At 33.7% G+C, this 71,358-nt stretch overlaps 6 protein-coding genes across 7 annotated transcripts; 2 read left to right on the top strand and 4 right to left on the bottom strand.

Moving 5' to 3' along the window:
• Nucleotides 1-18,403: 18,403 nt before the first annotated feature.
• LOC147387230 (NEP1-interacting protein 1-like) lies at nt 18,404-21,225 on the bottom strand. The gene is made up of 5 exons (XM_086420051.1): nt 20,995-21,225; nt 20,332-20,483; nt 19,362-19,445; nt 19,068-19,232; nt 18,404-18,756 (listed from the first exon to the last, which is right to left on the bottom strand). Exons 1-5 carry the CDS (start codon nt 21,074-21,076, stop codon nt 18,634-18,636), a joined length of 606 nt encoding a protein of 201 aa, XP_086276177.1. The 5' UTR covers nt 21,077-21,225; the 3' UTR covers nt 18,404-18,633.
• Nucleotides 21,226-28,985: 7,760 nt separating this feature from the next.
• LOC147387229 (calcium-dependent protein kinase 2-like) lies at nt 28,986-34,205 on the top strand. The gene is made up of 8 exons (XM_086420813.1): nt 28,986-30,096; nt 31,240-31,383; nt 31,492-31,644; nt 32,342-32,457; nt 32,588-32,755; nt 32,841-32,968; nt 33,569-33,668; nt 33,760-34,205. The coding sequence occupies exons 1-8, from the start codon at nt 29,349-29,351 to the stop codon at nt 33,832-33,834; spliced, it is 1,632 nt and encodes a 543-aa protein (XP_086276939.1). The 5' UTR covers nt 28,986-29,348; the 3' UTR covers nt 33,835-34,205.
• A 644-nt stretch (nt 34,206-34,849) lies between these two features.
• On the bottom strand, nt 34,850-37,165 carry LOC147387228 (peroxidase 42-like). Of its 2 annotated transcripts, none has more exons than XM_086420814.1 (4): nt 36,812-37,165; nt 36,394-36,639; nt 35,963-36,128; nt 34,850-35,432 (listed from the first exon to the last, which is right to left on the bottom strand). In XM_086420814.1, exons 1-4 carry the CDS (start codon nt 37,043-37,045, stop codon nt 35,023-35,025), a joined length of 1,056 nt encoding a protein of 351 aa, XP_086276940.1. In that variant the 5' UTR covers nt 37,046-37,165; the 3' UTR covers nt 34,850-35,022. The 2 variants fall into 2 exon arrangements, with proteins under 2 accessions (XP_086276940.1, XP_086276941.1); XM_086420815.1 differs by having other exon boundaries at nt 36,451-36,639; nt 36,812-37,156.
• A 2,750-nt stretch (nt 37,166-39,915) lies between these two features.
• Nucleotides 39,916-45,712, bottom strand: LOC147387227 (Met-10+ like family protein / kelch repeat-containing protein). Its single transcript, XM_086420812.1, has 9 exons — nt 44,792-45,712; nt 43,771-44,170; nt 42,331-43,350; nt 42,113-42,242; nt 41,331-41,566; nt 40,974-41,109; nt 40,551-40,627; nt 40,311-40,417; nt 39,916-40,146 (listed from the first exon to the last, which is right to left on the bottom strand). Exons 1-9 carry the CDS (start codon nt 45,645-45,647, stop codon nt 40,040-40,042), a joined length of 3,069 nt encoding a protein of 1,022 aa, XP_086276938.1. The 5' UTR covers nt 45,648-45,712; the 3' UTR covers nt 39,916-40,039.
• Nucleotides 45,713-50,398: 4,686 nt separating this feature from the next.
• On the top strand, nt 50,399-55,680 carry LOC147387226 (calcium-dependent protein kinase 19-like). The gene is made up of 8 exons (XM_086420323.1): nt 50,399-51,546; nt 52,648-52,791; nt 52,890-53,042; nt 53,757-53,872; nt 54,080-54,247; nt 54,333-54,460; nt 55,071-55,170; nt 55,259-55,680. The coding sequence occupies exons 1-8, from the start codon at nt 50,982-50,984 to the stop codon at nt 55,325-55,327; spliced, it is 1,443 nt and encodes a 480-aa protein (XP_086276449.1). The 5' UTR covers nt 50,399-50,981; the 3' UTR covers nt 55,328-55,680.
• An 8,083-nt stretch (nt 55,681-63,763) lies between these two features.
• On the bottom strand, nt 63,764-68,567 carry AUG4 (HAUS augmin-like complex subunit). Its single transcript, XM_086420324.1, has 13 exons — nt 68,363-68,567; nt 68,216-68,263; nt 67,988-68,113; nt 67,328-67,684; nt 67,146-67,245; nt 67,010-67,055; nt 66,098-66,191; nt 65,857-65,928; nt 65,654-65,712; nt 64,895-64,963; nt 64,751-64,802; nt 64,303-64,380; nt 63,764-64,034 (listed from the first exon to the last, which is right to left on the bottom strand). Exons 1-13 carry the CDS (start codon nt 68,495-68,497, stop codon nt 63,975-63,977), a joined length of 1,296 nt encoding a protein of 431 aa, XP_086276450.1. The 5' UTR covers nt 68,498-68,567; the 3' UTR covers nt 63,764-63,974.
• Between the last annotated feature and the right edge of the window lie 2,791 nt (nt 68,568-71,358).

Genomic DNA, 71,358 nt, shown 5'->3' with positions numbered 1-71,358 from the left:
TATAGAAACTATCTTACCAAACACTTAATTATATTTATTAAAGAGGAATTGATTCAATTTGAAGTTGTTAATGTTTATACATATAAAAGTGAATATTAACGTCCAAGACCTGAGGGGAGCATTAGAATTGTCTCCCACATCTTATTATTTTATTAAATATTTTAAGAATTTATGTTAATATAATAAATACATTTATTATGTAAAAGACTAACATACCCTTATCTTTTCACTAAAAGACAAAATGAGAAAATATATTCATAAAAAAAAATATGATGGATAATGTTAACATTTTCTTGAGGTCTTAAAACTAAGTACTTTTATTATAAGAGAATTTATGTTTGTACACTAACTTTTGTTTTGTTTGACACATCAATTAATCAATGTTATTTTTTATTTATCAAAATCTTATTTTTAATGAGTTTAGTATTTCGATGTTTGCAGGATTTGTACCCAAGTCTCTGGTATCATCACCCAAAGACTTTACCAACTAAAAGCTAGTTGGCACCTATTTTTCTTATTTAAATCTTATTTTGAAATATTTGGAGAGTATATTGTTCGATGATTTATTGTATATCTTCACTCGTAGATGCCTTATCACCCAACTTACTAATCAAAATAAAAAAGGATTATAGACGCAAAAGAAAAGGGATTTAAGACAACAAAGAAAAATGAAGAAGAGGAACTAATGAATGAATGAGGAAATTTGAAGACGTCAAATTTGAGAAAAATGTCAGATTTGAGGAACATAAAATTTTTTATCCTGTCGTCCAATTTTCTACTTTTCACGCAATGATTTCAATTGGTGACAAACTTATTTATCAATTTATAATAAATAAATCCTATTACCCATAAGTGAATGTTAGGTTTGCGGCACTCATTTATTGGATTCAAACGTGCAAGACCATGTGCGGGTTCAAATAAACTGCAAGAAAGTCATACTCTTTCCTTCTTATAAGGAAGGTCATGTGCTACATCAAAACTTAATCTTTATATTTGTGCCTTCTTTTGATTCTTTTTCTTCTTCTTCTTCAAGTTTCTCTCTTCTTCTTCATTTCTTCCTCTCCATTACTCAACTTATAAAGTTATCTTGATTTCCAATTTTATTTGCAAACCAAAATGGGGAATTTTTTCATGAAACCAAAAAAAGTTGAAGAGCAAATTAATAGATCACCCATACCATCAAAGTCATCAGACTCCGCGACGCTGATCGATGGACGTGATAAGAAGAGGGTGAAGTTCAAATCAGGTGAAGAGGCTGTGCTCGATAAAGTGAATAATTTTAATGCAAATGGAGGCAATGCTGTGAGGATTAAGATTATGATGACCAAACAAGAATTGAATCAAATTCTGAGTTATGAGAAGCAATCTGAGTACTCTTCTATAGAGAAATTGTTGGATGCAATGAATGTCAGCAGTAGGAGGATCTTGGATGTTAAAATAGGTCAAGGCCGAGAAAATATTGGAAGCGGTTGGAAGCCGGAACTTGAGAGCATTCCAGAGGACCATTGAAGATCTTATGATCACATGTAACTTAATTTCTTCATCATTGTAAAGAAGTTGACTTACTTATGAGTCTCTTTAATGGAGTATCAACATACACACCTTATTACTCTTATTTACGGAGATTGATAAAATATATTTATTGAGGGGTCGCTGATGATTAACACCCTACTATACTAGTTTCAGATTAATACTTAGATAAAGATTTTCTGGTTAAAGGTGTGGTCTTATATGGTCTCTCTTTAATTTTCTTCTAAAATTAAGATACTTGAGATTTTATGGTGAGAAATGTTTCTAATGCATGAGAGAGGAACAAGGGAAACTCTCCACCCTCATTTTATGTTAATCATTGGTATTTGGATACATTCGATCAGGGTCCAGTCACTTATTAGATCTACTAAGAATGATATTGACCTGATTGGTTGATGATCTTCTTGATACATTTGGAGGCACGCTTAAATTTCAGATCAAGGATCAGACTTGGCTAGATCATAATCTTACACACACAAAAAAAAAAAAAATTCCCTTTGAGAACCCTAATCTTATGTTTTCAATGGAGTGGGGTTTGGCCTTGATTTGGAAAGCCTAGTTTTTAAAGGGAATTGGTCTTATAGCTTAATAAGTGGTTTAGGCTTTCAAAGATTGTCTTATGGTTTGTGGAGCTGGGGGTGGAGTCCGTAAAAGAAAATTTTCTAAGGTTATTTTCATAGTTTTAGCATTTATATAAACCCTAGTTACATTTTCTTAGGACCATATAATTCTCTTTATTTGGGGAAAGGATGTAATTTGTAACAGAGAATTTTCTCTTCGTAGCGGAATCGGTGTGGATCTATGGACGTACCTCAATGTTGAGGGAATCATATAAAATCTATGTGGTGTGTGATTGCATTTTTTTTTTTTCCTTACTTTTCTTTGTTTTTGTTTTTATCCTTGACCTATCGTGGCCTTACTCGGTTCTATGCCTTATCTTTTGGGTGGGATTCTGTGCTGGCTTGCCCAAAATGCTAAAAGAAAATCTAGCAATTTTAAAGGGTGATTCCACTACTAGAACGTCGCTTGTTGAAGTGATTCTGGTGAAAAAGCATCTATGATTCCTAAACATTTTCATGTCAGGAAAGTATTATGTGAGGTAAAATTTTGAAGTCACTCCAGCACCACTCTTACCATAATTAGCTAGGCATAATATAATTTTGCCTTAATGATCTTTGGGTCTGATTTTCCAGTCCAAAGTTTTAATAAAGGGGATTTGATCATGTACAAAGTCAATGGAGAAAAAAATTTCTTCAAATGTATTGAAATTCTTTTAAAACTCCAAATAGATTTGAATGGCAGAGTAAGACTCTTGCTGCAAACTTAATATTTAAAATAAGGCAAAGACGATGATTATAATAAGAGCATTTCTTCGAGTTTTGATTTATTATATGATTTATTTATTTATTTCGGCTCGGTAAAATGAAAAGATGGCTTGGTTTTGAGTTGAATCGATCTAGAGGTTTGTCTTTAAATAAGTCTATGATCAAATTCTGTCAAAACAAGAATGATTATGTATAATTAGTTTAAATGACTTATGCTTGATTCATTATTTATTATGTGTAAAGAGAAAGTCAAGTTCATGATTAATTATTTTAAGATTCGTTGGAAATTTTAAAGTTTGATTAATATTTTGAGTAATTTTGGGTTGATTCAGTTGTAGTGTGTGACCCAAACCAATGCTCTAAAAATACCTAGGCATTAATTAATGGAATGGAAAGCTTAAGTCTTAACCTAAGAATCATAATATACCCCCACGCTTCAAGGCCGATGCCTTCATTGATCCATTTTATGGCGAGCCTCTTGACTTTCTTTTCAAGTACTAGGTACTCCTTTCTTTTTATTCATTAGTTGTCCCTTCCCAAACTAATCATGGTGGCCTACTTTGATGGACCCCTTTCATATCCCATATTATGAGTCCTCTCCCTTTTTTTTTTTTTTTTTCAAACCCCTTCTATATCCCATACCATAGAGGAGTCATTTTTTCCTTCTTTTTTTTTTTTAGCTCTCCACAATGTTAATGTTCCAAAAATACATAAGCTTTAATGTCATGGAAAGTTTAAGCATTAACCTAAGGATCATAACATGGTGAAGGTGTATTTAGACTAAAAGTCTATTTAAAAAATGGTGATTTATGTAATATTTTGCATTATACCAACAAATAAAACCTTAATTTCTTTTAAGGATTATTTATCTTATTCACCTTGCTTTTGAGAATTATATTCTTTATTCATGGTTCCACCACAATTTGACAGCAACAGTTCTTATCAAGGTTTGGATGATTAAAACCCGCATAGAGAGATCAAACATTTATTTATCTTTTATAGTTTAATTAACAGGTTTTAAGCGATGTAATGAGATTACGGTGAGGCTTGGTAATACTACCTTATGATTGTTATTGTTTTGACAAACACTCTTAGGTCACATTTTTTTTTAAAATGATTTGCAGAATTTTTGAATCAGATAAAAGAACTTTTATACTAAAGGAATGAAAAATTAGTAGAGAATTGCATTAAATAATAAATAAATAAAAGGTTTTTATACTCATTTTCTACCCTTGGTGGAGTCACATGAACATAGAGAAAAACAATTGATTTATACAAGTCATTAAGTCATCCCCACCAAGTTAATCATAATTATCATCAAAACTCAGCCCTCTAATATTTATAAGAGTCACTATATATAAATTGACGCTCTTGATGTAGGCGAGTTGATTTATCATTTATATTTATAATCATATATGAAGGTAAAAATCAATATTATAATTTGATCTAATAATTTAATTTTTTATATATATAAAATTAGTAATGTTGGTATGAACTGATTTTTTTCTGATTAACCTTTATGATACGGATAACTCATCAAATGGATAAAAAAAATAGATGTAAGAAATTGAATCTAATTCTTTATATTAAGTAATTGATTTATTCTTTTATAAATTATTATAAAATGAGTTAGATTGTCCAAAAATAATAAAAAATATGATAAAGTTTGCCTTTTATGACTACAAAATTCCTCTATATATATATATAGGGAAGATCATTATTATGAATTTAGAGCATGAGTTTTTTTGAATAAAAAACCGAGTCGAAGATTCTTTGGGTTATATAATATAGAGATGTCCTGTGACCTGGCATCAATATGATCAGTCAATTATGGCGTACAAGAACTTCTATGTGTACAGAATAAATTAACCTGTTGGCTCTAACTTCTAACATTCTTTGGAAGTCGTTGAAACTCTATGACTAGCATTTCTTTAGATTTTGGTAATTACTTGAGTTAGCCACTTTCTTTTCAATTTGATGTGACAAAGCCCTTTAACAATGATCTTTCTTTAAGATGACAGAAAATACCCTCCTCTCATGGTTTTAAAACTCGTTTTGACGTTTATTCTCGTTCATGAACAAAATCGAGTCGTTTCGGATGAATTTTCTAATACTTTTGAGTATTCTTGTTCAGCTATGTGAAAAATGAATCATGATTTTGATTCTTGTATGATATGTTTGACTTGCCTATCTGTCTCGTTGGTGAACCATACTAAGATGTATTGGACTAATCGTCTCGATCTCAGACAAGATTTAAAATCATGCCTCCTCTGGCAGGGCGGAGCCATAATTTTTCCTATGTGGGGGTAACTAAAAGTAGAAATTTTTTTGTGGGGGCAACTAAAAGTAGAAATTTTTTTGTGAGGACAACTTAGAGTGAAAAAAATATTTTGTAGAAGCAATTAAGAGTGAATTTTTTTTTTGTAGAAACAATAGTAGTGGATTTTTTTATCCGTCACTAATATTCGTCACAATAGCTTATTAATTTTTAGACTTTTAAAATTCTTATGGGGGCAAGTGCCCTCATTGCCCACAATGTAACCCTTATCGTCTTGAATTTCTAGCTAACTCCATTATTTTAAAATTTTCAATCTCAATCGACACTTTTTTAATCTATTAGACATTATGTGAATCCGCTTCTTTTTAGTCTTTTCTAAAAGAAGAATGTCAAGGGGTGTATATTTAATTTTAGAATATGCGTATCTCAAGTATTCAGCAAAACCCAAAGGGACATGCATATAGTAGGAGTATTTTTTGCTCACATCCCAACAACCGTTTGACATGTGACACAAATGATATCAACAATAGAGAGAGTTTCTCTCTCTTCCCTGCATGTCTTTTGCCCACAGATTTATTTTTAAGATTTCAAATCTTAAAAAGGATCGTGGGCTCGCATTGATTTTCAGATTGACAATCCAACAATATAATCTTCTAAATTTTATAAAAATATTCATATTTGAAAAAATTATTTTTCAAGTCTGATTCAAGGTGTTGAAAATGAATGGCTACAAAGCACTCAAATTTAAAAATAAAATTCAACCTTGAAAAATAGCTATTTTTTTAAAATTCATATAATTTTGTCATGTATAACTTCATTGCATCGGATCATGTTTTTGAATGTCATAAGGTGATCAAATCAGAAAGTTTTTTTTTTTTTTTTTTTTAACGCTAGGCCAGGAGAGAAAGTTCTTTCTTATTACTGATGTCATTAGTGCCACATGTCAAATGGCTGTTGGGCTGTGGGCAAATTTGCTCACAGAATTGTGAGCAAAAAATCACTCATTATATTACCCTAAAATATACCTTTTTGTATATTACGCATCATTATCAAATATCAATGATAGGATAACGTCGAGCGTAGATTTGCTATCGACTAAAAAACTGTCTAAGCTGTAAACTAATGACATGATGCCACGTGTACATAAACAAAGAGAAAACAAATTTGCCAACTCCCTTATTTTTTCAATATTATATTATTTTTCTTTATATATATTTCCCTCTCCATCCCTCTTTTATATCATCCCAACTCATCTCCCAAACATTTCTAGTGGGCTTCATCTTCGAGCTTAATTTTGATTAAAATGGGGAATTTTATCAGAGCTAAGAGATTTATAGTGCCAGAAGAGACATACGGGTCATCGATAGTAACTGAAAAGATCGATCAAACAACATTTTCGGAGCCATCGAAGCTGGTGGAACCAACAAAATCAATGGAAGGTGGGAAGAATAAGAAGGTGGTGAGATTCAAATTAGATGATGATGATGATGATGATAAGGAGAATAAGATTATTGATTTTATGACGATTAGAGTTCAGGTGAATCGACAAGAATTGGATCAGATTATGAATCAAAAGAAGGGTATTAAGTACTCATCTGTAGAACAGTTGTTGGATGAAATGAAAGTGTGTAAGAAGAAGATCACCCATGTTAGATCAGATTGTGGAGAGACGAAGTGGAAGCTAGCTTTAGAGACCATCACACAGGATCATTAATTACTAAAGATCTTATTATAAGTTTAAAAGATAATAATTAATTATCAACTTATTGTCTTTCTTTCAATTTGTAATGTGTTTATTTTATTTTCTGAGAAAATAAATTTTCAGACAATATGGAAATTTATTGTTGATGTGCACCTCTGATTTAATTTATTGCTGATTTACTTGGGTAGTCTGTGGAGCTGTATAGGACATCTTTTTAGCTGTATACGTTCCTTCAAATAATAAAACACTTGAAGAAGATATATCATGTACAGGTAGACTTTACTTCTACAATATCTAAATCATTTAGAAAGCCTAAAGATAGGTTGGCCTTTTCCCAGCAAATTTAGTATTAATGAAGAACTTGAACTTCTCTGGAAATATGATTAATCCTCCAAAAAAAATCTTTTTTTTTTTGACTTGGCAGAATGATGGAGTAACAAAAATAAATACTTACCTAGCTCGACTAGGTACTTATCATAGTGATTTCTCAATTATTTTAAATGAGAGCTTATTACCACATGAGTTGTTAAAAATATATTTTGAGAGATTGCCAGCTTATCGATCAATAATAATAATAATAAACCCGAGGGATTGGCTCAATTGCAATTTCAGATCCAATAAGAGGTGAGAGTCCGTAGTTTGTGTGTTTGATAACTAGTATGAGTAAAATGTCCTTAGGGCCACCGGCAAGGTCATTCCCTCACTTACTTGGTGCATGTGATGTGCCAGCAGTGCATGTGATGTGGGAGGGACCCATAGGCCTTGGTTCTGACCCTGGTTCGTCCGGATTTACACCTTAGTAAGTCCGGACACCCCTGTTATCAATAATAATAATTATAATAATGCAGAGTGGGGTTTTTTGATTTGAACTACAAAAGAAAGTATCATATAATCAAAATCAGACATGATGAATATTTCTTGCAATTTTGGAATTTGTTTCTTGCTTCTTTTTTTTTTTTCCTTTATTTATTTATTTATGGGTAAGTAGGACTTGAACCCACAACCTCAAAGTTGTTTTGCAATGTGTCAAATCCTTGTTAGCAATCTCCCGTTTAATTCTTGAAAAATTCTTGAATTTTTTTGATATTTTTCAATGAAAGTATTATTCTCCGGATTATTGAACTATTTTGAATAATTCACGGATTTTAAAATTGAAATTAATAAAGCAGAATTTTTATGATGTTTTTTTTATAAAATTTGATGGAAAAAAAATGTTACTATAACTTATTGTATGTTGTAAAGTGTAAACTTGTAAGTTGTGACGTGTAACACAAGTCTTTGAAGCGACCATGCTTCAAAATTTTGGAGGAATCCACATTTTTATTTGACAAATGTTTCTTTTATCTTTAAAAAAAAAATTAATGACATGACCCTCTACATTTATTTGAGATTTCACCTTAATTTTCTAAATTGATGATTTGTACCTTAACTTTGTTCTTCTTTTAAAAATCAATGGAACAATAACCTACATGTCCTCACTTTCACCATCACCATTAACATCACCAATTTCATCATCATCATCATCATCACAATTAACATCACTATCATATGGCTGAATTTTTTATTTTCGATTTTTTGAAATTAAACAAATAATACACAAATGAAGCATATGCCACATATTTTTCATTTATCGATTTTTAAACCGGATTTTTGCATTCCAAAATTGAATAGAACTTGAATTTTTCATGAATCGAATATTTGCCATATTCTGAATTGCTAACAAGGGTCAAACCAGCTGAGCTATGGTCTAAGCCCTAGTATTTTACACTTAGGTATATAATATTTCATATCACGAGGGTAAAACAAGATCAACGAAAGAGGTCTTGGTTGTAGATTTTAAAATCAGTTTCTAAAACTAATGTTGCCAGGCAAGATTCTAGATTCTGAAAATATATTTTTATAATCTGATTTTGACAATCCAAAATTGGAATCTAATGATATGAACCAATACTCCACGTAAATTGTGTTAAGCAACTGGTGCTACAATTTATGATACAATATAATATTGTATAAATGAGATATACTAGTTAAATCATATTCAATGTATCTCATCAATAATAGAAAATCATGATGTGTACTTTATAGAGGGTTGTGTTAGAAATTAAAAATGATATTTAGCAGATTAATATTATTAGATATTTAGAAAGTTAATATATTCCATTACGATTTTCTAAACTAGGAAAGTTAGGTTTTCTTCTATGTTTGGTTCTTGTAGTTTTCTATACAACTCATTAATGTGCAAGTTTAGATCAGACCGGACTCAAAGTCTCTTAACCCTAAAGAGGTGAGCTGTACCAACCAACCTTATATCCCTATCTTTTAAAATTGTTTGGAGTCTGTCCCTGGTGGTAAAGCACCAACAATAGTCCAGAGTTCATAAATGATAAATCTATCACAACACACCCGATCTGATTTAAGATGAAGATACTGTTGAAAAATTCATAATCTGAGAGTCCTATTAGGACTTTAATTCGCTTTTATGAGGAGTTTGTGTTTTATTAGAAATTGAATTTATTTCCAACTTAGAGTAGAATTAATTATTTAATTATAATAGAGTTTCTACGTAAAACCTGGAAATTTTGATGAGCCAAGGCCGATGAAATTTTTTATGTTCCCCAGATTTGAGGGCTTAAAGCAGTCAAATTTCTCCCATCCTCCATTAATTTGATGATTTCGACCAATCGAATGAAGAAATCCAACAAGAAAAAATTGACCTTGGTCCATCGAATTTTATAAATTTTGACAACTGTCGAATATGGGCTTTTTTCATGTTATACGTTCTATTGGTGGTAGAAGTTTTAATCCATTTAGAAGTCTTATTAAGACAATCTATATACTTCTAATGTAGAGAATTTTTTTAATTAATGCATAAAATTTTGATTGTGCCTCTTTTTAGTTTGTCTTCTTTCTCTTTTGTTCTTCTCTCTGTTTTTTTTTTCTTTGTGAGTAGAGATTACTTGTGTTGGAAGTTATTGATCTTACAGAAACAAATCCGTCAGTTCCACAAAACAATGTACCAATCTTTAGATGAAGTGAGCTTGAATCCGAGGTCCATTAAGAATCAACCAGACAATTTCAAGTTGTGGGTCTGGCCGAAAACATATATGGGATAAAGTGGGCTCAAAAGTTTGTTTCACTTGTAAATTTTAGGTTGGAGATCAAACTTAATCAAACAAAGAGAAACGTTTTTCTCATTTAAATGTGGAAGTGTAACTTGATTGATGTTGCATGTGCTGTAAAAGGTCTCTTCTTTGCTATGTTTTTCCTTAAAGCAACAAAACACTACAAGAGAGAACATGCAAGAGATGGGCAAGCTTACGTCTTCTACCCAAATCGTTTTGAAAGCCTAGAGATGGGGCTGAGATTGGTTGGTTTTACAGCCTTTCAGGTATATTTTGACTAAGAAAACTAAGTCACTAAACCCTCATCCATCACGACTAAAGAATATAACAATCCAAGGATACTAAACCATATGTTTGGCAACTAGCATAAAATATTAGTGAATAGATGTTCAAGAATCCAATCTTCCTAGGATTGCACAGGACACTGCGTTACACACTAAGTTGATGTGGAGGTGTGCACACAACCATAGATGTTTTTCGTTCATATCTTTAAGTAATGCATCTATGGGTCCGTGGACACCTCCACGTTAGTTGAGTGTCTAACACAGTATCTTGTGAAGTCACTTTAGCATTTACCTTGTATTAAACCCAACTTCATTTTAAGATTAGAAGAACTAAAAGAAGAATAAATAATTTTTTGAGTTTGATCCAAGATGTTGAAAAAATATTTATTTCTTTTAAGTTCATATAATTTTGTCATTTACAGCCCCATTGCATGGGATCATGTTTATTAATGTCACAAGGTGATCAAATCAGAAAGTTCTTTTCTTTTTTTTTACGCTAAGGCAGGAGAGTTCTTTCTCATTACTGATGCCATTAGCGCCACATGTCAAATGGCTGTTGAGCTGTGGGCAAATTTGCTCACAGAATTGTCAGCAAAAAATCACTCATTATATTACCCTAAAATATACCTTTTTTTTATATTACGCATCATTATCAAATATCAATGATTGGATAACGTCGAGTGTAAATTTGCTATTGACTAAAAAACTGTCTAAGCTGTAAACTAATGACATGATGCCACGTGTACATAAACAAAGAGAAATCAAATTTGCCAACTCCCTTACTTTTTCAATATTATATTATTTTTCTTTATATATATATATTTCCCTGTCCATCCCTCTTTTATATCATCCCAACTCGTCTCCCAAACATTTCTAGTGGGCTTCATCTTCTAGCTTAATTTTGATTAAAATGTGGAATTTTATCAGAGCTAAGAGATTTATAGTGCCAGAAGAGACATACGGGTCATCGATAGAAACTGAAAAGATCGATCAAACGACATTTTCGGAGCCATCGAAGCTGGTGGAACCAACAAAATCAATGGAAGGTGGGAAGAATAAGAAGGTGGTGAGATTCAAATTAGATGATGATGATGATGATAATAAGGAGAGTAAGATTATTGATTTTATGACAATTAGAGTTCGTGTGAATCGACAAGAATTGGATCAGATTATGAATCTAAAGAAGGGTATTAAGTACTCATCTGTAGAACAGTTGTTGGATGAAATGAAAGTGTGTAAGAAGAAGATCACCCATGTTAGATATGGTGGAGAGACCACCCAGAAGTGGAAGCTAGCTTTAGAGACCATCACACAGGATCATTAATTACTAAAGATCTTCTAAGTTTTAAAGATAATAATTAATTATCAACTTATTGTCTTTCTTTCAATTTATAATGTGTTTATTTTATTTTCTGAGAAAATAAATTTTCAGACAATATGGAAATTTAATGTTGATGTACACCTCTGATTTAATTTATTGCTGATTTACTTGGGTAGTCTGTTGAGCTGTATAGGACATCTTTTTAGCTGTATACGTTGCTTCAAACAATAAAATACTTGAAGAAGATATATACATGTACAGGTAGACTTTACGTCTACAATATCCAAATCATTTAGAAAGCCTAAAGATAGGTTGGCCGTGATCCAGCAAATTTAGTGTTGATGAAGAACTGGAACTTCTCTGGAAATTTGATTAATCCTCCAAAAAAAATCTTTTTTTTTTTTTTTGACTTGTCAGAATGATGGAGCAAAAAAAATAAATACCTAGCTCGACTAGGTACTTATCATAGTGATTTCTCAATTATTTTAAATGAGAGCTTATTGCCACATGAGTTGTTAAATATATATTTTGAGAGATTACCAGCTTATTGATAAATAATAATAATAATAATAATAATAAATCCAAGAGATTGGCTCAATGGCAATTTCGGATCCAATAAATGGTGAGACTCGATAGGTTGTGTGTTTGATACCTAGAATGAGCAAAATTTCCTTAAGGCCACCTACAAGGTCATTCCCTCACTTACTTGATGCATCTGATGTGCTGGCATTGCACATGCTTGGGGGAGAGACCCATAGGCCTTGGCTCATCCGGACACCCTAGTAAGTCCAGACACCCCCGTTATAAAAAAATAAAAAAAATAAATAATAATAATAATAATAATAATAATAATAATGCAGAATGGGGTGTTTGGTTTGGACTACAAAAGCAAGTATCATATAATCAAAATTAAAAAAATGATGATGAATCTATTTCTTGCAATTTTGGAATTTGTTTCTTGCTTCTTCTTTTTTTCCCTTTTTTTTTAATGGGTAAGTTGGACATGAACCCACGACCTCAAAGTTGTTTTGCAATGTGTCAAACCCTTGCTAGCAATCTCCCATTTAATTCTTAAAAAAGTCACAAATTTGTTTTGTTTTTTTCAATGAAAATATTATTTTTCGGATTATTGAACTATTCTGAATAATTCAGGGATTTTAGGATTGAAAAGAATAAAACACAGCTTTTACGAATTTTTATAAAACTCAATAGAAAAAAAATGCTAGTATAACTTATTGTATGTTGCGAAGTGTAAACTTATAAGTTGTGACGTTACACAATTTTACTTGACAAATGTCCTTTTTATCTTTAAAAAAAATAATGGCATGACCCTCTATGTTTATTTGAGATTTCGTCTTAATTTTTCAAATTGATGATTTGTCTTGATCTTCTTTTAAAAATCAATGGAACAATAACCTCAATGTCCTCACCTTCACCATCACCAATTTCATCATCACCATCACTATTAACATCACTATCATATAGTCGAATTTTTTATTTTCGAATTTTTGAAATGAAACGGATAATACACGAATGAAGTATATGCCGCATATTTTTCATTTATCGAATTCTTGGCCGAATTTTAAACCAGATTTTTACAATCCAAAATTGAATAGAACTTGAATTTTTCATGAATCGAATTTTTAACATATTCCGAATTGCTAACAAGGGTCAAACCAGGTGAGCTATGGTCTAAGCCCTAGTATTTTACACTTGGGGTATATAATATTTCATATCACGACAATAAAACAAGATCAACAAAAGAGATCTTGCATGTAGATTTTAAAATCAGTTTCTAAAACTGATGTTGCCAGGCAAGATTCTAGATTCTGAAAATATATTTATATAATCTGATTTTGACAATCCAAAATTAGAATCTGACAATATGAACCAAAACTCCTCCTAAATTGTGTTAAGCAACTAGTGCTACAATTTATGATACAATATAATATTGTATAAATGAGATATACTAGTTAAATCATATTCAATGTATCTCATCAATAATAGAAAATCATGATGTGTACTTTATAGAGGGTTGTGTTAGAAATTAAAAATGATATTTAGCAGATTAATATTATTAGATATTTAGAAAGCTAATATATTCCATTGCGATTTTCTAAACTAGGAAAGTTAGGTTTTCTTCTATGTTTGGTTCTTGTAGTTTTCTATACAACTCATTAATGTGCAAGTTTAGATCAGACCGGACTCAAAGTCTCTTAACCCTAAAGAGGTGAGCTGTACCAACCAACCTTATATCCCTATCTTTTAAAATTGTTTGGAGTCTGTCCCTGGTGGTAAAGCACCAACAATAGTCCAGAGTTCATACATGATAAATCTATCACAACACACCCGATCTGGTTTAAGATGAAGATACTGTTGAAAAATTCATAATCTGAGAGTCCTATTAGGACTTTAATTCGCTTTTATGAGGAGTTTGTGTTTTATTAGAAATTGAATTTATTTCCTACTTAGAGTAGCATTAATTATTTAATTATAATAGAGTTACTACGTAAAAATTGAAAATTTTGATGAGTCAAGGCTGCTGAAATTTTTTTTGTTCCCCAGATTTGACGGCTTAGAGCCGTCGAATTTCTCCCATCCTCCATTAATTTGACGATTTCGACCAGTTGAATAAACAAATCCAACAATGAAAAAATTGACCTTCGTCCATCGAATTTTATAAATTTCAACGGTCTTGGACCGTCGAATATGGGTTTTTTTTCACGTCGTAAGTTCTATTGGTAGTATAAGTATTAGTCCTTTTAGAAGTTTTATTAGGAAAATCTATATACTTCTAATGTAGAGAACGTTTATCATTAATGAATCAAATTTTGATTTTGCCTCTTTTTAGTTTGTCTTCTTTCTCTTTTGTTCTTCTCTCTTTTTTTTCTTTTTCTTTGCGAGTAGAGATTAATTGTGTTGGAAGTTATTGATCCTACAGAAACAAATCCGTCAGCTCCACGAAACAATGTACCGATCTTTAGATGAAGTGAGCTTGAATCCGAGGGCCATTAATCACTAACCAGACTATTTCAAGTTGTGGGTCTGGCCGAAAACATATGTGGGATAAAGTGGACTCAAAAGTTTGTTTCACTTGTAAATTTTAGGTTGGAGATCAAACTTATCCAAACAAAGAGAAACGTTTTTCTCATGTACATGTGGAAGTGTAACTTGATTGATGTTGCATGTGCTGTAAAAGGTCTCTTCTTAGCTGTGTTTTTCCTTAAAGCAACAAAACACTACAAGAGAACATGCAAGAGATGGGCAAGCTTACGTCTTTTACCCAAATCGTTTGGAAAGCCTAGAGATGAGGCTGAGGTTGGTTGGTTTTACAACCTTTCAGGTATATTTTGACCAAAAATTCTAAGTCAGTAAGCGCTCATCCATCACGACCAAAGAATATAACAATCCAAGGATACTAAACTATATGTTTGGCAACTAGCCTAAAATATTAGTCACAATAGATGTTCAAGAATCTAATCTTCCTAGATTTGAATTAAGAAGAGTCCTAGAATGACTGCACAGGACACTGCGTTACACACTGAGCTGATGTGAAGGTGTGCACACAACCATAGATGCTTCTCATTCATATCTCTATGTAATGCATCTATGGGTCCGTGGACACTTCCAAGTCAGCTGAGTGTCTGATGCAGTGTCTTGCGAAGTTATTTTAGCATTTTCCTTGAATTAAACCCAACTTCATTTCAAGATTGGAAGAACTAAAGGAACAATAAATAATGGCAGTTATGAATAGTATATGGGGTTTTTTAGATGCCAGAACATTATCAATGTTTTTTTTTTCTTTCCTTGTTTTGGAGAATTAAATATGGTACTGCTCCACTAGCTAGAACAAATTCATGGTATAAATTACATATTTAATTATCAAAAAAATATCTTAGCTTCTCTTATATCTTGTCCCTATTAATAATTTGAGGGTTAGTCGACGTATTAAATTAAATGTCGTATACATGACGTAATGAATGATTATAAAAGGAGATGTTGGATCATTTTATCACATCACACACCTTAGTTGGTTGGGTGTCATCTTGTTGATCATGTCGTGCTTTCATTGGAAATCAAAATTCTTGTACATTTAACGCTAGTTTCTTTGAGCTACTTTTCAACTCAGCCGGAGCAATCTTCAAACTCAGGACTGAGTAGTCTTCCAATTGGGGATTGAACTTCCAAGTTTTAGGAATTTCAGGAGCCCAACACTACCTGAAAATTGAAAATTTTGACAAGAAAACTCAACGTGCCAAAGTCCACAAATTTTAGAAACCAGATTTTGATGGCCTATGGCCGTTGAAATTTTTTATGTTCCCCAATTCGACGGCTTAGAGCCATCAAATTTCTCCCATCCTCCATTAATTTGACGGTTTCAATCCATCGAAAAAATAAATTTGACAATGAAAAATTTGATGGCCTTGGGCAGTCAAATATAAGTGTTTTTCACATTGTGCAATGTATGAATCTCAGTGGTGATTTTTGTTTACTTTGTGGTTTTGGAATGAGCTTATTCTTTGTGAGGACGATCGTTATGATGAGGAGATCACCCTCACCAAAAATCAGCACGTTCCAAAACTTCTAACCCCATCAAAAGTTGTTTGCAAAAATTGGACGGTCCATGATTTTTCAACTTGTAAACTAGGGTTAGAAGTTTCAGAATGTGCAGATTTTTGGTGAGGATGATCTTTTCACCATAGAGATCATTCAGACCAGTCTGAAACTTCTAACCCCTATTTTGAAAAATGTTTGGCACAAAGTTCGGCTTTCTTTAGGGCCTCGGAACGCTTCCATAGCTCTTTATAAAAGGTGTTTGAGGTCAATGCCTTCAGGGAAAACTTACTCAAAATTCCCGAGACACATTAATAAAGCGTGGACGCTCTAGGCCTAAGCTTGGGCATTGTCAAGTTTGAATTATGTGGTTTGAAACATGAGTTTAGATTCAGTAGGGTCAAGTTTCAATATTAATCAGTATCATTTGCAATGAATTGTCTTTGATAGTTCATTGCTGCATTTCTGCAACTTTAATGCGCGCGTGCGCACTCACACACAAAACAACAACAACAACAGCAACAAAAACAACAAAATCAAAGCAACCATTGTGAATGCAAGGTTTCTAAAACAAACAGTATCATAATATGATAATAGAAAATGTTAACCCCAAAAGGTTGGTGAGATTATCAAGATCATACCTCCGGAAGTGGAAGTCTTGAGTTTGAATCACCCCTTAGGGGCCCCCTCGGGGATTTATATGTCCCCAAATTATATTCTGTGTGTGTTGTGGGGAAGGGGACTGCACGTGCCCAAGGATTAGTCACGTGCTCTACGAGGCCCAGTTACCTCTATTTTAAAAATAAAAGAAATTTGAAAAATCCTACTGAAAATTCAAGAAGTTGATTATCAAAAATCACAATAAATACTTTTTGCCACATTGAGAAAGTGACAGAGTAAGTTGGTAGAGAATAAATTTCTCTTTGAGGAATGCAACAGAAACTATCATTAAACCAGGAATTTCAGGAACCTTGAGCAAGGTTTGAAACCAGAAATTTCAAGGTAGGTGTTTGTTTCCTGAAGTTTATGGGCTTAATTAATTATGGTAAGTTAGATAAGTAAAGTTACCTGATATAAAGATTTTCCTTTGAGTTCGCTAACAGAGTTCACACAAATTTGTTTGAAACTCAGGCATGTTGATTCAAAATATAATCGATGATTATAGCATGAAATTAAATAATGGTGATTTTTTGCTCACAATGCTGTGAGCAAACTTACTCACAGCCCAACACGGGTTTGACGTATGGCACAGATGATGTAAGCAACAAGAGAGAAAATTTCTCTCCTGCCCAGAGTGAAAAATGAAATTTCTTGATTAGGTGACTTTTTGGAATTCAAAAACATGATCCAATACCACAACGTTGTAGAGTACAAAATTCTATGAATTGAAAAAAAAAATTATTTTTCACCTTTAAATCTTAATTTTAAACTTGGATACTCGGTAGCCATCCATCTTCAACAGCTTAGATCAAGTTTGAAAAACGGATGTGCAGGAGAAATTTTCTCTCTGTTGCTTATAGTTAGGCATATCTGCCTATAGCTACCTTAATTACTAGATTTTAGTACTTTGTGCAATCCAGAGTACTTAACTTCTGTAAAAAGTAAGAAATGTTTTCTTAAACACAGCACAAAATCGAACTATTAACTCACATATATGTATAGTGTTATATTTATGTGTCTTTTATCATAGCTGTTGGATTGGATTTTCAATCTAACGATTAGGATAAGTTTTACTTTTGGAACCTTAAAATAGTAATGTTATGGGAGTTTTAGTCAGAGAGATTAAGGTCTTTTTTTTCTAGGGTTTGAGAAAAAGGGAGAGGGGTTGCATTTGAGATTAAAACCTCTCATTTGATTTCTTTGTGAAGAAGATTAGATCAATCCATGGACGTAGGCATCGTTGCCGAACCATGTAAATTTTGGTGTGTTCTTGGGTTTGTTTCTTGTTTTTCTTTGCTATCTTCTTCGTAATCGTATTGAATATGGATCTCCAAATTCACAACACATAATTTAAGAGTGAAAGGCAAGTAAAATTTAGAATCACTTGAACACATCCAATCCAACAACATTTCATATTCAAATTCTCTGTTATGTCGTAGTAGTTCATGGTTCCCAAGATATATGGTGCACAATTAGATTAATGTCGATATGTACATAGTTTCAAACAGTTTGATATAAAATTACGTACTGATCAATATTAGTCACGTTGATTTGACGCTGTTAATGAAAATTTCTTTACAAAGATCATTAGGTACATTTTCTTTTCTAGATAGTAAGATTACATACATTTTCAAAGATGGCATACAATTGCTTTAAAGAAATTGGACCTAACAACCTCTTGTACTTGTAAATTTTATCATTCTCTATCCATTCCCTAACATTGTTGTTACAAAATTACATGGTTTTTTGCTTCGGCAGCAGCTGGTCTCCACGCCAAGATCAACACGCGTGGTTGGTTCAAGTTCTTTTCTTCTACTTTCTCTTTTTGATGATCAAGGCTGAAGAGTTGGGCTGACATCAAACATTTTCTCTACAAAGAGGGCATGATCCTTGTCTGACTAGCCATCCATCTATGCAAAGCAAATGAAATAAATGCCTACAGTTGGGGAGTCTCCGTGCGCCCTCACCCTCATTGAAATCCTAAAAGAAACAAGTCATGGAAAGATTAATGATGTACTCAACTAAAATAATTCTGTAACCATTCGAATAATCCATTATGAGACCCATATTTGTTAAAATGGATTGTCAATGTTTGGCATCCAACAAATACTTCAATCAAAATTGATTATGGTTAAATTAACGATAAAAACTATAGAATGAGAATGAAAATGCCCATTGTACTGTTTCATAACATTGCTTCGAAACATTTATGCCAATTTTTTTTTTTTTTAAATCAGTTTTGGAACCAGAATCAATTTCGACAAAATTAGCATGTTTACTACATTGTTTACCTGTAAACAAATTGAACAGATACCATCACCACATTGATCCATTGTTTTGGTACTAGTGATATTGAACTTAGGGAGCTCCTTAATGAAGTTAAGTGGCATTCCTTTGGTGCCATCGATGTCGTAAATATCTGATATTTCTCTATAACTTGTCTCAAGTGCTCCAATCTGAAATTTAATCCATTCACATTAATTGGATTTTAGGAATAAAATATATACTCTCTGAATTTATATGAGAAAAAAAAATTTAATTTGCATTAAAGGGAAGAACTAGCTGTTGATGTGAAAAAGTCTTACTTGCCATAAATATGCCTTGAGCATTGCAGGACTCACCCATTCCCTGAAAATCTTCCCATTTACTAGGCTCCCTAAAATGGCAATCTGTATGTCAAACAAATGAAGAAAAACTGTCACACTTAAATATTGGCAACCACCCCTAAGTTTAGATGGTTTGATGATCGTCGAAATTTGTGTAATGTGAATCTCGGTGAAGACCATCAGTGGTCTAGAACCAAGGATGTGGTCACTAGGGGTGAGGGTAGCTTTCTATGGAAGGTAAGGTATATTTTATTATGGTTTAATTATCTCATAATTATAGGGCTGTGGTATTATACACCATTACAATATGACTATATGCCAAGCTTAAGACATAGTGGGTCAACATAATACCATAAGAGAATTTGTTAGGTAATTTTGAAGAATCCCTCAAAGTTTTGGTGAAAATTAGTAATAAAACCCTGTGTTTTCGGAGTGATATACACCCTTTGATTTTGGTTTTCCATGAGAGACTAACATAAAATGACTGAAATTGACTTCAACCTTTACCAAAAACCCTTGATTTTTCTTTTAAAAAACACAAACCATCTTCTTCAAACTAAATATTCTAACTCCATCACCCATGATAAGGTTTTGGGGGAGGTTGAAGACATTAGGCTTTTTTATAAGGACTCTTGCCATGATGTTGAAAACGAGGGTGTTTTGGTCATTTTACATTAATCTATTATGGAAGAGGAAAGTCAAGGCTGCATGTCAGCTTGAAAAAACAAGGAGATATCTCTAATTTTCACAAAACATAGAGGGTATTTCAAAATTATCCTTCAAAGTTCTTGGTTATAGAGAGTATCGCGAGCTACCTTAATAAAGTACATTGAAAAGACAGAGAGGTTTCTCTAACAATTCAGTAATTCGGAACTTGCGTAGCTACCTTATAAAGTTACATTGTGAGTTATTCTATCATTACTCTCATAGATAAACAAAGCAAACCAACCTTGGAAAACGAGTCGCCATCGATCAACGATTCAAGCAAATCAATGGCTACAACTGCGCCTGCAACAGCGCCAATTCCGGACCCACGAATGAACCCAGTCTCTGTCGTTTGGCCCGTGATGGCTCCTGTGATTGCTCCTATTATAGCCCCTCCTGCACAATCAGAAAAGGACGGCTGTGATCAGGAGTGGGCCCACGCCAGAAAGTAGGATATTTAGAAGATCGGATGTGACCGAAACCCAAATACTAGAAATTTAGAATTTTCAATCTCTCTCTCTGAACTGCATTTCCACACCAATCCAGGATTTGTGCGTTGCAAGTAAAAGCTGGTGTGGCAATAGAAAGTAGGCTATTATGGTAACTTGTAAAGAGGATCAGATGGTGATCCAAACCCAAATGCTCGAAATTTAGGATTTTGAATCCCTCTCTCTCAACTGCATTGCCACGCCAACTTTTCCTTATAACAAACCAATACAGGATTTGTGTATAAGAAGTAAAAGTTGGTGTGGCAATAGAATTTCTTTTCTCCTTCCCCATCTTGTGAGTGAATTTGGATTCAACACATTACCTCAAAAGATGGGACTAATATGTGTTGAAGTAAACTGTTACCTATGCAAGAGGGTATGTAAGTTAATATTTTAGATAATTACAGAAAGAACCCTACCCAGTGAAAAAATGAAGGTGAGTCCAACAAAACAAGAGCTCCTCAGCACTCTTAATAGAAAACCAACTCCAAAATCCCCCATTTCTGCTTAAACTACCCCAACTCTCTATCACAAGAAAACAGTTCAAAACAAAAGAAACAAAAAATGTATAAAAGCTTGGGTGAGAGAGAAGAAGAAGAGAAGAGAATTGGGGAAGTAAGTGTGAAGTAGTAAAGAGGAGAAGCATTTAAAAAGGTGAGAAACACAAGAGCATTTAAGAGGTTGATTAAAGCTACTAAGAGATATAAACGCACAACATGCAAAGTATGGAAAGAGGATAGAGGTATTGCAACCTTGTCTAAAATCTTGGAAACTACTATCCAAAGTTATAAACAAGACCCAAAACCAGGTGCTGTATACTGGAACTGAATTGCTGCTTCTGTGGGCTAAAAAACTTTGAGATATTTATATTTTATGGGTATTATTATATTTCTTTTTCTTTTAGAGAGCATCAACGACAAGTTGCCCTTCTATTGCATTTAAACCATTCTTTCAATTCGTAACATTTATGGGTCTAGCTCATCTTTATTCATGATTTTAAGAACCGGTTCTTCGGATCGGTTTGGTTTGGTACCCACTGAATCCGGTTTGGGTTGGATTATTCGATTTTACTCTACATATCTTGTGGAAGTAATGTTAAGTTTTCGATACCCAATATGAGCAATATTTTCTTGGGGCCACCTGTGAGGGCCACCCTCACCTGTGCGTGTGAAGTGCGGGTGTTGCATGTGCCCAGGGGAGGGACCCATATCCCTTCGCTTCAGCTCGGGCTCTTCTGGTCCCTCTAGTCGGACATAAGTTCATACACCCGCCGTAAAAAAAAAAGTTTTTTCATTAAGAAAATGAAAACTTTTTTTGTATATTTAAACATAATTCTTGGATTAATTTCTCATGGTCTGAACTCTATTAATAATTTTTCCCCGAGACCTCTAATAGGCTAATTCCATTGCTTCACCTCTTAAGTAACAAACAAATGAACGATCGATGTTGATAGATTCAAATTTGATTCAATGAGACATTTTAAAAAATTATAAACATGAGTAATGAAAGCAAAAAATATGCAATTTCACTCTTGACATATACCCTATTACTTTGATAAATTTTCGATGTGTTGATCATTGTGGTATGATCGTAAGACCTACAGACCAAAAATTTGATAATTGAAATTCATCCGTTCCACGGAGTCATACTTAATATACTACATTAATGAAAATGGATGGGGGCTAGGGTCCATTGAGGATGGTAGAACTCAAAGGTCCATCTAACGTGTTTAGTACTATAAATATATGAATATGGATAAAGGGAAAGAATGACATTCAGAGACAGTTGTGGTTGGTCCTCCACATGAATATCTCTGCAGTTTTGTTTAGCTAAGGTTTTACATTGTCAGTGGCACTAAAATTGTATTTCATGGTTAAAAGTTAAAACATTATATAGATGAGTGCCCACACTATGGGACGGAAATGCCCTTTCCTTCTTATAACATTTTTCATTTGAGGTTGAATCAGGTTTAATTTCATGGACAAGATGTTTCGTACACTCAGTCCTACTTAAGAAATCTTAACAGCCATATATATTGAGTGGCGTTCAGAGGCCCTAACAAGAGCCAAACATTTTTTACAAGTTGAAGAATCGTAGATCATCCGATTTTTACAAACCTATTTTGATAATGTTAGAAATTTCGGAATGGGCTGATTTTTTGTAGGGATGCTCTCTATGATGAGGAGATCAACCTCACTAAAACTCAGCCCATTCTAAAACTTCTAACCTCATGAAAAGGGGTTTATAAAAATCGGACGATCCATGATTCTTCAACTTGTAAATTAGGATTAGAAGTTTCGGAATGAGCTGATTTTTGGTGAGGATGATCTCCTCATAAAAAATATTTAACACAATGTTTGGCTCTCTTTAGGGCCTCCGAACACTTCCCTATATATTGATCTCAAATACAAAACTATAAAAGACAAAAATAGATTAATGGTTCAATACGTGAAAATTGGAAAATTCGACTCGAATTTTGACAGCTTATAGCCATCAAATTTGTCCCATTCTCTATAAATTTGATGGTTTCAGCCCATCAAAAAAAAAATCAACAATGAAAAATTTGACACCAAGATCCATTGAATTTTATGAAATTCGACAATTTTGGGTCATCAATTATGGGGTTTTTAAATGTTGTGGTAATTATCAAATCAAAATAAGTTTTGTCTTTTATGATCTTAAAAGTTAATGCTCATGGCACAATAGGTCAGAAAAATTAATAAGAAAATATTTGACTCAAATTGATAACATAGGATAATAATAAAAGATCAAGTCACATTAGTAGATAAAAGATGTAGTTTCATACTTTGGGTAGAGATTAATAGCAAAAAAAAAAAATGATCCTAAAACTGTAAAGAAAGATGATTATGATATCATGATGATAAGCATGTTATTTAATGAAATGGCCGTAACCATCCAAATGGGGGACCCATTGATTGGTTGTGTACCTTGCAAGGATAGATAGGAGTCATGTGTAGGTTATACCATGTAACCATTTCACGTGCACTCCATGATGCACATAAATGTTGTGGGCTTTTTAGTGGCATTGGAAAGGAAAATTAATGTGAAAACTAAGACTAGTAATATTTTGGATTCTCTGCATGGTACAAAATGAATAAGGCCATGTGTACACCATGTGACCTGATCTCGTGCGTGGTAGTAAAAAAAATTTTAGTACGATAGGACAAAGAGGATATAAGTTTAGAGGTCAAGAAATTATCACGATACTCATCATCACATTTTTTGCGCTTTTTATATACCAAATTTTCACATTACAGTTCATTTATAGGGAATAGGCAATTTAATCATTTTACACTTATTTACCTATAATTAAGTTCTTAGAGTACCAAATAAGAAGTTTATTACTTTATTTCTCTGACCATGAATTCTAATCCTCATCTCCTTTCCGCATGAAGGGGTCTATTTCTTACTCCTTTTTCTCCTTTCTTGTGGAGCTTTCTCTTAGTGATCTCCATACTCTTTCTTTTTTGTCAATAATATTAAACCCAAACGACCATTTTGTCAATTTAGGCTAGATGTTGGATCCACCTCACCCTACCCTCTCCTTGTACCATCACATTCTAGTGTTCCCCACATGTGGTTGTGTAATGGAATTTTTTGTCAAAAAGCTCATTAATGTGGAAATCAAGAATTCATTTATGTAAATTTATGAAGTAACTTATCACGTAATGCAGTCTAAAGTATTATTTAATCTTTCAAATCAATTGGCCAAGCATCAAAAAATTAAAGTCTAATTAAAACTTTTCCCATAATAAACATTTTTTTATTTTCAATAGACCATGTGTATAGCTTTTTGGGTAAGTTTGAACTACATCCTTTCTTTTTGAGAGACTTGAATACCCAATGTTTTTAAAGTAATCTTATTGACTAGCAAGCAATCATGATTAGCCTTATTTACTTCTTTAGGTTATGTTTAGATTGAGAAAAGTGGAGAGAAGATAAATTCATTAAGAGAAGAAAAATTCAATTTCTCTCCATCATGTTTGGATTGACAAGAGAGAAGTGGGATAACTTTGAAATTTTAAAATATCATAAAAGAGATCTAGGAGCAGAGTTAGAATTATAAAATATTTTATAAGTGTTTCTGTCCATTTCTCTCCTTTCTCTCCACTTTTGGAGATAAAGAAAACTAAATTTTTTTTTCTTTCCAATTCTTTTCCTTCTCTCCTCACTTAACAATCCGAACAAGAGGAAGGGAGAGAAACTCATTTATTTTCTCTTCTCTTCTCTCCATTTCCCTCAAAACATAGCATTAGATGGGATTTTCCTCATTTGATTACTAATAAATTTTTTATTAAACATTAAATTGAATAGGAATTCTATTTCCAATATCAACAAAAGTTATCCCACGGGTGATGAAAGCTTGGATGTGACATTTGATTCAGGTTTATTTGGCTTTTGTTTGAGAATTCTATTGCCACACCAAAGCATTCATAATTGCAGACCATCAAACAAAGATAAAATAAATAAGAGTCGTGTTTTTCGAATTCAAAAATTTTCACTCGATCTGAAGTGGTAAGGGCACAAAATCATAGATCTTTTTCTTCAAGATTCACAAGAAAAACGATCAACGATTCTTTGCCCATGCCATGTCAGCCGAGTATAGATCGAGTGAAAATTTTTGAGTTAAGAAAATCGTTAACATATAAATAATAAGATGCCCATTCATATATATCCATTGAGGATATTTAATTACCAATTTAATCATTCAATCAATAGTTTATATTAATTTAGGTGATCTCTAAGAAGAAATTTACTTTGACTTTGCATTGAATTGGATGGTGAAGAAGAGAGGAAGAGACCTTCCATGTGCTTTACAGGTGTACCACTTACCACTGAATTATTATACTTAAAAGTAGTAGTGATAGCGGCACATCAATTTCTTAAAACTGAGCTTATAAAAATATCTAGATCATCAATCATATAATAACTTTTGTATTGTATTCTAATTTCTTTTTAGTAAAACATTGTCTGAAAAAACAAACACTAAATTCAACTGATGGACCCCTCGTCGGGACCCACTTAAGTAGGTCATTTTGACTTGGTTTTGCTTCCTCAAGTCAAGGTCTTTTCTTATCCACATTGAGTTGGATATATTGAACAAAATCCTCTTCATGTTCAATTTGGATCAGGTACGAAATCAAGTGTTCCTGTTCGAATTTATTGTCAATCTTATTTTTGATGGGAGTAGTTGATAATTGAATCTAATTTTTCCCATTATGTTTGTACGTCTTTGGATTAATATGATAGAAGAAAAAGCCTAACTCCAAAGAGTCATGATAATTTGACGCTCCTTTTTCGTAAGCTCCCTTAACAGAGCCATACAAAAAAATCTACGAATCTGTGAAGGAGCGTACAAAAAGTAGTGTTTGATTATCACAATTCAACTCCAAATTGTTCAAGAATAGCGAAAATAGAGGTCTTGAGATTCTTGACCCTTTATCGAAGAAATAATTCCTATGGTGGGGGTAGGGAAGGGATCATATACTTTACTGACATTTCACTGTGATGTGGTGGGGGTCATCACTAGCTCTTCGTCGACAATCATTTATGAGATTTTCCAATCAAGAAAGAAATGTGCAAATTTAAGATTCTAAGTAACGAGAGAAAGTTTATTAAAATAAAATAATAATAAAAAAAAAAAAAAGAATATAACTAACAAAAGATTCGAAGACAAGGTAACTAACAAAAGATATGCATCTAGACAAACTCAAATGTTGGAGCAAAATTTGTAATTGACCCCAAAAATTTATGTTGGGTCCATCGATACTGATTCATAGACCACAAGAATGCTTAGCCCATCTTTCATTAGATCTATATACCTAAAATTGATTTGATTTCATATTTTATCACCATTTGACTCAACCATTCTCATCCAATGCTTCCGTTACTTGGATTTTATCAATTTTGGGTATTTAAGTCATTTTGTATTTATATTCCCATGTAGAACAAGGTCAAGGGACATGACAATAGTTTGAAAACAAAGGGGGGGTAATCTCAAATATATTCAACAAATTCTCACGCGTACTCCGGAAGCCCCAGTTTCCTTGTTTTTTTGGCACCAAATGAAATTCGCGCTGTTTGACAGCACTTAGAAACCGCGTAATTTGACCCCATTTTCTTAAACTTACCACACAAGTCAGGGAATTAGTAGTTGGGACCCACATTTTGATGGGTTGATTGACAAAAGAGATTCTGTGGGCCACAAATTGATCATACCATCATAACCGTCGTTTCTCTTTTACATCATTTTATGATGCTTTGTTTGGCCTGTCGACCGTCGACTTAGTTGCTAAAATTGTCTGATCAGACCATAGCCACAAAATTCATAAAATTCTTCGGATTAGGGGTTAGCCAATTAATTCTGCTAATTGACAAACTAATCGGAGATCCCTCAATACATTGTGAAATATGATAATAATTTTACACTCGACTCCAAAATTTTATGTTTTGGTAAGAAAAAGAAGATAAGTTTTGGTAAGAAATCCTTTAAAATATTTTGTATAAACTTTAAAATTTATCAATTTTTTTACAAAAATTTTATGAATTTATCCGAATTGAATCCCTACTGAATAATTACCGAATCCAAACTTTGTTACTATAGATCATACCAACCTTTTCTCTTTGTTGGGGTATTAATATATTTTTTATGTGTATCAATCGGTGGATTCTTCAATTCCTCATTTCTGACTTTTATTAACTAAATTATGGATAACTTAGACATGGGTTGGGATTCAAAACGGTATTTAGGTGGCACATTTTGATTGGATTATAAATCACTAAATTAAGGATAACTTAAACATGGGTCAGGATTCAAAAACGATGTTTATGTGGCACATTTTGGTTGCACTATAAATCACTAAATTAAGGATAACTTAGACATGGGTCAAGATTCAAAAAAATCACTAAATTAAGGATAACTTAGACATGGGTCAGGATTCAAAAATGGTGTTTATGTGGCACATTTTGGTTGGATTATAAATCACATCGGCTCATGACTAAGTCATTTTCGACATAATACGTATCACAAAATGTTTTATCTCCAACCAAAAAGTGTCACATATACACCATTTATTGCTATGAGATCAGGACATCATTCTAAACTTTGACCATGACTTGTTAGACACACCCCCTCATATTTAGTTGAATATTTGAGATACCGTGATTTTAGATTGATGACATGTCCTCCCTGAGTTCAATTTTCTCTAATATATTAATAAAAAAATAACCTAAATATTGTCCATTATCAATCTTTTTAATTAAAAAAAAAACTTTGATTTTTCTTCTCAAAATCAGTCATTCTCAACCTTGGTAAAAGAAAAATTATCATAATCTTCAACCTTAATGCTTTATTTACTTCAAAGAAAGAAAAAATGGACAATTACCCCCAAGGACCTATTTTTTGAAAATATATATTAAAAGTCCTTTTTGAACAAATATGTACTCTTCAGTACTTGTTTTATCAATATTAGTATAAAAAGAATTTTTGAAGCGAAAATGTCATACCCTTTCAACAAATTTTAAGGTTTAAAGAAACATGTTTATTATTTGAAGTAATCTTATATTTAAAAATTAATGACATGCACTTTGATTATCGTCATCTCTTATATAACAATAAAATAAAATATTTAAATGATTAAAAAAAAAATCCTTGTTCTTTCTTCGCAAAACTAGTGATTTTTAACTCCCATAGATGATGATGATGATGATGACGATGACGGAGATGAGTATGGTTATCATCATCATCATCATCAAACTAATTTGATATATATATATATATATATATTAAATAATTAAAATATTATTTTAAAACTCGACTTAAATTTTCATTGAATTGATTCAACTTAAAAAATTAGCAAGTCTACTTAAATGAGTTTGATAAAATTATATTGAATTTATAAATAAATTTAAATAAATAAAAATATATTTATATTTTATTTTTATAAATATTAATAGATAAATAAATTGGTCAAGTTTTTTATTAGATTCATTGTATTTTTAGATTAAACCACTTTGTAGAGTTATTAAAAGGGTATTTCAAGTATTTTTCTTAAAAAATCTTCAAAAAATCCTTAGGTGAATATTTTATTTAGTGTGACTTAAATGGTCCATAATATTTTCTTTGGGACTAATTGATACATATTCTCAAAAAAGAGTCCCTCAAGGTGATTGTCCAAAAAAAAAAAAAAAAAAATCAAAGATTTTGGTTAGAAGTTGAACATGAAGCATTTAAGTAATTTGGAATTAACCTATAAGAGAAGACTAAGATCAAGGGGTATGTCATCAATCTAAAAATATAAGGGTGTATAAAATATTCACTAGAACGTCGAGGGGTACATATAAATAATAAACGAAAATTTAATTCAAGGTAGATACGTGCGTGAAGTGTGAAACCATGAGAAAGGCTGTTCTTTTATCGGCGTCTTCTTTTCCTTAGATGTCTTCAAATTGTTCAATTTTCCGAGTGAGTAAACCTTGTTCTGATCTGGGTATCTTGCAAACCTCTCTCTAAATCAGCTTAAAAGCATAAAATCTGATCTGGGTTTTACTTAAGATCTCCCAAAATCAGATACCCAAATTTGTTTCTTCTCTGGGTGTCACTTTTTTTTTTTTTTTTTTTTTGGATTATAAATTCAGCTTAGACACTGAGAATCTTATCTGCATCTTCTTTGAAACATCTCAAGAATCACAAAAGTCCAAATTTTAGTCTCACAAATCCTGATCTGGGTTTTTGTCTTCTTTTTAAGCAAAGATGGGTCATTGTTTCAGCAAAAGTAAGGTTTCAGAAAGAGAGATTAATGGGTATAGGCCAATAGGAGGAGGAGGTGTTGCTAGACATGAACAAAGAAACCAAGAACCTATGGTTCATCAATCCAAAACTCCTGCACAGCAGACCCACCCATTGCCCGAAAGGCGTACGACGCCACCACAAATCTCTTCAACCTTAAAGCCCTCTTCTTTATCCCCAAAACCCAAACCTGTTCACGTGATCGATACAATCCTTGGCAAGCCATTTGATGATGTTAAGGCCTACTACGCCCTTAGTAAAGAATTGGGTAGAGGTCAATTTGGGGTAACTTATCTTTGTACAGAGAATTCGACTGGCCACACTTACGCGTGTAAGTCGATAGCAAAGAGGAAACTTGTTAATAAAAATGATAAAGAGGATATAAAGAGGGAGATTCAGATTATGCAACATTTAACTGGGCAAGCTAACATTGTGGAATTCAAGGGAGCTTATGAGGATAAGCAATCGGTGCATCTTGTTATGGAGCTTTGTGCCGGTGGAGAGCTATTTGATCGGATAATTGCTAAGGGGCATTATACAGAGAGAGCGGCGGCGACTATATGCAGGGCCATTGTAAGTGTTGTAAACATTTGTCATTTTATGGGTGTGATGCATCGGGATCTCAAGCCCGAGAATTTCTTGCTTTCGAGCAAGGATGAAGGGGCATTGTTGAAGGCAACGGATTTCGGGTTGTCTGTTTTTATCGAGGAAGGTAAATTCTTGGTATTCCCTTTAGTCCGTTTTTTCTTTTTTTTAACTACACTTAGAGTTAATTGATTATGTAAAATTGTATTGTTTTTAGATTTCGTTGATTCAAAGTAAAAAAGAAATTCTCCAAATTTTTCAAAAAATTTGTAAAATTCTCCAAATTAGAGGTTAGCCGATTAATTCGGCAAACTGACTAATTAATCAACGATTTCTCAATTAATCATGGAATATTGTTACATTTTTACCCTTCACCTTCAAATTTTTAGTTTTTTTCAACATTCAAACATCAAGAAGAAGATTGGATTTAGAGAGAGGTTGAAGATGATAGGTTTTAATAAGAAACCTATATATATATATATATTGTATAAATTCTGAAATTTTGCCAACTTCTTTACGAAACTGAACACCATTGAATAATTACTGAATCCAAACTTTGTTACTATGCTGTAATATCGTTTGAACATCATTCAAATCGCTTCAAGGCAGGCACGAATTGATGGTGGTAAGGTATACAAGCTTATACACAAGTCTCTAGTACAAACTAGGATCGACAAGAGGATTATCCTTATGGGCATTCGGACAGTGATTCTTTATTCTTTTTGGCTATAAAGAACAATTCGGTTCATGTCATTAATTCTAAATCTGAGTTTCCTCTATTAGACTTCCCATTTAAATGTTGAGTATTCATTTTCTTTAATATTTCTACCAATTCCTGCAAGATATATTTGTTAGGAGTTTTTTTCTTTCTTTTTCAAAGCACAGTTACTAATTGTAATATCCTCTAATCTAACCTGCTTCTGACCTACTCTATGCAACTTATTGACATTTATCTATTGGTAATGGAAATCATGGTTTAAAATATCACATCGATAGAATGTTTCGGTTAATGAAAAAACCGATACGGTATCGGCCGATTCATTTGATACAAACCAGTACATTCCCTATACATTCAATGTTTCGGAATCAATGTTTCATATTGATCTTGGCCGATACCGATACGTATCGACTGATGCATTCTGATATTTTAGACCATGATGGTAATATTATTGTGGTTTCCTAACAGCATTTTATTGAGGCATACTTCTATTGTTATTCACTTATTTGAAATCTGACCATTATGACGGATCTGTTATGGAACTTGTGCTAGGTAAGGTATATCGGGATATAGTAGGGAGTGCGTACTATGTTGCCCCTGAAGTACTACGCCGTAGTTATGGGAAGGAAATAGATATTTGGAGTGCAGGGGTAATCTTGTACATTCTTCTCAGTGGAGTGCCTCCATTCTGGGCTGGTAATGACAATTCTCAACAACCATAGTGTAATAAAAATAGATTCGCTTGTTAACCTCTTTTAATTGGAATATATTTGAGATTATTGTTTTTTGATGACTGGGTTGTAGAAACGGAGAAAGGAATATTTGATGCTATATTGCAAGGAGAAATTGATTTTGATTCTCCACCGTGGCCTTCAATATCAAACAGTGCCAAAGATTTGGTCAGGAGGATGTTGACACAGGATCCTAAAAAACGGATTACTTCTGCGCAGGTTCTTGGTACGTTATTCCTCTTATCTCGCACATTTGACCTTCATATCTTACTAACAATTACATTTATTGGGATATTATCACTAGGATTCTATTGAGGTACTAGTATTAGTGATGTTATTATGAAATATATTAATGATATCCTTCTTAGTTTTAATTTACCAATCAATATCCTTCTTAGTATGTTGTTGTTTATGCAATTTGTGGTTTCATTACAGTAGTGTTTATTTCCAAGCAAACAAAAATGTTATCAAATCAAAATTTTTTTTTTTTTTGTATTAGAAAAGGGTAGGGCTCCGGTGACGCATGAGGAAGCACATGATCTCAACTGTGTAAACAGGAAATCCAACGGTCAGAACTTGCATGTATCCAGATAAAACAGATCACAAGGATAAATCTCAACCATTGGCTTTTATGTTTACACAGTTGGGATCATGTGTTTCTTCCATGATTCATTCTTCATGAGTCAACGGATCCCAAACCATTAGAAAAGTAACCAAGCTGTCATAGTAAAAAATTTGGAAGATTTAATTCTGCACATTAGCTTTGTTGGCCTGGAACAATTTATGTTATTTTTGAAAAAAAAAAATACAAAATGATAATTTATGTTATTTGGTATGATTCCTTTAATTTCTACCTAATTTACTGTCATATTTCTGTACGTCTGATTGAGTTTTTTTTTTCATCGGGTTGAATGATGATTCAGAACACCCATGGATGAGAGAAGATGGAGAGGCATCAGACAAGCCAATAGACAGTGCAGTTCTCTCTAGGATGAAGCAATTCAGGGCAATGAACAAGCTCAAGAAGCTCGCACTGAAGGTAGAATATTAACATCTTTTTTTTTTTTTTGAAAAGGTAGAATAGAATATTAACTATGACACTAACACTTGCCATGTCTAAATTACGTGGGTATGAAATAGTTTTAATGTGCATTGTTTTGATAATCTAGGTCATTGCCGAAAATCTTTCTGAAGAAGAAATCAAAGGGTTGAAAGCAATGTTTACAAACATGGACACTGACCAGAGTGGCACAATCACCTATGAAGAACTGAAGACGGGTTTGGCTCGACTTGGATCGAAGCTCTCAGAAGCTGAAGTCAAGCAGCTAATGGAGGCTGTATGATACAATTGAACACTATATATTTATTCTTTGTGATCAATATTGGGCTTACATATTAGTGACAATGTGTTTCCTGTTTTAGGCTGATGTGGATGGAAATGGGACTATTGATTACATTGAATTCATTACTGCCACAATGCATAGACATCGGCTAGAGAGAGATGAACATCTATTTGAAGCATTTCAGTATTTTGATAAAGATAGGAGTGGGTAAGTATGCCATTTCACTATGTTCATTATAAATTTTATGTCCATTCTTTGTTTGCTACACATGGACCCATCGCTCCAATTCTATCATAGATTATTTAAATCTATGGACCAAGCTTGGATGTTCCATTTTTCTAATAAAAAAGCATTAAAAAATTCAAAAAATAAATTCTCTCCTTGTTTTGGCTCTCTGTTTTTTTTCATAAACTTGTATCTGCACAACTAAACCATTTTTTTCTTTGGTTGTGAACTTACGTAAAGCTAATGTCTGTACGTTTAATCAAAATAATTTTAAGGTATAACAAAATTTGGTACTGGCAAAGTTGAATAATTTTGGTTTGACACTGAAATTTTCCGGAAAAAAAAAAATTCAAACAGGAGTTGCACTGACCAGCCATGTTTTATACTATTTTCAATTTTTTCATGACCTGATGATTAATCCGAGTCGTGAAAGTTCTCCATGGGAGGACTTAAAAGGACTAACGTTCATATACATATTCGAAAAATAATTATTTTGTTTATATTTATGGTTTTTGTTGGGGACTTACAGAATTCTAAATATAAAATCTAACTTTTTTTTTTTGCTGTGGATATCACTAACAGATTTATTACACGAGACGAATTAGAAATGGCCATGAAGGATCATGGAATGGGTGATGAAGATAGTATCAAGGAAATAATATCAGAGGTGGACGCTGATAATGTAAGTTAGTCTCTATTTAAAAATAAAAATAAAAAAACTCCAGAGGTTTCTCTGATAGTGCAAATTTATTGATTATATATTGAATATATAGGATGGGAGAATCAACTATGAGGAGTTTTGTGCAATGATGAGAAGTGGAATGCCGCAGACAGGGAAGCTTTTATAGTTCCACCGATGGCTATTCTTTGTTGTAACCACAAATTATCGATGAGGACTATTAACTTGATGATCTCAGTATAAGGAAATATGTGATCAATGCGGAGGTTCGCCAAGGAAATGTAAGTTATGCCCTTGTTGCTGTTGTTCAGTTTGTGTTTTTCTCTTTGGATCTTTGCCTCCTTTTCTTATATATATCAAAACTGGAGAGCTATTAAGCATGTGATGCTGTTAGTTTGGATGGTTTGGTGTTGTAATGTTTGTGCATATTTCATTTATTTTCAAGGATTTTGTACTTATTGGTTTTTCATCAAGTTTGATGTTTAACAACATGTAAACCAAGTTTCTCTATGTATAAGAAGAATTCCAATTTTTTTTTTTCTTTTTCTTTCTCTTGATGGTAGATGTGTTGAGAGGTTATAGTTTGGGGGTTGTTTACAGCCATAGATCTGTTCATGATTGGCTTGAATGTTTTATTCGTGAGAAAACTTAGAAAGGGCACATCAAATGGGTGGGTGCAAGTACAATGCAATCTCTGAAACATCAAACTTAAAACTTTCCTCATAACAGTATAGATATCTTAAAACTTTTTTGTCAAATTCGATCAATGTTATTTGATTGCATATTTCATTAGAGTTCTATGACTGAGAATATCATTTGCCATTTGATCCCCTTTAAATACCATATTCGAAATTGCGATGAGATCTATTCATTAAATTACTAGAAAGAGCATAAGACCAGAAGAAGTGGAAGAGATGGTTTGGATCCTAATCTTTTGAGGGAAAATGACATGTTCTTGAAGAAAATTCTAATGCCCAACAAACTTGATTTCCTGGTTTTCTTCCCATCTCAGCAGCTTGTTGGACACTAGATGTAAACCTCTAATGCCTTCTAAAGCCATGATCACAATTCATGCATCATTCTGCGTCACCACCATCCATACATAGCTACACCATACTCATCACCACACAACCTACAAGCACCTATCAAGAAATAAATAAACAAACAAATACTAACACAACACATCACAAACAAAGAAATCTGCATTAACAACAGTGACTTGGCCATCACCCCTACTTATTAACGCTATCCACTGCATCAAAACCAGCTTATTCAACTACTTTCACACTCTTTGTCCCACATGGATACATACAAATAGGAAAAGTTGAAAGTTGAAAGTAGAAAGTAGACTATTATTCTAGTGGAGCTTGTTAGCAACATTACACTGCTTTCTAATCTCACCCTTTGTACTAGTGAGAGGATTATTCTCAGAGAGGATGGTGATGGCTCTAGCAAACTCCTTGGACCAGTACTCTTGGCTCTTGGCCATCTTCTTTACATAGGGCTTAGTCCTTTTATCATTGGCTAGCTGGTGATCTACTATTAGCAACCCTTTGTTGTCCAATATGTTCTTGTAATAATTGTTGTCAAGTTTCATCGGTGTCCCACGATCATTCCTCACATATTGGATGGCTTTTGGATCGGGGATGGGGTCCGGGCACTTGTGAAGCATGTGTTCAACGTGATCGGGGTTGAGTTCAGGGTCCACATCCGGGTACAAACGGTGTACCAGCTTTACACAGTGAGTCCGACCCACGCTGTGGGCTCCTGTAGGATAGATAAGAATAGCAAAGTATTGAAATTAACTTAGGCCACAAATTTTCATTTTTGTTACTTATGACGCTTTCTTGCATCAGTTGACATGCTTGTGGTGATCAGAGCCGAGGACGGCTCATCCTGTTGGGTGGTGAGAATGTCACAATCTTACTGGTGCACCTACCCAGGACAGGGAAAGGGCTACTGAGACCGAGGGGTCAAAGTGGAGCTGTCCTGTGTGTTGGATGGAATGACAGGAAGTTGTGGGTTTAGTCCCGCATCGGCGGGGTAGATTTCGGATCCTGGGTTATAAGGGCAAACTTGACCTTATCTTGAAGGATGCATTATAAAACCGTGCAGGCTTCAGCCCAGAGCGGACAAGTGATTCAGCATGATACAATGTATCTAATGATGATGAATTAGCATGGAAGATGCATTTACCCTATATGGGTACATCATATAAGTTATTTCAACTTAGGTATCTGCAATGATATCTATGCATGTGACATGCGTTATGTATATATGCACATGCATACGTATACCTAGCAACGCAACAACTCCAGGGGTATCAATGCCCATGGCTGCAAACTTGTCTAGGACAAGAGAGATGCTCTCATTGTGGTCTGGAAGGAACTGTTCAATCACATCTGCTCTGCTCCTCCTACCATCTCTTCTTCCTGTCTTAAGTGGGATGTAAGGGCCACCAAGCTGAAAACAAGGAAAATAAAGGTACTTTAGTGTAGGAATGCTTACTATCCATAACAAAATAACACTAAGATCCAACTAAATTAGGTAGTAAGTTTATTTCATTTGAGAAGAACAGGAAATTTTTTACTTGACTTCTTATATTCAGATATAAGTCAGGAAACAAACCATCATCATGTATGGAAAATCAATTTGAACATCCAAAAAACATCATACAATGAGAAGGAAAAAAGGGCAAATCATATCTACAATAGTAAAGAGAGAGAACCATTAAATCTAGAGGACCCCACATGGAAAAACAAGATAAGAAGGCCAAGAGAAGTACAGAAACTATTCCATCTCTTGCAGACAACACAAGGATATCAGCACAAGAAACAACTTCAGGGCACTCTCTCTCCACAGCTTCTTTGATGGTATCAAGGTATCTGAAGTTTCTAAGCCCAAAGCTTCTGTCTGTCTCTTTCTCAGATAACACCCTCCTTGTAGAATCCAGTAGTAGTGAAGCATCACAAGACTACCCACAATAAAAAACAAACATACAAAACAAGACCCATTAACACATCTTCAACAAATAACTGGAGGAAACAATGGAAAGAAAAAAAAAAAAAAAAAGAGCTTCTATTGCCACACCAACTTTTACTAACAGCACCCACGAAGATGTATAAAAAGAGGTTTATTTTGCTTACTTGAACAGCACAGTCATGAAAGATGTTCCTCAGCCATGAGAATGCAGTGTTCTTATGGAGCTTGTAAAGAAGCTTGACTTGTTCTCTGATTATGTCTTCAGCTTGAGGACATGTGTCTTTGTAGAAGTTCATAAGAAGGCCTTGTTCCTCTTCATTCTCTGCATAAGCATGCTTGAGAACCCAAGCTGAGGAGAACATAGCAAAGAAGAAGAGAGCTTTGTAGGAGAAACCCATACTTTCTTCTCTCCAAGGATCAAGTGTTCTTGCTTTTCTTTCACTCTAATTGGGTTCTTAAATAATGCAAGAGAGGAAGAACAAGTACTCAAAGATTTACTCTTTTTTTTTTTTTAAAGGTGGAGGAAGAAGAAACGTAAGGTTAAATTTGGGTTTGATTCTGATGCTTTATTTTACAATTGTTGAAGACTTTCTACTTGCAGCTACAGCTATTGAAACTTTAGAACACTTGTTGAGATTCAAACTTTAAACAAGAAATTTTTATGAAAGTTGACTGTAGAGTGGTTGGTGGGGGTTATCCTTTCTATGATCTCATGGGGAAGGAGTTTGCTACTCGTCTAGATGAGCAAAGTTTGATACACCAATACTATTAAAATGCTACGTTTCACTCTTTCTTGGGCCCACTGACCCTTTTATATCATGGGATTATCCTACCTATGGGCCTACACATTAAGCCCATTAGTCCTTCATTGTGAAGATTACAGTTCCTTTCTTTTCACCATCTACTCATCCTTCAAATCTAAAGTCTTAGTTTGATCTTAGTCAAAGTTCTATGACCGCACCACCATGTGGCATCCAAAAACATGATTAGATGCCATATGTTTGTAAAGCAGAAAAATTTTAATTCAAAATAATAGAGTTTTACCATTGATTTGAATTTTAAATTTGGGAGTTCAGGTAGCATTCTTCCATTTTCCAAGTCTTTTGTCCAGTAAAAAAAAATATTTTTTATTTTATTTTTTTAAATCAAATGGTGGTCATGAACTCTAGAGGAGAGAAGTTACCATTCATCCATTTTTTTAAATTGTCCAGTGGACCCCACATCGACCCACTTAAAGGACCCTTGCAGAGGGATTTCTTTCTAAATAATCCCTAAATATTCGACAGTTGCTTGGCTAGATATTTAGTAAACTTTTCGTTTCTAAATAGCCCCTCATTATTGGCGAACTCACCACTTTTTTATTTACTGTCAAGTTCACCACTTATAATTACTGTAGAACTCAATGCTTTTTATTTACTATTGAGTTCACCACTTTTATATATTGTCAAACTCACCACTATTTACAGTCGAGTTCACCGCTTTTTAAACAAGTTGTGAACTTGACACTAGTAAAACCCACCCATTTTCAATTTTTGAGTTTTATGATTATTATTATTATAATTATTAAAATACATGGAAAGATCGACTAAAAATTTTAGATAACGACTTGTTTAGATGATTTCAACCCAAAAGAACCATTCTTGATTCCTAATATTGAGAATTGATAAAAATCCAATCCAATAATGTTCCAATCCAATCCTTATCGAACCAAGTTTTGATCCAATTTGATCCTCATTAGATTGTTTCTAGATCGACCTTGACCCAATTCATTGATGACCCTACTCTCTAGGTTCTTTGTTATTATAGATGTGAGAATCCTCAATCCACCTCAATATATAAACTCATTTGACGATGACCTCAAACTTTGTGTTCGCATGGTCTTACTAGGACGTGTCAGGGCTCGACACTGACCTCGTTGTCCACTGTCCACCAATCCTTCCCGATTCTAAGCCTATCAAGCAAAAATTTCGTCGATTGAAACCAGAGTAGACTCTTAAAGTAAAGGATTGGGTCATGAAGTAATTCCAAGCCAATTTTCTATTGGTCTCCACTTATTTAGAATGGCTTGCAAACACACTACCTATATAAAGGTTAATAGCACAGAGTTTAGCAAATTAATAGACTGCAAAAAGATTTTTTTTTTTTTTTAACATAAAGTGAAGCAATTGTTTCAAAGATAATTAAAGAATCCAAAATGTGGATCATAGATACATCTCACCTCACCTATACAATTAAGCAACATAATTAATTAAACTTCAATCGATTTTGATTTTTGGAGCTTAATTACATAACAGTTTTAGTTGTAGAAAAGCTTAATCCCACATGAGAATATATCATATTAATTCTTATATGAAAGTCGGTCTTTGCGCCCAACCAACGAATACAATAATGTCGTGGAGACACTTTAGAACTAGAAGCTACACCTTCTTGATCATGGTAGAAAGAATCCATCTTAAAGAAAGAGAATAAAATTGGGGAGAGAGTGAATTAATGGATTCTTCTTGAGTTTCAAGTTTCAACTACTAAAACAAAATAGATATCTCGTCGTTCAAGTAAGAAAGGTCTCTCTTTAATAACATGAGACTCGAAGCCCAACTATCATGAAATGTTTGGGTTTTATTTGACCCGGCCCAGTCTGACCATTAGATTTAGATGGGTTAGCATTTTAAGGCTCAATTACTATCGGATATTTATGGGCCATCCTAAACTTAAACTGACCCAGCCCATTGACTGCCCTACCGCGGCTCGGTTACCAAAGTCATGTTAAAGTTAATAAGAAAGCTGCTATTGGCACCCCAACTTTCACTTATCACACCCCAATTAAAAAAAAAAGTGAATTGTTGAGGATAAGTAAAAGTTGGGGTGCCAATAGAAACTCTTTAACTTTTTTTTTTTTTTTGCTAGATTTATTTTAAATTTTATGAGCCTAATTATGATTGTAAACAAATACTGAAATTGTTTCAATGAAGTTTTGTAATGTTGAGGTTATAATTTGAGCCAAACCTTTGCAAGGTTAGAAGAGTGTTTTTTAATCTTTAATTGGGGTGTTAAATAATTGAAGAAATTCAGGTGATAAAGTAAAATGTGGGGTGTCAATAGCAGCTCTCTTTAATAATGAGAGAAGGCGGAGTAGAAGTGGTTAAACACTTAAATTTGGATTCTAAAAATGCCGCTATCTTAACATTTAAATATAATATAATCAGGGTCATTTCAGTCAAGAACCAAGAAAATTGCAATCACTAAAATCATATCGGTTAGTTTTCAAAAATTACAAAAATATACTTTTCATTATGTAATCTTCAAAATCATTCTTTAATTAATGTTTTAAATTACAAATAAACTCTGAAATAATGTTATTTGCCGGGCAACATACCTGTCTCATGTATTATATGTTACATTTGAAGCTGTTTGCATCTAACATCAGCCACAAGATGACGTATATGTGGAGCATACCATTTCACTCTCTCTACGTGCTCTACTGCAACCTCCCAACACAAACCTAAAAAGAAAAACAACCCCAATTAGATCATAGTAAATCTCTTTACGATTGTTTCTTCCAAGAAACTACATTTGCATGATTAACGTGAAATATTATTGAGATTACAGAGAGAACTTGAATCCAAATGTTACTATACTATCCACAATCCAGGGAAAGATACCTACCTTCGGATCTAGCAATGTCACCAATGGATTTAGTGACATGTTCTAACCAGAGGCCTTCCTCTGAATCCTTCACATTTCCATGCACATGCAACATCCCACCCTCATTCCTTCAAAAAACAAGATTTTTCCCGAAAGTTTCAAAAAATTTAAAAAAAAAATGCATCAAAATCTTCACAAAATGTGCCAGAATTGCGAGGAAAGAAAACAACTTGGATTAGAAACGATAAAATGATACACAACCTTAATGCCCGCACGGCAGTAAGCCAGCTATCCTCACTCGTAGGCAGTAGACCGAGGCAGACACGATCAGCAATCCCCTGCAACAACCAATCAAAAGACACAACTTTATATCACTAAATTACAATATGATTGTTATAAACTCCTTTTCTTGGTACGGTTCTAGAAAGAATAATGATTTTCAGATGTCCCCCCTGACATAGCATGTGTTAGAACCATAGATCTTTTTCCTTGGGATAGACAACTACACATATTTATGGGGATGTGCACTTGAGTGTCCCAAGGAAAAAGATCTGTGGTTCTAGCCCATGCCACGTCAGGGAGCATATGGGGGCGTCAGAAAATCACGACTCTTGTAGAAAAGCAGTATAGATAAGTTACTCTAGTTAAGTGATTACAAAAAAAAAAAAAAGTAGGGACGCATACTTTAGGTGCCATAATCCGGTTATCTCCTTCAAGTATGACACACCGATCAGCCACAAAATTGGCTTCAACATTACGTCGGAGAGCTTCTACGGCATGGGAATTCCACTCACAAGCATATACAAATTTTGCCTTCGCCCTGATGACAATTAAAATATGACTATAAGAGGAAAATTCAAGGTAGACAAAGTGTCCTTATGGACTACTTGACAGTACCTCAGTTCTCAAAATAGAAATAAACATGCCCAACACTGGATCACCAGGACAGACAAAGACTTTTAACAGGTATTAGTGAAAAACTGAGCAACAAATCCTCTAAGATCCATATAAATTAAATTAAACAAACAATAAAGTCCATACCCAACAAGAAATGGCAGCACAAAATATCCAATCCCAGCAAACAAGTCCACAACAACTTCATCCCTACAGTCCAAGTGAGCCATACGAAGCTTCTCGGAAAGATTTCCCCACGAAAACATACACTTGGTTGCATCAAAAGAATAAATGATTCCATTTTCACGATGATCAACCCAACCGTTTTCTCCCACAAGGATCTCCAAAGTGCTGTCCCTTGTTCCAGTTGGTGAAATTTGACCCTATAGGATCCAGAGAGTTCACTTGATGAATAATTGAAATAATTCACTTTTTTTTATATGATTTTGTATCCTAAAAGGCATAAGAACTTATCCATCAGATAGAAACAGATTCAAAAACCGCCTTAATGATTAGAAAAAATCACGACTAATTGCAAAATTCCAGTAAGATCAAGAACCTTAGAGATAGCATCACGAACTTTAACCTTCATAACAAAATTGTGTCTATCTGAGCAATGAATTCATTTTTTAATATAAATGACTATGGGAAGCTATGGAAAGTCTAATTTATATTGTAATGTTATTTTTTCCATTCCATAGTATTCGTCTAATTTATATTTTAATGTTATTTATTTCATTGTTTGTCGTATCCCTAATATGTTTATTGCTCTTATTATCCCTTTCAAATATCCACCAGTATGGGTTTAATGGATTAAGATATGACGAACCATTATACATTGAAAGAGAAATATTTTCTGGAAATAAATGAAACAAAACCAAGTTCCTTTGAGATTATGGAAGAAAAGATGGAAGTTCCGTATAACTTACTTGGCGACCAAGGCGACAGGTACCAAGTGATTTGGCAACAGTAGGCCAAAGCTCCTCCTTAATTGAGTCCCATATTGGATCCTTGAATGATGTCACTGGAAGCACAAAAATGTCCCCGAGTCGCTCCCACCTAAAGTAGTAAATTTGTTACTCTAAGTAATACACATATAACTGGGGCATCAATAACTTTAGGTTAAGAATGGGCAAAATCTACCAACCTTGTCGGTATCTGCTCCAACAAATGTTGTGGTAAGCCCCTTTGTTTTACCAAAGAGCATACCGCTTCACTCATTATCTTCTGAGGAGATTTTGGAGCTTTTCGAACTTGAGCAACCTCATCAATAAGTAAAGAACCACCGAATGACAACAGATGATTAAGTGCTGTTCGACAAGAGATGTCGCTTATTGAAAGCTTCTCACCGTGAATTAAGGCATAAAACTTTTCGGTAACCGGTAAGCAAATATGCAATCCATTTTCACATGAATAAACCTTTCTCCCAAGATCCAACCATCCAAATTTCTTTAATATGTCCTTCCCCATTTTAGCATTTTTTCTTTCAAGTTGTAGAACCCGGTGCGTAGCACCAATGTGAGGCTCGAGACTTCCACCATTATTATTCTCCGTTAACTCTTCAGTTTGATGTGTAATAGGCTTTTCTTCTGATAATATGACTGGGAGCAAACTCATGTTCATTGGCTCACTAAACTTTGCTCCAAATGCATAACACGATGCCCCACCACCAATCACGACAAGATCATCACCAATGACATTTGCCGTGCTTCGAACAAACAGATCCTTTCCAACAGAGTTCAGCGTTATGTGCTTCCACAGATTGATTCGCAGATCAAGTAATGCCAGCTCTTGATAATGTTGTCTGACAGGGCATCCCCCAATAATGCCAAGGTAATTTTTGTAGACAAACATAGAATGTGAGAACCTTGCATATGGAGTTCTCCCTGTTGTCTTCTCCTTCTTCCATAAACATGTTCTAGTATTAAAACTATAAAGGTCACCTAATGCTTTCTCACCATCATACCCTCCAAACATAAATAATTGAGACTTGTATGCCACCAATGAATGGGAATGGCGGGCACATGGCCATTCTCCCTGGATACTTAACTCGGACCACTTTGAATTCTCTGTGTCTAGGACATGCATGGAAGAACAGATTATTTCATTGTTAAGTCCCCCAAATACATATATATTTGATCCTACAACTGCTGTGGCATGCCGGTGCCTGTTTAAAAGGAATATTAACTTAGAAATGCAAAAGAAACAACACCTGCATCTTTAAGATTGTAACTCAAACTAGGAAATATAAAATTTCAAATTAAGGGTTCAAAAGATAATGAAAGTAGATAAACAGATTGATATAGCTTGAAAAGTAAAAAAAAATTCTGTTAGTTTTTTTTTCAATGTGTTAAAGCACCCATGGGTCTAAGCCCAAAATTTCTGTGAGTTAACCATCATCATCAAAGCCTCAACCCAAAAATTTGGATTCAGCAAAATGTTTGTGAGTAAAAATTTAAATGGGGTGTGTACATGATGAAACGGTAACCGCAATGAGACTACATTGCTATTAGATATCCTATTGGAGCCGCCAAAAACATAAGTGGAAGTCTTCCGAAAGAACATATAAAGCACTAAAGGCATTCACCTAGGATGGAACACACTGCCAGTACATTCTAGTAACCTCCATTCACTCTTGGTAGTGTTGAGGACCCAAACATCATTCAGAATTTTTAGAGGATCACCCCTGCCTCCAATAACATAAGCACAATCTCCAACTACAGAAGATGTGTGACCCAGTCGTGGAGATGGAGGCCCCTCGACATTAATTTCTTTTAATGACCCAGATATGGGTTCAAGCATTAAAGTGTCATTTCTTCGTGCATGTCTTCCTAAGCCTCCAAAACCACCAAAAACCAGAACTTTTGGCTGGTTTTTGTTATTTAAGGTACAGGCCGAGTGACCCCATAGAAATAGCTTGTCAACCGGTCCTCCAACAATCACCATCTTCACAACAGAAAAACTGCACTGTTGGGCTCTTAGTAACCCTGCCAATAAATAATAGATTCAGACTCGCTATCTTAAAGAAGAAAAAAAAAGCGTAGGGAAGTCGAACCCAATGTGACACAATAGCAAGAAATGAATGTTGCACACCAGCACACCAGTATTTATTAGTAGTCACCAGAACTACCAAGCACACTTATATCGGTACAGTGACCTATTTTAGAAGAATGTGGCAGCACTTCACTCTTTCATGCATGGTTTAAAATATCGTATCATTTGAATGTTTCGGTTAATTAAAAAACTGATACGGTATCGGCCCATACATTTGATACATTCCTGAAACATTCAATGTTTCGGGGTCAATGTTTGTGTCGGTCTTGGCTGATAATGATATGTATTGACCGATACATTCCGATATTTTAAACCATGCTTTCATGCACTTCAAAGCATCCATCTCAGAAATAGATAAGATTATGTCAAACGCATGCATTAAAATGTATTAAAGTATTTCTTCCAACCTCTGGAACTTGCAAAGAGTCTGGATTCACAAAACCACAACAATGATTCATTAACAATTAAGTTATACCAAACAGCTTAAAGTCCTTCACTTTCACAACTAAGAATTCAAAATTACAATCAAAACTTCTTACAAGCATTTAAATTACCTAAATGGGTATCAGAATTTTCTCTCTCCAAATGTAGGGAATTAACAGACCCATTATTTTTAGCACCACAATCATCTTTCCCTTCGGTACCCATTGAAGCATTCTTCTCAATTATCTCCTCATCTGTCTCACCATTGCAATCAACTCTCTCTTCAGTACCCATTGAAGCATTTTTCTCAATTATCACTCCATTCGATAGCAATTGATTAGACACTAATTTGGTCTCCAAAACTTGTAAAAAACATTCAGTTCTCTTCCTATTCATCTCCATTTTCTCATTTGCAATTCCAATAAGATAACAAACATAATCGGGCGAAACCATAATCCGATTTATCGATCCCAAAGGCACCTCTAACCGAATTGAGCATCGAATAGCGATAATTACGCGCTTATTCACACTGGTAATTCCTGATTCTCTGAACCCACAAGAGATAGCAGTTGAAACCAGAGATTGGGCTGATTGTATGTCTTTGCATTCGAGGGCGACGATGAAGGGTTCAAATCGAAAGACGAGGTCAGCATCATCCTGAGTGGGATGATGGGTTGATGATGAGTTGGGTGGTGGTGGGAAAAGGAGGTTGATTACTGAGTTGGGATCGGCCGGGTCGTGGGTGATGAAGAGCCAAGTGCCTCCTCTTGCTTTCTTCTTGTTTGTGGTCTGTGTGGGGTTGGTAGAGGGTTGAGAGAGGATGGATATGCGACCAGAGCAAGAACTGGTGGTGAAGTAAGAGGGGTGTTGGTTTAGGGTCTTGAGAAGAGGTATTATGGGTGCGTCTAACGTGCCCTTTGGTGATCTGTCCACCTCTGTTGACTCCATAGCTGCTAAGGTTGCTGCTTTTCTCTTCTCAAACTCCATCTCTCTCTCTCTCTCTCTCTCTCTGGGAAGTTATGAGGTTTTGCTAGGGTGCTCGAGAGGGGAAGAGGAAGGGTATTTTTGGTATTTTATAATTAATAAAGAGAGCTGCTATTGCCACACCAACTGTGTGCAATTCTTCCACCCACATAGGCATTGGTGTGGCATTAGTAAAGGTTGGTGTGGCATTAGTAACTCTCTGAAAAAATCTATCTTGCAACCCGTGCCCAACGCATACTTGACAAACACCAACTTCTGCTTATGCTCAACCCAAGTCAAGTTGGATGGGTTGGCTCTATGTTATGTGATTCGTTCGTTGGTCTGCTTGGTTAAAATTTGGATTTGTGGTTCACCACTCTTAGACGAACCCAGTTGGTTGAGGTAGTTTGTGGTTTGATAATTAAGTTATTTATGTCGATCTCATAGTAGAACCTTGCATCTCAAGAAAAAAATATTTATGATTGCCACGTCAACACAATGTTAAACATAGTGTCATGACTCTAAAGTTATGTTTAGATTGAGAAAAGTGGAGAAAAGAGAAATTGATTGAGAGAAGAGAGCTTGGGACAACTTTAAAATTTTAAAATATTATAAAAGGATTTCTCTCCATTTATCTCTTTTCTCCATTTTTTGAGAGAAAGAAAACTATCATTTTTTTCTGTCATCTTCTCTCCCAATCTTTTCTCTTCTCTCCTCACTTAATAATCCAACAAGACAAATATAGAGAAACTCATCTATTTTCTCTTCTCTTCTCTCTATCCAAACATAACATAAATCATTCACAATATTTTAGTTCAGATTACGTTACATTAAATGAAACAACCTCCTATAGAACAAGAATATTTATCAAAAAATTTCTAAAACAGCTTCTTAAATTAATTATAAAGGTAATTATCATCTTGTATGAATATTATTTTACAAATCATGTACAACCCACATGCCATCCATTTGTCAACACGAATTGCGTGTGACACATTTTAGGACTCACTGATTGTGGCCTATATCCGTCTCTTCCCATGTATAACATCTTCAGTCACATGAAGTTCCCTTACGACATCATCAATGTCCATTCGATCACTTGGTGATTCTTCAGAACAAACAACTCCAATTCAAATTATGGAAGCCAAACACTCATGTTCTATGACTTGTGATTCTCCAATTTTTCAAGTTATTGTTAGCTTCTTCACATTCTTCTTTTAATAACAAATGCGGATCCACAATCTCCATCCTTGAACATGTCATTCGTTGGTTTTTTTCTAGTGCACATCTCCAACAAAAGAATCCTGAAAGTGTAAACATCCCCTTGTGTAGATACTTCGCTACCCATCCCATATACTGCAATTTTTGTCTCTCCGTGGTTGGCTTTATAAAAGGACATACCAAAGAATGGGTTTTCTGAAGGAAAAAATCTTTTTTTAACAAAAGGAAGGCTTTTTAGTGCAAAAGTGGTGATTCATATGCGCCCTTAAATATCATGTTTAGTTAAAACTTAGTGGTGTTAATTAAATAGTTTTTTAAAAAAAAATGTAAAGTAAATCTTAAAAATGAAGGGAAAATTATTCTAAGGACCCTGGTGGGAAATTTATTTCTAAATAGTCCCTAAGTTCTTGGTAGGACATTTAGTAAACTTTGTATTTCTTAATGATCCCTCATTATTGGCGAACTCATCGTTTTTTATTTACTGTCAAGTTCACAATTTTTACTATCAAACTCACTACTTTTTACTGTCGAGTTCACCACTTTTTATTTATTGTCTAACTCGATGCTTTTTATTTACTGTGGTGAACTCCGTATTGGTAAAATCCACCCATTTTCAATTTTCGAGTTTACTAAAACACATGAAAAGATCGACTAAAAACTAGAGATAATGACTTGTTTAGAAGATTCAACCCAAAAGAATCATTCTTGGTCGTTTTTTATCCAAAAATTTAAAAAACAAAAAAACAAAAAAAGTAAAAAAATCATAATTCTTTACATATCTTCAAAATATTTGTAAAAAACCTTGAAAACGGCTTCTTCTTCTTCTTTCTTAAATCCTTTCGAATGGAATAGAGTCTCCAAAACTCGATTGAGATACTAAAAATTCACTTTTTTGGATGAAGATAATGAGTCGAACAGTTAAGACATTCAATTGTGAGAAATGTGGGAGAGGAGATCCAGGGACTATTAAGAAAAGAAAAAATTACCAAATGAACTATTAAGAGACCGCACAAAATTTATGGACTATTTAGAATAAAAATTCCTCCACCAAGATCCTTTTTAAGTAATTTTTTTTCAAAAATGAAGGACTAAAGAAAATGATTGAAATTGGTACTTGGAGCAATGTTTCCAATAGATCCCTTTATTGCCACTTGAATGTCCCTCAAGAGAGTTGGTAGAAGCAATTGAAAGGAACTTGGCCCATCTAAAGTCACCCATATGATCAGCTAAGTCAAATTATATAATAAATCATTAATTTATCCATAAAGAAGTCATTAATCCATGTTCTAACTATTCACCAACTGAATAAATTTATTTATTTATTCTATAAGGTTCGATTCTATACAAGTCTTGAACCGAAATTGAACTAAATTAATCGATTCTCCAGTTTCTAAACTAATCAAATCACAGCTTGTTCCAAACCAAATCAACCCAAAATCATCAATTTGGCTTGATTCTTGGTTTGAACTGGATTAAGTTGCACCCCTACATTTTAAGACTAGGGGAACGGATCCTCTGGAGGGGTTTTTTTTTATTTCCTCGTTTAACAACCTGTAACACGTTTTCAACAATTGAGACGAACCTAAATCATGTCCATGTGGGTGGTCCGTCGTCGAAAGGTGGTCATCATTGGTGACCAAACAATTGTCATCATAGGGCTGACAGCATCATTTTTTGCTCTATGATTTGCAATAGCAAGACTTCATTCCCTTCCAAAAAGAGAGCAAGACCTCTTCAAAGAAAGGTGGCACTTATTTTAAAGAGAGAAATGTTAGTTAAGATAGTTCGTGGTGGATATTTAAGTCATTTATGAAAAAGCAAGGACTATCTCTAATATCACTCAAATTATAGGGGCGTCTCCAAATCTCACCAAAATAAGAAGGTTTTGTTGGTAATATAGGGTTGACTCTAAGTGACATGTGCAAACAAACATGTATGAAAAGGTTTCTTTATAATTTAAAACATTAATTAATGGATTTTTGGAAGATTTCGTAGTAAAAAAAAGAGAGGTCTTATCAAAAAAAACATAATAGAAATTTTGTAATAGTTGGTTTAGGAAACAAAATATAAATAAATATAAAATATTTTGATTTTATATACTTTTATCCATTTGACAATAAATTTCTGGAGAAACTTAATTTAGTCAGATGAAATAAAGAAATTCCATATTGAAATAAGATGAAAAATTCCTACTTGAGCTATGTTTGCTTCAGAGTTGGCTCAACCATAAGACGATTGCCTAAAGCACCACATTGAGAGAAGGCCCCCAAAATATATTTATCGAAGGGTTCTTATGATAGAGCTCTTATTTGCCTTTTAGGTCCGTCTCAACTTGGTGAACCATCCATTTCATTCCTTCTAATTTCTATTAAGGAGTTTGTAATACAATTGTTCAATATTTGATCGTTTAGGCTTACATCCTCATTTAGGCTAATAAAATTTTAAATATTAGAATGGTCATAATCATGAACCGTTTTAAATGTATCAACTACTACAACTTGTCACCTATATAACTTATTTATAGAAGAAAATGAATAGGGCCATGTGTACACAATATGACTTGATCTTGTGCGTGGTAGTAAAAAAAAAACTTTTAATATGAAAAGACAAAGAGGATGTAAGTTTGAAGGTCAAAAAATCATCACGATCCACGTCATCACATTTTATGTGCTTCTTATATAAGAATTTGTCACATTACGGGTCATTGATAGGGAACGGGTAATATAATCATTTTATACTTACTTAACTATAAATAAGTTATAAAGGTATCAAACAAAGTCTACTTTTCCAATCTTGAATTCTATTCCTTTCCACATGAAGGGCCTATTACGCTTTTCTCTCTTTTCTCGTTTAGCTTTCTTTTATTGATCTCCCTTCTCTATCTTTTCAGTCAATAAAATAAAACATAAAGGACCATTTTTTATTTATTTAGACGACATGTTGGATCCATCTCATCCTACTCTGTCCTTGTACTATCACATTCAAGTGTTCTTCATATGTAATTGTATAATGGATTATTTTTTATTAGTAAAAAAAACTCATTAATATGGATTGAAGACGATGTTGAATATATTAAAAATAATTTATACAATGATTGAAGAATAGAAGATAAGATTTTTTTTAATCATCCTAAACCGACTTTGTCAAGCACTGCACTATCAAGTTGTGGGTAGAGAATCGAATGTTTTTCCTTTAGATACAAGGAAACTGATTTTCTACCTTCTGCCACAACATTATTGTGTTGAGCAAAGTGTCCAACAAAGTCGATAGAGCTTTTTACTCTCTTTTTTAAAGTAAAAAATAAATTAAGATTTTGGGTAGAAGTTGAACATGAGAGCATTTAGGTAATTTGCAATTAGTATATAGAAGAAGACTGAAGTCAAGGGGTATGTCATCAATATAAAAATATAAGGGTGTGTCAAATATTCACCAGAAGGTCGAGGAGTACATCTAAATAATAAACTAAAATTAATTAACATAATTTAACTTACAAAATAGAAACGTGTGTGAAAGGTTATTTTCTTTTCATATTGGCGTCTTCTCTTCTCTTTCTTTTTGTCAACACAGGCCTAGAATAGCTACAAATAACAGAAACAATAATATAAGGAACACCTCCGAGAAACTTGAAAAGAGGATAGATGATCAACAGCTCGGTTAGCTTCGAAAACATGAGCGAATGAGACAACGTTGGAACCTTGGCAAGAACAGAGAGAATAAAGTGAAGAACACTTCGAGGGGTACTCCAGGTATCGGGGTATCGGTAATAGAGTCAGATTGGACCCGAATGATGAGGTTACTTTGAGAATGCATAGCTTAACGGATAATCTTAAATCTCTTCAAAATGTTCAATTTTCCGAGTCAGTAACCTAGTTCTGATGTGGGTCTCTTGCAAATCTCTCTCTAAAATCAGCTTAAAAGCATAAAATCTGATCTGGGTTTTGCTTAACACCTCCCAAAATCAGATACCCAATTTTGATTCATCTCTGGGTATCAGCTTTCATTCAACACTGAGAATCTTATCTACATCTTCTTTGAAACATCTCAAGAATCACAAAATTCCAGTCCTGATCTGGGTTTTTGTCTTTTCTCCTGAAATTAAAGATTTAGCCCAACTATTTGTCTTCTTTTTAAGTAAAGATGGGCCATTGTTGCAGCTCACTCTTAAAGCCAAAACCCAAACCTGTTCACGTGATCGATACGGTCCTTGGCAAGCCATTTGATGATATTAAGGCCTACTACACCATTAGTAAAGAATTGGGTAGAGGTCAATTTGGGGTAACTTATCTTTGTACCGAGAATTCGACTGGCCACACTTATGCGTGTAAGTCGATATCGAAGACGATACTTGTTAATAAAAATGATAAAGAGAATATAAAGAGGGAAATTCAGATCATGCAACATTTAACTGGGCAAGCTAACATTGTGGAATTCAAGGGAGCTTATGAGGATAAGCAATCGGTGCACATTGTTATGGAGCTTTGCGCCGGTGGAGAGCTATTTGATCGGATAATTGATAAGGGGCATTATACAGAGAGAGCGGCGGCGACTATATGCAGGGCCATTGTGAATGTTGTAAAAATTTGTCATTTTAAGGGTGTGATGCATCGGGATCTCAAGCCCGAGAATTTCTTGCTTTCGAGCAAGGATGAAGAGGCATTGTTGAAGGCAACGGATTTTGGGTCATCTATTTTTATCGAGGAAGGTAAATTCTTGGTATTCCCTTTAGTCTGTTTATTTTTTTTACTACTCTTAGAGTTAATTGATTATGTCAAATTGTATTGTTTTTAGATTTCGTTGATTCATGTATCTGGTCCCCAATTTGGATTCATAGTATAAATAAAAAAACTCCAAAATTTTCAAAAAAATTGTAAAATTCTCCGAATTAGAGGTTAGCCTATTAATTCGGTGAACTGACAAATTAATCAATGATTCCTCGATTAACCGTGGAATATGGTAACATTTTTACCCCTCACCTTCAAAATTTTAGTTTTTTCAACATTCAAACATCAAGAAGAAAATTGGATTTAAAGAGAGGTTGAAGATGATAGGTTTTAGTAAGAAAACCCCCAAATAAAATTTTTGTATAATCTCCAAAAATTTTGCCTACTTCTATGAACCAAATTGAACCCCCATTGAATAATTACTGAATCCAAACTTTGTTACTATGTGATATCCTTTGAACATCATTCAAATCGCTCCAAGGCATGCGCGAATTGATGGTACTAAGGTATACAAGCTTATACACAAGTCTATAGTACAAACTAGGATCGAGCAGAGGATTAGCATTATGGGCATTCGGACAGTGATTCTTTTTTTCTTTTTGGCTATAAAGAGCAATTCAGTTCATGTCATTAATTCTAAATCTGAGTTTCCTCTATGTCATTATGTGTCCAATATAAATAATTAGTATTCATTTTCTTTAATATTTCTACCAATTCCCACAAGATATATTTGTTAGGAATTTTTATTTTCTTTTTCAAAGCACGGTTACTTACTGTAATATCCTCTGATCTAACTTGCTTCTGACCTACTCTATGCAACTTATTGACATCTATCTATTGGTAATGGTAATCATGGTTTAAAATATCGTATTAATTGAATGGTTCAGTTGAAAAAACCGATACGGTATCAGCCGATACATTCAAAGTTTTTGGGTCAATGTTTCATATTGATCTTGGCCGATACCGATACATTCCGATATTTCAAACCATGATGGTAAAATCACTGTGATTTCCTAACAGCACTTTATTGAAGCATACTTCTATTGTTATTTGTAATCTGACCATTATGGAACTTGTGCTAGGTAAGGTATACAAGGATATAGTAGGGAGTGCAAACTATGTTGCCCCTGAAGTACTACGCCATAGTTATGGGAAGGAAATAGATATTTGGAGTGCAGGGGTAATCTTGTACTATCTTCTCAGTGGAATGCTTCCTTTCTGGGCTGGTAATGACAATTCTTAACAAATATAGATTCTCTTGTCAACCTCTTTTAATTGGAAAATATGTGAGATTATTATTATTTTTTTGATGACTGGATTGTAGAAACGGAGAACGGAATATTTGACGCTGTATTGCAAGGAGAAATTGATTTTGAAAGTGCACCGTGGCCTACAATATCAAGCAGTGCCAAAGATTTGGTCAGGAGGATGTTGACACGGGACCCTAAAAAACGGATTACTTCTGCGCAGGTTCTTGGTACGTTATTCCTCTTATGTCACACATTTGACCTTCATATTTTACCAACAATTAATTTTATTGGGATATTATCACAAGGATTCTATTGAGATAATAGTGTTAGTGACATTATTATGAAATATAGATAATATCCCTCTTAGTTTTTTTTGCCAATCAATATCCTTCATAGTATGTTGTTGTTTATGTAATTTGTGGTTTAATAACAGTAGTGTTTATTTCCAAGCAAACAAAAATGTTATCAAATCAAATTATTGTTGTTAGATTAGAAAAGAGTAGGGCTTCGGTGACTCATGAGAAAACACATGATCTCAATCGTGTAAACATGAAATCCAACGGTCAGGACTTACATGTATCAAGATAACACAAATCTCAAGGATAAATCTCAACCATTGGATTTTATGTTGACACAATTTTTTCCATGAGTCATTCTTTGTGAGTTAACGGATCCCAACCCATTAGAAAATAACACAAGGAAGTAACCAAGCCATCATAGTGAAAACTTTGGAAGATTTAATTCTGCACGTTAGCTTTATTGGGCTGAAACAATAGAAATACTTTTTGCTATATCAACGAATATATGTTATTTTTGAAAAAAATTAAAAAAAATTATAATTTATGTTATTTGGTCTGATTCCTTTAATTTCTACCTAGTTTACTGTCATATTTCCGCACTTCTGATTGAGTTTTTTTTCCTTGGGTTGACTGATGATTCAGAACACCCATGGATTAGAGAAGATGGAGAGGCATCAGACAAGCCGATAGACTATGCAGTTCTCTCTAGGATGAAGCAATTCAGGGCAATGAACAAGCTCAAGAAGCTCGCACTGAAGGTAGAATATTAACGATAACACTAATGCACCGGATCTCATCATAACTCCACAGTTAAGCGTGCTTGGCTAAGAGTAGTACTAGGATGGGAAGTCCTTGTGTTGCACCCCTCACTTTAAATATATATATAAACTATGACGCTTACACATGCCATGTCTAAATTACGTGGGTATGAAATGGTTTTAATGTGCATTGTTTGGATAAGCTAGGTCATTGCCGAAAATCTTTCTGAAGAAGAAATCAAAGAGTTGAAAGCAATGTTTACAAACATGGACACTGACCAGAGTGGCACAATCACCTATGAAGAACTGAAGACGGGTTTGGCTCGACTTGGATTGAAGCTCTCGGACGCTGAAGTCAAGCAGCTAATGGATGCTGTATGATACAATTGAACACTATATATTTGTTCTTTGTGATCAATATTTGGCACACACATTAGTGACAATGTGTTTTCTGTTTTAGGTTGATGTGGATGGAAATGGGACTATTGATTACATTGAATTCATTACTGCCACAATGCATAGACATCGGCTAGAGAAAGATGAACATCTATTTGAAGCATTTCAGTATTTTGATAAAGATAAGAGTGGGTAAGTATGCTATTTCACTATGTTCATTATAAATTTTATGTCCATTCTTTGTTTGCTACCTATGGACATCTCTCCAATTCTATCATTGACTATATAAATCTATGGACCATGCCTGGATGTTTCATTTTTTTAATGAAAAAGCATTAATCAATTAAAAATAAATAAAGATTTTTTTTCTCCCTGTTCTGGCTATCTTTTTTTTTTTTCCATTAATGTGTATCTGCCTAACTAAACCATTTTTTTTTTTTGAGGGAGGGGTGGGGTTGTGAACTTGCATAAGCTAATATCTGTACATTTAATCAAAATAATTTTGAGGTATAACAAAATTCGGTACTGGAAAAGTTGAATAATTTTTTTTTGACATTGAAAATTTCAGGAATTTTTTTTTTTCAAATAGGAGTTTCTCTGATCATCCATGTTTTAGACTATTTTCAATTTTTTGATGACCAGATGATTTATCCAAGTCATGAAAGTTCTCCATAGGAGAACTTAAAAGGAGTGACATTCATATACATATTCAAAAAAGTATTTATGGTTTTTGTTGGGGACTTGTAGAATTCTAAATATAATATCTTACTTTTTTTTCTTTTGTTTTGCTGTGGATTAACAGATTTATTACACGAGATGAATTAAAAATGGCCATGAAGGATCATGGAATGGGTGATGAAGAAAGTATCAAGGAAATAATATCAGCGGTGGACACTGACAATGTAAGTTAATCTCTTTTTTATAAAAATAAAAAAACTCCAGAGGTTTCTCTGATAGTGCAAATTTATTGATTATATATTGAACATATAGGATGGGAGAATCAACTATGAGGAGTTTTGTACAATGATGAGAAGCGGAATGCCAGGGACGCTTTTCTAGTTCCACTGATGACTATTCTTTGTTGTAACCACAAATTATCGATGAGGACTATCAACTTGATGGTCTCAGTATAAGGAAATATGTGATCAATGAGGAGGATCTCCAAGGACATGTTGCTGTGGTTCAGTTTGTGTTTTTCTCTTTGGATCTTTGCCTCTTTTCTTATATATATCAAAACTGGAGAGCTATTAAGCATGTGATGCTGTTAGTTTGGATGGTTTGGTGTTGTACTGTTTGTGCATATTACATTTATTTTCAAGGATTTTGTACTTATTGGTTTTTCATCAAGTCTGATGTTTAACAACATGTAAACCAAGTTTCTCTATATATAAGAAGAATTCCATTTTTTTTTCTTTTTCTTTTCTTTTGATGGTAGATGTGTTGAGAGGTTATAGTTTGGGGGTTGTTTACAGCCATAGATCTGTTCATGATTGGCTTACATGTTTAATTCATGAGAAAACTTAGAAAGGGCACATCAAATGGGTGGGTGCAAGTACAATGCAATTTCTGAAAGGTCTTCAAGTTATTCATAATGTCTGGAAGAATTTTGGGTTATCTCAGTCGAGATTGTGTCGACTTATCGCCTAGACAATATCTTGAATTCATGGATTAGATTGCAGCTTACTTGTCAGTGATTGTGCTAGTAAGCGACGCATTTCAGAATATCTCAAAATATATATATTATGCTACTTCCCTATTTCATGTTTGGGAATTTACTATTAGTTGAAGAACTCAGCATTGAGAGATAGAAAGAGAAAGAGTCATGAGTCCAAGCTTTTGTTATCTTTATAATTCGAAAATGGCAAGTCCACTGACCACATTATGATGGATTGCCAGTTATCTAATTCCATTTGATCCCATTTCTTCAGGCTTTTCAAAGTTTTCCCATAATTCGTTGCTATCTTCATTCCAAAGTTGAGATTCTTCAATGTTCCTGGGAAAAATAAATTCCTTTGGAGGTTTCTTCCTCTTACCACTACATAGGGGTTATGGTTGGAAAAGAATAAGAGAATTTTTAAAGGGATGGTTTCTTCTGTTCAGGATATTGTTTTGAATGTTCTGGGGCTGCTGTTTTTTTGTTTTTTGGCGTGTGCAAATTATGTCAAGAGGTTAAGGGTGTCTTCTTTGAGGACTCTCTTTAGATAGGAGTCTTTATGGAATAGTAAGTTGTTTTTGTTTTCTTTCGGTTGGTCATCTCGACTGGCTGTCGTATTTGCCTTTCTCTACTTAATAAAATTTATACTTACAAAAATGAAAGATATTCTTGTGAGGCATGGTAATGCATCTCCTGGAGGCATTGATGTCGTTGGACAACTTAATCGGTGCTATCAATTATCATTCATGTTCCAACAATTCAGTAGTGCAGAAGTGGGTCTCTCTCAAACAAAAAGTTCAGGACAAAGCCAGAGCTGTGCTACCCAATCCTCAAGTTCAATTGAAGTTACTTTCTTCATTGAGTGCCAATGACTTCAGAAGTAGCGAGATCAAGATAAGCTTGAAAAGAGCAAGGGAGTTGGAAAAGCTGCCTGATGCCTGTGGTATGGATGGTGCGAAGAAATTGAAATCTCATTTATTCAACGAGGATATCAAAATTATCACAAGTGAATAGGGTATTGAATCTGATGATGACATGTCTAAGGAGAGGAAGGTATATCTGGAAATAAACTAAAAAGATGCAAAAATATATTTTCACTCCATGTTGCTTGATGCTCTCACCTTAATGTCACACCATGTTCTTTCGAAGCGATGTTGTGCGGCGCGACGGGTGCTAATCCACAAGCAAACCTGTAAAAATAAGATCTATACCACAATATATAGTTAGCAAACAAAATAATGGGACAACACGAGGCAAAGTCCGGAAGCAACTTTGTTGATATAATATTGATTACACAGTGTAACATGTTACGAAAGCAATAAAGTGTGTTACAAGTAACTGATGATCTATGACACGTGGGACTTCCATGTAGCTTGGCACGAGGGCTTAAAGTCAAAGTGGGTGTGGGCCTTGTAAGCTCTGCTCTTAACAACTTGATTGGATAAGTGTTTTGCCTTCAACTTGTAGGTCTCTAGAGCTGTCAAGATTTTCACCTAAGTAGTAATTCCACTTCTAAACATCAAAATGTAATATTTTATAGAAGGTGCCAGCTTGCTAAGTTGGTTTAAGTCTGTGAGTGTTGACACCACGACCTGGGTTCAAAACCCATGTTCCTACTTATTATGAACCATTAATCTGCTTCCTTATAGAAAAAAAATGCTATATTTATGACTAGTTGAATGTGAAACATATGTGGTATTGCATTTCTAGAGTGCTCGTTCTCCAGGAAATTGACCTGCAACTAGAGTTATCTGTATATGGCATTGTTATGGGTAGATTCATTGGATTGGTTAGTTATTAGCATCAATGCCTAATCCCAAAATTTGAAGAACTATCTACATTTCTAATGATCATCATATTAAAACTGTAATACTATCTATTAATTTATTTGTTAATTTATAATTTTAGTTGGACCATCATAAGAACCATGGTTTCAAGAATAACTTTAAAATTTAAATCTAAGATGCAATACATGTTTCTTTCCGAAGAAAGAATGGGAAAAGTTTGTTATTTCTCATATAGTGATGATTATATAGACTTTCATGGGATATTGATCTTAGAAGAATTTATGACACCTTATATGTGAAAATTACAGCTCTTTTCATAAAGGTCTTTGTTTCTTGTTCAATTTTTATATGGGTTGGATATTGATCTACACGTGAGGAAAACGCATAAATGGAGGGAATAAATATTTTCGGGGGGGAAGACACTAGAAAATTTGTGTTTTTGTTGATTCTTAACATTAGAACTGTTGAAGATTTGAAGCTTTTTCTTATTCCAGTCTTTAATTTGTCGTTTTATTTATAGTTATTTGATGATATTTAAGTTTTCATTTTTGATATACTCTCAATAGTTGTGTAGACACCCCAATTTGCACGAATCCATTACAAAAATTCAAATTTTCTCGAATTGATTTGAATTAAGAGATTAAAGCTCTTCAACGGGCCCACATTGCCACTTGACATCTTTTTTATGCATACATGCACACTTGTATCATCTCATATTATTTTACATGCCAAAACCTTATTTCATAATCCAATCCAATTTCATGCCTACTTCCTTAATCCAATCCAATTTCATACTCATTTCCCTAACCCATGTCTCCGAAATTCATGGATTGACTCAATTTCATACCCACTCCCTAATCCAAACCCATTATCCATTAACCAATTCATTACATATCCTAACCCAATAATCAAGTCCATATCCAAGCCTAATCCAAATACCCAAACCTAAATTATCTTAAGGTCAAAACCAAAATCCAAAGCCAGACCCATCCTAACCTATTCTAAGTCCATGGTCTTACATCTCCTCCCAAAAGAGGACACATGGTGGTCTCCTATAAATCCCAATGTCCAATACTCAAACTTAATTGGTGAGTCAGCTCCCTTATAAAAATTCAAGAATACCCTTATCAAAAAGTGTAGTTAAACCAAAGAGACACTTTGATCTTTGGTAAAAATCTCTAAAATTGAGAGAACTTCCAATTTTACCTCCAAAATGTGGGAATCTTCAAGTATATACATGAAGTTCTCCCATTAGTCTATTTCAAAAATATATATCCACTTTTGCTTTATTAGTTATTTACAAATGAACCAAGATCTATTTTTCAACTACCACTTCAACCTTACACATGTCACTTTCATGCTCACACTTCAAAAATACTTTTGTTCTCTCACCTCTATTTACCAAAAAACCAAAGACAAAAACTGGAGAGAGAGAGAGAGAGAGAGAGAGAGAGTAAAATAAGAGAGAAATTTAACTAGTTTAGTGTATTGGGCTAATTCAACTGGATATTGGGTTAGTTTAGGTAGAACCCACTACTACAGGGCTGGGTTAGGGCTTAAAAGACCGACCCGAATCCGTCCATTGACAGCCCTATTAATGGGTAATCTTACCCGCATTCCATCTACTTCACACACTAAATTTTTTTATTTATTTTTTTTTTTTTGTAAAACATGATTTACCATTTTAAAATTAATATATTTTTTTTATAAACAAGAATATCTCTATGCGAATGAGGGATATTTTTATGGTTTATTTTTTTTTAAATGAAGGTATTAAAAGTTTTTTTTGTTAGGCCAGAAAAAAATAATAAAAAACAAAAGGGATGCGTCATCAATTTGATCAAACAGGTGGGGATCAAAAAAAATATAATAATAATTAATGATTTTTATTGTAGGCTAGTGGTAGTTAATCTCAATTTCTAGCCAAGTAACCCTTTTATAGTCAAGATTAATCTTCCTTAACCCATTGTAAAAAAAACCCTTTAATTTTTTAGTCCAAAATTTTATTATTTTCAACCTTAACTTAACCTTTTGTAGAGAAGCTCAAGAATTTTCAATCCAAAATTTCATAGGTTTTTACTTCCCAAAAATCCTATCTTGTCTTGAGGTTTGAAGATTAAAGTATAGATAGAATCTTAAGGTTGTAAATTCAATTTTGAAAATGAAAAATTAAGAGATGAAAATGCCTTGTGTATAGGTTGAAGATAGGACAAACAAGTAATTTTCCATTAGTTTATGACTAAAGACTTAAGTTTAAGGGGTACGTCATCAGGTTGAAAACATTGGAAGTTAACTTAAATATTTCCCAAAAAGTGGAAGGTATGTCTAAAATAACCAATAAAGTCATAGTAACAAAGTTCGGATTGGAGAATTGTTTAACGAGGGCTTAGATTGGTTAATTCGAATAAAATCAAGAAAGCTTCAAAAAAAAAAATCGGGAAGATTTATGCAATTGATCACTATGATTACGATTCAAGAGTCTTTGGACCAACTATTAAGGTTAACTTACTCAAGTCAAGTTGGAACTCATACATTTAAAAGTATTCACGTTTTGGGTGAGCAAGAAATTAACTTTGTTCTTGAAGGATTTTTCAAAAGCTTTTCCAATGTTTTAGTCATTTTCAAAAGCTTTGATTTGAAATAGTTACTCTATAAACCTTGATAAATGTTTTGGTAAAATGTCTTAAATGCGTTCAATAGATACAAGAAAGTAAAGAAAAAAGAGTTAATGAATATGTAATCCAATTAGTAATTTTTTTTCTTTCTTAATTCCCCCACACTTCCCTTTCCATAAGTGAGATTGATGAATGATGATTCAAATTGTCAAGTTGGACAATTCCAATCTTTGAGTTCAATGATTACAAATCGTCAATCTCAAGGTTTGAATATGAGTTATTGAGATCAACTACACAAATAATCATAGATCAGAAGGTTAGAATGGTTCATCTCATCAATTTGAGCGGTAGATTTCGATTATTTAAGTAGTTGAGGTTGACAAATTATAACAATGAGGGGCATTAAGAAGATCTTATTAACTACTCAGTTAAGATACCACCCACAAGTTAGGATATATTTACAAAGACATCAGTGCAAATGGGCAGGGCTTGGACCAGGTTTGGTTGAGTTCTAACCCGGCTCTAAAGAGGGATTAGCCATATATCATTTGTCGGGCCTAAGTCTACTGTGACAAAGTTACAAAGGCTTAAACCATCCTTGAACATGTCATCAGTTAATCTTTTTCCAATGCACATCTCTAACAAAACAATCCCAAAACTATATACATACCCTTGTGTAGATACTTAGCTACCCAATCCATATTCTGCAATTTATTTCTCTCCATGGTCAGCATTATAAAAGAACATGCCATACAATGGAATTTTTTTTTTTTTTTTTTTTTTTTTATAATCTTTTTTTATACTAAAGGAAGCATCCCTAAAGATCATGTTTTGATAAATTTGAGGGGTCCAACACAGAACCAATTGGCAATGAGTGGAGAGTCTGGGAAACTTATAAGGAGAGAAATAAGGCAATGAGTGTCCAATGTGGGACTAAACTCAACATGCCCCCGCATGTGTGGACTGGACTGGGCCAAAGCATGTGGAGATACGAATTATGTGACATGGAGGACAGAAATGACCATTTTGATACCATGATAAATTTGGGGGTAGTCAACATGTGTTGTTAAAAAAATTGCAAATTAAATCTAAAAAATAAAAGGGCTAAAGAAAATGATTGAGATTGATACCTAGAGCAATGTATCCAATAGATCCCTTTATTGCCACAGAACTTGAATGTCCCTCAACAGAGTTGCTAGAAGCAATTGAAAGGAACTTGGCCAATCCAAAGTCAGCCACATGAGCAGTTAAGTCATTATCAAGAACATTGCTTGGCTTTAGATCACAATGAACGACTGGCATTTGGCAATGGTGATGAAGATAATCCAATGCAGACACAACATCGATCGCTATGTTCAATCTTTGTATAGGACTCAAATTCCTCAATTGTCGCTCACTATCTTCATTTGGGTATAACCAATCTTCTAGGCTCCCATTAAGGCATGAACTCGTAAACTAGAGCTTAGAAATCATTCCCTTGATAATCAAGGCTTGAGCACGATGCTATGATCTTGATGAGATTTTGATGTCGAATTTTTCTCAAGGCCTTGCATTCAGCAATGAAACTCATGGAAGCCCCTCTTTCTTGAAGGTTGAGTACTTATACTACAACGGGTGCTTTGCCTTGACGAAGGACACCTTTATACACAGAGCCAAAACTTCCCACACCAATCAAATTGGCTTGAGAGAATCCATTGGTTTAAGGAGCTCTTGATAGGAAATCCTTAAATACGAATTACGTAACGAAGAGGCCGAAGGAGGTTTCCTAACCATGCACACTGACTACTATTGCAACAATAATTCTCAAAGAAAGAGATCGACCTTCTCGTGTTTTAGACTTATGGATGGGGCAAGCCGGTAACTTCAATTGAGATACCTCCAAGAAGCCTATTGTTTCCAACAACTGAAATTTCACGCACATTTCTAAAAACTCCTTTTATGGGTACACCGCCTTCAAAACGATTGAATCAAAGATTCAAATTACACAAAAAGGGTAGTTTCTCAAATGTATTTTGGAATTTGACCCAACAATTTGTTCTCAGAAAGATCTAAATATTGAAGACCTTTCAAAGAAATCAAAGATAAAGGGATGATCCCTTGAAAGAGATTACCCTCCAAATTAAGTATTACTAAGCTCAAACAATCACTTAGTGACTTGGGTCTCTCACCAAATAATCTTTTCTCAAAGATGTCCATCACTTAAAGATTTTTCAAGCTACTCACTTCAAATGGGAGAGAACCAGTAAAGGACTTGTGAGATAGGTTGAGTGTAATTGAAAGGGAAGGAAGACCATTAACTTTTCCAGGAATGGTTCCATTAAGGTTATTAAGAGACACATTGAAAATTTGCAAATATATGCAGTTTTGCAAACTTGAAGGAATGCTTCCCCTCAAGTAGTTATTTGATGAGGATAGTCCACTCAATTGAGTGAGATTTCCCAAGGACGACGGAATCTCCCCTGAAAAATCATTTCCCTCTAATGTAAAATACACTTAGCATTTGAAGCTTCCCGATACCGACAGGTATCGACCCTCTAAACAGATTTTCACCAAAAGTCAATATATGCTTAAATTGGCAAGATTTTCAATTCCTATGGGGATACTCCCAGATATTTGATTTTTTTCCAAGTATCAACGATTCGAGTTTAGTTGAGAAATTGGCTATAGAGTTGACCAAAATGCCACCGAAACGATTGTACGATATGGCCAAGAATTCCAAATTGCTACAATTGGTTAAGGAAGTGAGGAAGCTCAAATCATCGACAGCTTCCACGCCATTTCCAAGATTATTAGAAACTACAACCCATGAGAGACCATTTAAGCTTCCAAGACTAGTAGGGACTAATCCAATGAAATTATTTTCTTTGATACTAAGTATAGAGAAATCAGAAGCATTGGATAAAGAAGATGGAATGGGTCCACTAAATTGGTTAGACCCAATCAAAAGTTGTTGGAGATTAGGAAGAGTGAGGCCTATATTTTGGGGAGGACTTCCATGAATTTGGTTTTTCGCCATTGAAATCGCATAAATTGATGAGAGGTTGTAAAGTGAACGGGGAACAATACCTGACAACTTGTTTGCAGCCAACATAAGAACACTAAACTTGTTATTTGGCCCAAGGCACTTGGGATAGTACCTCCAAGTTATTGAATCCTATGGAGAGAGATGAAAGATTTCCCAAAGAAAATTGAATATGGCTTGTTAGATTGTTTACAGAAATAAGCAATGATTTGAGCTTGGATAAGGAGCCTAGCTCCTCTGGAATTTTTCCTATAAGTTCGTTATAATTGAAACTAAGGTAGGGGCATTTATGACCATTCAAATTTGGTGTTGAACCACATCTATTCCACCTTTTCTCATAGTAAAATAGTAAAGAGTAATAAGTATTTTTTTAATTACAAATTTTTCATAAAAACAAATTTCAATGTTCAACTACAATAAGCAAATTTTAAAGATAAATTTGATTATAGTGAGAAAAATGAGGTCTAGAAGACCTACCAATTCAAGAACAAAGAAATTAAAAAGAACTTACAACAACCATTATAAACTCAAACTCATTAACGCTTTACAACCTTAAAATAACAAACAGAACCAAATGAAATATTCTGGAGGAGAAAGTTGATAAAGCAGATAAGTGTTCATGGAACTGTTATTTGCCTTTTAGGTCCATCTCAACTTGGTGAATCGTCCATTGCATTCCTTCTAATTTCTGTTAAGGAGTTTGTTCATTGATGTTAAATATTGCTATATACGAACGAGTAGTGCTGGAGTGACCTCGAGATTGGATCTCATAACGCACATCTTGACGTGAAAGTGGATGGGAACCATAGACACTTTTCACTTGTATCTCGAGGAAAAGTATCTATGGTTCCCATGCACTTTCACGTCAGGGTGTGCGATGTGAGGTCCAACCTTGAGGTCACTTCAGCATTATTCTATAGGAAAATCAAGATGAAAAACCATCCAACTTAAGTTACCTGTACAATTTCATGATACTGTTGTGCAATTGTATCAAAGTGCGGATCAACGCCTTGATACTCACGAAGTCGTGTTACCTGGTTCAAGAGTTGAAGCATGAACCATGGTTAATTCAACGGATGAGGCAGAAGCGTTATTAATATAGAGGCCCAATTTTATTACTTCAATTTAATACCCAAATTGCTAGATTAATTGCCACCTTGGCAAACAAACAGGGATCACTAAGGACACTAACCCTAAGTCCTCACCATCAAACACTCCCCCACCCCCTTAACATTAAAGGATTCATCTCTAGCTATTTAATTCAAACAAAATGGATGACTTGTTCAAAAGCCTAAAAAGTTATATATAACTTGCGGATAATCCTCAAGAGACAAGTTAAGTTCTGTGTCCATGTTATAATTAGCAAATTAATACAAAAATGGAGAAAATTTTAAAGGATCATACCGCTTTATTGTAAGCAATTGAATCTTCTTCAGTAGCCTCTACGAGATACTTCCTGCAAATAAGAGTTATATGTTCGAACCAACCTTTTAAACCAAATAAAAACAAAGGGAAATATCGTATTATGATCTTTGCATCATTAAGTACCTAATTTTATGGAGGGCTGGTATTGAATCTTGAGTGTAAGTGTCACGCAGGAGAAGATGCTCCAGAACCCTGAAGACACGGCTTGCTATATCAGAAGCTAATAAAGGTTATCACCAAATCAATTGAATGGAAACAATGATAGATATTAAAAATGATAGAGAATCATTGCAATTCCACACTTTAATAGAGTGTACATGAAATTTATCTGCAAACTAAGCAATAAAAGTTCGGGAAGAAAAAGCAAGATTTCGTACACACATAAATAACCTACGTCTGGGATTTATAGCCAGGATAATGAATTTTTTTCTAGGTAAAATGAACGTGACGCAAACTTCATAATTTTTGAGTTTGGGTAAAATATATAATTTCAAAGTAAAGTATTGGGAGGGAGAGGAGGGGGACTTTGGGCCATAGATAGGTATATTAACAAGCCAATGTATCAGATTCTGCAGCAACCACACATGGGGTGCACATGCGGGCACCCACACACACACACTTTACACAATTTTGGTCAACTACTGTGCATTTTAGAAACTATGGGTCAACAATTGCTGCTTCTCACTAATGGATCACAGGAAACCAAAACTGATCATGACAATTGCAACTAAGAAATCATTTACAAGCTACGATTGGCATTAAATGCATTCAATTCAAAGAAGAAACTGCTGCCACTAAATTCCATGAACTAAGGGATAACCAATAACAATGGTACAAAACACCCCCAAACTTCAATGAGAGGATATCAAGTCTAGAGCATACCTCAACTTAGCATTCATTGTCTCGCACCTTTTACACAACCATGTTTTCCTTAATTCATCCTTTTTCATTGATGAAAAAAGAAAAAAAGATTATAAGTTTGTCTGAACCAATATATAAGCACAAATAAAATACATGTTAATCAAATTTAACACTCAATTTCATCTTATGCACAACTTGAACTGACTGACGAGTAGCAAGCTTACATATTGATGTTGGTGATGGAGCTTCAAATCCTTGACAAGTTTCATAAGCACCCCAAGTATCTGCTCTAGGACCTAATACAGGAAATATGATTTACATGTCACAACATCAAGGACCACAAACATCAACATAGTGGGTGAAATACGAACTATGAAGCAAAACTTTGACGAAAACAACTTTGCATTGAATTTAGTTTAATAAACAGAAGAGAGAGAGTGTGTGTGTGTGTGTTTATTCACATACATTATAGTATTCAGCAAATTTCCTATCTGCTGAATAGAGGTCCTCTCGCAGAGCCGCTTCTTCCCTTTCTATCTTCTCAATGATTAACTTTACCCTATAGAAATGAAGAGCAAAGACAATTTTTTTTTCAGTAGTTTATAAAGAACATTGAAATAGGACGAACACCACCAGACTTATTGCGACAGGGACTCTGACTATAAGTTCATACATTAAATAAAAGAGACACAATCCAGAATGGTGCCCCGTTCCTATAGCAACATACGATGTCTACGTGGCAAATTCTAATTGGAGACTAAACACATCAGACTACGTGCCAAATAGAAAATAGCTGGGTTTGGAGCCCAATGTGTTTTAGACTCCAACCAAATCATGCCACATAGACATTGTTCCTATTCTATAGGGAACGAGACACCTTACCTGATCCTGATTCTAAGTGAAATAGCTTATATGAACAAATTGAAGTGAATTGATAATCACTTAAAAAACTAATGGGGGACCTTTGGAATACAGTAAGCAGTATTCAGTAAAATTGGGTGATTGCAACACCCATTAATAAAATATACAATTAAAGGCAAACAAATTTAAATGTTTTTTTTTTTAGAGTTGGGCAAGGAAAACCGACATGGTAGGGTTTAGACATTGTTTATGAGAAATGAGGGAAGAACAGTTATTTTCGGACTTTATCACTTATCAGTGGTATTTCTATAATACAGACAAAGTCTTCAATACAAGAAAAGATTAGAGGGCCGTGGGTATCATTGAGTCGAGACTACAGCCCCTCTTCTATCACTACTTCCCATATCTTCTCCCTTGGCCTCTGAAACCATAGAAACTAAAGAAACATTTTTTTTATGGGTCTAATCCCACACAAACATTATAAACAAGGAAAATAAAAGAATAAAAAGAAAAAACCTTTCTGGAAGCCGGGCACAAGAAATTCGATTATCAGGCGAAGAGTCTGCAGCATCAAAGAAGCAATAACATTAAACAAGAGAGACACATGTTTACAACAATACGAATGTGTGCATCTTAAAGCTGTAAGACCTACCAATGTCATCCATTACAAAGGCATCAATTAACTTATCACATTTAGATTTTAAACGTGCCTCAATCTCACGAGCAAGTGACATCTGATATTCTGTCATGTCCTACCAAGATACAAACACACCTTAGAAATGATTTCAAATGGCTTAAGAGAAAATTTATATGGTTCATTCAATTAAAACATACCACACTAGCTGAGGTTTGTTGAAGCTGTGATTGCCACAAATAATTGGGCGTAATTCCAAGAAAACGATTTGGAACTCCACCGACTCCAGATTCCATCACGTCAGTAGAATTAAGATGAAGAACATTGTTTGGTACACCCGCAGTGCTGTTTACCAAACTATTCGTATAATTCGTAGAGTTATTAGAGCTTGACCCAATCGTGATGCTGGTACTTGTACTATCAAGAGAGCTCCTTGACATTATACTCCATTTCTCAATATCTTCCTCGTGAATTTCACCGTCTTTCGAAATAAGAGGAAGCCTTAATTTTTGTGCTGCCTCTGCGATGACCAACCGGTGTTCAAGAGACTCATAAACCTGAAATTATGAGTTACAGGGATTTTAACAAGTTCGTGTTTTATAACAATCGAAAAAAAAAAAAAAAAACAACGTGTTTCCTCCATTTGTTGACGTGGTTTTCAAACCCGGATTAATTCCTTCCAAACCATTTTTTGAGATTGTTATTTAAATATGAACTGGATTAACAGATGCTCCATCACAAAATCCCATTCTATATAGATTACAAACATTTAAATTCTTACAAATTGACTTATTTATATGAAAAAAATACATAAATTTCACGAGATTGACTGTAATAAAAAAGTTTCTAATAATTCAAACCTGAGGAGAGCTTTTTAAGCCGAGTTGCGGGTAAAGACTCTGAACATCTCGAATTCCACCTAGATTTGCTAGTGAAACTGCCTGTTGATACTCTTCTACCATGGCGTTTGCTTCAGAGTAAATTGCCTACAGAAAGAAATGAAGAACCTAGATTTCCGAAACAGATACCCTAACCCTAGATTTTGAAAAAATGCCGCAAAATTGCAGGAAAATCCAAAGAAGACCTACCATAGCTTCCAAATAACGCAATCTCTCTCTTGACATTTCCTCTCTGGCCTGCAATAGCATCGAAATCAAAGACAAATTGGACGAATTTCAAAAACAAACACACACACACACACATAGAAACACAGAAATAAAGAGAAATGATCTTACGAGTTGGAGATCATCGTAAGCGGATTTAGAAACCAAAGATCCATCGGGAGCAAGACAATGTCGATCCAACTGTTCGATCAAATGGGTTACATCAGCTGGGAGATTCTGCCCTGCTTGTAACCCTGCCTTCGCCATCTGAATTTCACTCACATAAGAGAGAGAGAGAGAGATTCCAGTTTTCAAATACAATTCCTTTTTACTTTGGCCGTAAAATACAGGAAAACACAACACTTTCCATTTCCTTTAGTTTGCAAAAGAATCTGTTGTTAGATTCTTTTGTAAGAAGTGTTGTCAAAAATAACTATAAAAAGTAGAAATATTAAAAAATTTGTTTGATAGATCTTTGTAAAAGTATTGTGTTGTTTATTAGAATCTAATAATTATTGTTTGATACAGCTTCTGGATTCTATTGTATTAGGATAAAATGATCAGAATACCCTTAATGTTGATAATGTACTTAGAATGCATCAAAATTTATCAGAATACCCTTATAAATATATAATTACTTTAAATATATATAAATCTAATAAATTTATATTAAAATTTTATAAAAATAATTATTTTAATTTTAAAAATTTATAATTCTCTAGAAATTTCAACATCTTCTCTGAAAAATGGACATATGAAATTTTCCTGATAAACAAAATATCTGCATAATACGCAATGTTGGTCATGCATTAAAAATTACTATAATACCCTTATAAATATATAATTACACTAAATATATATAAATTTAGTAAATTTATATTAAAAAATTATAAAAATAATTATTTTAATTTTAAAAAATTTATAATTCTATAAGAAAAATTTATAAATTTTTTTTATAATTCTATTCAAATTTCAACAACATTTCCTCTTAAAAATAGACATATGAAATTTTTCTGATAAACAAAATACCTACATAATACGCAATCCAACATCTACATTATATCGTATATATGAAATTAACCACAGAATCAATCACATTTAAAGAAATTAATCACCGAATATCATATATTTTCATCAATCAAACCAAATAATACACTACATTTCAAATTTTATCAAATTTATCAATTAAACTTTAATAATCCATCAAATTTCAAATGTTTTCATAGATCAAGCCAAATAAATAATCTCCAAAAGCATACAAAAGTTACAAATTACATCAAAATTAATGACAGATAAATCATAATAAACAAAGCTATACTAGGATTTCGATTTTATTGTTCTCAATACAAATTTGAAATCCAACGGATGTTACTAATTACAATAAAATATCGGGGATTCGATTAAATTATCGAATACCTGATAATATTCAATTCGATTTAAGCTACGTTATGATTTCTATTTTATTTTTCCCAATTGAAATTTGAAATCCAATGGATGTTACAAACTACATCAAAATATTAGGTATTCAATTAGATTATCGAATACCCAATAATATTCTATTCGATTAAAGCTACATTAAGATTCTGATTTTAATTTTTCCAATTTGAATTTGAAATCCAACGAATGTTACAAACTACATCAAAATCGAATACTCGATAATATTCGATTCGATTAAAGCTATATTAGGATTTTGATTTTATTCTTCCCAATTTGAATTTGAAATTCAACGGATGTTATAAACTACATCGAATGTTATTGGGTATTCGATTAGATTATGGAATACCCAATAATATTTGATTCAATTTATTTTAAAAAAAATTATAAATTTATAAATTGGATTATCGAAAACCCAATAATATTCTATTCGATTTATTAAAAAAAATTATAAATTTATAAATTAGATTATCGAGTACACGATAACATTCGATTCGATTTATAATTAATTTTTTTTTATAAATTTAGAAATTACATTATCGAATACCCGATACTATTCGATTTATAAATAAAAAATTATAAATTTATAAATTACATTATTGAATAAATTTATAAATTAGATTGTCGAATACCCAATAATATTCGATTCGATTTATAAAATAAAATAAATAATTATCTTATAAAAGTATAAATTAGATTATCGAATACACGATAACATTCGATTTATAAATTATTTTATTATAAACTTATAAATTAGATTATCGAATACATGATAACATTCAATTCGATTTATAATTTTTATTTTATAAATTTATAAATTACATTATCGAATACATGATAATATCCCAGATCGAAACATTTGATTCTATTTTTAATTAAAAAAATTTATAAATTTATAAATTTATAAATTACATTATCGAATACCCGATAACATTCAATTATCAGTCAACCAAAACCCTTGATTTTGAAGATGAAAAACAAAGGTTTCTTTGGCTTAGGTTGAGGAGAGAGAGCAGATACTTGAATGATTGCTAGAGGTGTACTGTGTGAGGCTTTGTCGATAACTAAATGCGTGTTGTGTGAGTTAGAGCAGAAAAAATATGTGCGTGTTCGAGTTTCTGTCGATAGCGAAGAGAATAAAAACAAATGAGAGAGAGAGATCTGTGCAAGATAGAGAGACAAAAAGTTGTGAGAGAGAGAGAGAGAGTGTGTGTGTGTGTGTGTGTGCGTGTTGTGTGAAATAGAGAGCTGTGCGAGAGAAAGTTGTGCGCGCGAGAGGTTCCATCGATAGAGAAGAGAATAAGAGATATCGAGGGCATTTACATCTTTCCGCCTAAATTGTTTTTTCAGTGTTAGCTACTCTCGTAAATGGAAAAAAAAAAAAAAAAAAAAAACAGGTCTGCAGAGCTCTTCATATTTGCGTTTCAAAATGCAATTTTTTAACACAACTTCTCTAATCAAACAGTGATTTACAATGAAAACACAAATCTTAAACGCAAATGCTGTTAAAAGCTCATTTACAATCGATATCAAACAGCCGCTACAGCACACACCCATGGTTTCAAACTTGATTTCAAATACTTGATACCAAGTCATCTCAAACGAGTTTTTCGATACGTTTGAGACGTTTAGTTCAAAAATGAGAAAAACAAACGTGGGGTTTTAAATCTCATCCGAAAAATTGACATGTTTGT

Source organism: Akebia trifoliata, chromosome 13 (genome assembly GCF_017979445.1).
Source record: "Akebia trifoliata isolate Shusen 1 chromosome 13, ASM1797944v1, whole genome shotgun sequence".
Taxonomy (NCBI): domain Eukaryota; kingdom Viridiplantae; phylum Streptophyta; class Magnoliopsida; order Ranunculales; family Lardizabalaceae; genus Akebia; species Akebia trifoliata.
This window is presented reverse-complemented; position numbering and strand designations above follow the sequence as displayed.

Excerpts from the sequence above, each read along its gene's own strand:
- LOC147387227 (XM_086420812.1), bottom strand. The coding sequence starts at position 45,647 with ATGGAGTTTGAGAAGAGAAAAGCAGCAACCTTAGCAGCTATGGAGTCA. Across the intron at positions 40,628-40,973 it reads ACCGGATTATGGCACCTAAA|GGGATTGCTGATCGTGTCTG; the intron begins GTATGCGTCCCT and ends TGGTTGTTGCAG. Across the intron at positions 40,147-40,310 it reads TGACATTGCTAGATCCGAAG|GTTTGTGTTGGGAGGTTGCA; the intron begins GTAGGTATCTTT and ends TTTTCTTTTTAG.
- AUG4 (XM_086420324.1), bottom strand. The coding sequence starts at position 68,497 with ATGGCGAAGGCAGGGTTACAAGCAGGGCAGAATCTCCCAGCTGATGTA. Across the intron at positions 68,264-68,362 it reads CTTACGATGATCTCCAACTC|GCCAGAGAGGAAATGTCAAG; the intron begins GTAAGATCATTT and ends ATGCTATTGCAG. Across the intron at positions 67,056-67,145 it reads CTTTGTAATGGATGACATTG|ACTCTTCGCCTGATAATCGA; the intron begins GTAGGTCTTACA and ends TTGATGCTGCAG.
- LOC147387228 (XM_086420814.1), bottom strand. The coding sequence starts at position 37,045 with ATGGGTTTCTCCTACAAAGCTCTCTTCTTCTTTGCTATGTTCTCCTCA. Across the intron at positions 36,640-36,811 it reads TTCATGACTGTGCTGTTCAA|TCTTGTGATGCTTCACTACT; the intron begins GTAAGCAAAATA and ends TATTGTGGGTAG. Across the intron at positions 36,129-36,393 it reads GGGGTCCTCTAGATTTAATG|CTTGGTGGCCCTTACATCCC; the intron begins GTTCTCTCTCTT and ends CCTTGTTTTCAG.
- LOC147387229 (XM_086420813.1), top strand. The coding sequence starts at position 29,349 with ATGGGTCATTGTTTCAGCAAAAGTAAGGTTTCAGAAAGAGAGATTAAT. Across the intron at positions 32,458-32,587 it reads TCAAGAAGCTCGCACTGAAG|GTCATTGCCGAAAATCTTTC; the intron begins GTAGAATATTAA and ends TTGATAATCTAG. Across the intron at positions 32,969-33,568 it reads TTTGATAAAGATAGGAGTGG|ATTTATTACACGAGACGAAT; the intron begins GTAAGTATGCCA and ends TATCACTAACAG.
- LOC147387226 (XM_086420323.1), top strand. The coding sequence starts at position 50,982 with ATGGGCCATTGTTGCAGCTCACTCTTAAAGCCAAAACCCAAACCTGTT. Across the intron at positions 53,873-54,079 it reads TCAAGAAGCTCGCACTGAAG|GTCATTGCCGAAAATCTTTC; the intron begins GTAGAATATTAA and ends TGGATAAGCTAG. Across the intron at positions 54,461-55,070 it reads TTTGATAAAGATAAGAGTGG|ATTTATTACACGAGATGAAT; the intron begins GTAAGTATGCTA and ends GTGGATTAACAG.
- LOC147387230 (XM_086420051.1), bottom strand. The coding sequence starts at position 21,076 with ATGGGGGATTTTGGAGTTGGTTTTCTATTAAGAGTGCTGAGGAGCTCT. Across the intron at positions 20,484-20,994 it reads CACCTTCATTTTTTCACTGG|GAGGGGCTATAATAGGAGCA; the intron begins GTAGGGTTCTTT and ends CTGATTGTGCAG. Across the intron at positions 19,233-19,361 it reads TCAAGGCATATTTATGGCAA|ATTGGAGCACTTGAGACAAG; the intron begins GTAAGACTTTTT and ends ATTAAATTTCAG.